At 35.5% G+C, this 55,220-nt stretch overlaps 1 protein-coding gene, 1 non-coding gene and 1 pseudogene across 10 annotated transcripts; all 3 read left to right on the top strand.

Moving 5' to 3' along the window:
- Window positions 1-429: 429 nt before the first annotated feature.
- Window positions 430-4,080, top strand: LOC123881487 (annotated as a pseudogene).
- A 2,838-nt stretch (window positions 4,081-6,918) lies between these two features.
- On the top strand, window positions 6,919-7,085 carry LOC123882594. Its single transcript, XR_006799915.1, has one exon. It is a non-coding gene; the product is annotated as a small nucleolar RNA snoR143 (small nucleolar RNA).
- A 28,186-nt stretch (window positions 7,086-35,271) lies between these two features.
- Window positions 35,272-43,114, top strand: LOC123881488 (cell division protein FtsZ homolog 1, chloroplastic-like). Of its 9 annotated transcripts, XR_006799476.1 has the most exons (7): window positions 35,274-35,593; window positions 37,329-37,615; window positions 37,789-39,019; window positions 39,486-39,560; window positions 40,009-40,305; window positions 41,182-41,417; window positions 42,789-43,023. XR_006799476.1 is itself a non-coding variant. In XM_045930183.1 (2 exons), exons 1-2 carry the CDS (start codon window positions 35,504-35,506, stop codon window positions 37,470-37,472), a joined length of 234 nt encoding a protein of 77 aa, XP_045786139.1. In that variant the 5' UTR covers window positions 35,275-35,503; the 3' UTR covers window positions 37,473-38,885. The 9 variants fall into 9 exon arrangements, 1 of the variants encoding a protein (XP_045786139.1); XR_006799477.1 differs by having other exon boundaries at window positions 37,329-39,019; window positions 41,283-41,417; window positions 42,789-43,114; XR_006799475.1 differs by having other exon boundaries at window positions 37,329-39,019; window positions 42,789-43,059.
- The last annotated feature ends 12,106 nt before the right edge of the window (window positions 43,115-55,220 follow it).

Here is a 55,220-nt window from a genome sequence, read left to right on the forward strand (position 1 = left end):
TAAAAAAACAAATCTCTTAAAAAAAAAATGACACTATATAATAAATATATTTTGTATATATAAGGTAAACTGCGGTTGACCCGAAAAGCTTACCTGGAGTGTAGCAATCAGCATACCACCCCTCCTCCTCATCAATCCCAAATCCCTCGTTCTCGTTCTTTTGTCTTTACGTTTTAATTAATTAATATATATATTTTTTGAAAGGAAACAAAATATAAAGTTACCAAAACTGAATCATCATGAGCAACACATATAAGATCGACAACAACAATTAACACATTGTATTCGTGGATCCAAGCCTAAGTAACTTGTTCTTTTTCCTTTCACAACAATTCACGTTCCTTTTTTCTTTTCTTTTCTTTATTTCACCCCTTATAATAATCTAATAATAATAATAATAATAAGAAAGAAACATAAATAAATAAATAAATACATAAGAATCGTTTTTATCCATCATCAGGTGTTGGTGGTGAATGATTGATTGATCAATGGAGTCGAGTGGTTCGGTTCGTGAATTTTGTGCAAATGGAACATGCATGAAAACAGCAGAAGTTGAAGCTAAACTCGATCAAGGAAATATTCAAGATGCTGAAACTGCATTAAGAGATGGTTTATCTCTTACTTCTGAGGTATTAATTATATATCAACATTAATTAATTCTATTTTCTTTTCAATAATTCTCATACGAACAATGTATTTTCTCAAACAATATTTTGTCTCCAATATATGTCTCTCGATTAGTTTTGTCATCCAAAAAGGTTTCGCGGCGCAGATGCGCAGCTTGTTGTCCATTTGTGTTTTATTTATGTGTAATTATTTCATGTTAAATCTATATTGTGGTATTTATGTGTAATTATTTCATGTTAAATCTATGTTGTGTTTCGCATCCAAAACGTAGCCACAATTACGGTTGCAGGCATCAATTTAAAACTACACTACACTATTTAGCTATTATCTGAACTACAATATGTTGTTTTAGTGTGTTGCTATACACATTTTGAATTGGTAGAGCCTTGGAGGAGAAAGCATAGCATATATTGAACATTGATCATATAATGGACTTAAGTTATATGTATCATTGAATTACATGTATTTGGTTTTGAAACCAGATAAATTTGCCAAAACAAAAATAACTCTTGAAAATTGATACTACATTCAATAAATTGACATGTTCCCTGTTTCATACCTTTTGTTTCTTCTTGGAATTGTACAGAAGAACCACTTTTGGTGATAAATCAATCACATTTTGAGTTAATATTCATGGTTACTTTTAAACCTTAACAGGAAGCAAGAGCTCTTCTCGGAAAATTAGAGTATCAAAGAGGTAATGTTCGAGGTGCTCTTCGTGTGTTTGATGAGATTGATCTTAAAGCTGCCATACAGCGACTGCAACCTTCCCTTTCGGAAAAGCCAGCCAAGAAAGGTCCCGCTCGTGGCGAATCTCCTTCTTCAGTAACTCAGCATGCTGCTAGTATGGTGCTTGAAGCCATCTATTTAAAAGCCAAGACTCTACAAAAACTCGGGAAATTTAACGGTAGTGAATATTGTATTGTTAACTATTGAAAATTATTATTCCTACCGATAGTTAACTTTATATTTTCTTATCTTTTGGAATGGAGATGGATTCTCCATCTACTTGTATGAAAGCTCAAGTACCACATAGTAATGAATCTCGTCCATTGGACGGTTCCGGAACTAATTGACGCAGTTACAGAAGAGAATGCATTATTTCTCTATAGTACTTTATGTTTGAATCAAATCAACACTGATATGCTTATTTTATGTATATATGCAGAAGCTGTTAATGAATGCAAGCAAGTTCTTGATGCTGTTGAGAAGGCATTTTCTCAAGGTATACCTGATAGTCAAGTGGACAATAGATTGCAGGAGATAGTAAGCTGTGCAGTAGAGCTCCTTCCAGAGCTTTGGAACAGGCTGGTTGCTATTCCGAGGCAATAACGGCTTACAGGAACGCCCTTCTCAGTCAATGGAACCTTGATAATGATTGCTGTGTGAGAATTCAGAAAGCATTTGCTGCATTTTTGCTATATAGCGGGGTGGAGGCAAGTCCACCTAGTTTATCCGTTCAGGTTGAAGGGGCTTATGTACCAAAAAATAATATCGAAGAGGCGATTCTTCTTCTTATGATTATTGTGAGGAAGTGTAGCCTAGGAAAGGCAAAATGGGATCCTTCTGTTATGGAACACCTAACTTTTGCACTTTCAGTGTGCGGTGAAACTTCTATTTTGGCAAAACAATTTCAAGAGTTGATGCCTGGTACATATCATCGAATTGACCGTTGGAATTCTTTAGCTCTATGTCTTAGTGGAGCTGGACAAAATAAAAGTGCTTTATCTCTGCTAAGGAAGTCTTTGCACAAACATGAACGACCGGATGACTTGATAGCGTTATTATTGGCTGCAAAGGTTTGCAGTGATGATTCTCATCTTGCTGCTGAGGGAGCAGGATATGCACAGAGGGCAATCGATAAAGCTCAGGGCTTAAATGAGCATTTGAAAGGTGTTGGTCTTCGAATGCTCGGACTTTGCCTTGGAAAGCAAGCTAAGGTTGCTTCCTCCGATTACGAGAGGTCTATGCTTCAGTCAAAAGCTTTGCAATCACTGGAGGAGGCAGTTAGATTAGAGCAAAACAATTTTGATCTTATATTTGAATTGGCTATTCAATATGCGGAACACCGAAATTTGGCTGTTGCTTTACGCTATGCTAAGCAGTTCTTCGACAAAACTGGTGGCTCTAAATTGAAAGGTTGGAGATTGCTTTCTCTGGTTTTGTCTGCACTGAAAAGATATGCAGAGGCTGAAGTGGTTACTGATGCTGCTTTAGATGAAACCTCAAAATGGGAGCAAGGGCCTCTGTTCAGGCTAAAAGCCAAACTGAAGATCGCCGAATTACGACCAATGGATGCTATTGAGATTTACCGGTACCTTCTTGCATTGGTTCAAGCCCAGAAGAAATCCTCTGGACCTCAAACACTTAGTTCACAGGTAAGATTCTGCTATCTTCTCTTCTTCCTGCAATTCTTATGTTCTATATTTAATAATAGGGGGTACATATGTTTTTCGCCTCGATAAAATTACCATATTAAGTTTTTAGTCCCTGTAAAATTTTGCTTATTATATTCGTCACTCACATATTTTCTGTTACAAATTTTAGTCCCCGTTGTTAAAAATCATTTCCGCTGTCTAATGGAACATATGCCACATGGCTTTTTGGTTTTATTACAGAAACACTTCATTGCTTCATGAAACACTTCGTTAATAAATTGCTAATTCCAAAACTAATCTTACATTCATTAACTCTTTGCAGGACGAAGATGATAAAATAAATGAATTTGAAGTTTGGCATGGTCTAGCAAATTTATATGCAAGCCTTTCACATTGGAAGGATGCTGAAATCTGTTTGCAAAAGGCTAGAGATTTGAAGGAATACTCGGCAGCAACAATACAAACCGAAGGCAAGAGCAAAAACTTTATGCTCTTAAAAGTGTTATACTTTAGGATGTTCAACTTATATTTATTTACCAATATTAATATGGTTGAGCAGGTGTGGTGTTTGACGGCCGTGGACAAAACGATGAAGCTCTTGCGGCTTCTGCTAATGCTGTCCTAGTTGAACCGAGCCATGTTCCAAGCAAGATATTGATGGCTTCTTTGATGCTGAAAAATGGTCCCAACGCGTCACCTGTTTCTAGAAGCATACTTTCTGATGCACTCAGAATCGAACCAACTAACCGCAATGCTTGGTATTATCTCGGATTAACTCACAAGAATGATGGTCGACTAGGCGATGCTGCTGATTGCTTCCAGGCAGCTGCCATGCTTGAAGAATCTGATCCTATTGAAAGTTTTAGTTCTATGATTTAAATGGATTCATTCATCCCAAATGCTTAACTCTACAGTCTCATTTAGTGCATATTTGAATTGACAACGTGTTTAGGAGAATCGTAGTTAACCACCATGATTTTAACAAAATCTACACTTTGACGTTTGAACAAAATCGCTAATACTATCACTAGTCATTTCAATACCTTTAATGATTTACTCCACTTTGTTTATTGTACTTTCCTTAATTTGCTGATTTCAATTAAGTTGTAACTCTGCTCCTAGAAGCCGAGTAGCAGTAGAATATTTTCTGTTAGATTTTCCCTGTAAGAAATGGTCGTTGCTTGTTACCGAAGCTTCTGTAACAATCCAAATTCTCATTACAATTGGTATCAGTAGGTCGAATCCTTCACATGACTGCCCGCGCACATCTCTCTTTAGTTAATTAGAGAAAAAGTTCAATGATAAGCACGATGAGCTCAACGCTCGATTTAAGCTGTTGAACAACCAAATGGGTGTAGGCTTGGAGGAACTTCACACCCTTGCTTCGGACCAAAGCGGTGTAACAGCAGAAACCATAGGTGTGAAAAAATCATTGATGTATATATAACATGATATTATATGTGTGATAACTTTAGTCATATATTTTGCATATTTACAATTTAAAGTCATATAACTTTAGTCATATATTTGGCTCAAAGTTCTAATTATCAACGAGTAACTGGATGGGAAAGCCTAATTTTCAGCTTCCACCAGTTTCTCTTTCTTTCCCAATAAAGTTCTAATTATCACCATTTGATCAAGTTATCAAAAATGAAATTTTCTTCTTCCCTTTTCCATGCATGGTCCCCATTTCTCTGAATTTTAGCTTCACAACTTCTCATAATTTTCACAAATAAAAGTGTAGTCTTCACTAAGAATACAAGCAAGCAAAAAGTTGAGTCACTTCATTCCTTTTTTATCTTTGCAAATCCAGATTTTCTACTAAAACAACAACCCAACACTCAATTTTTTCCAATGAACATAAAAATGCATCAATAGAGCCTATATAATGAGAGCTCAAAAATCAGAAAAAAGGGAGAAGAAAAAGGAAAGAAAACGCTGGCAAGATGAAATGAGAAGAAGTGTGAAACTTGGAGAAGTTATTGTGAGTGCAAACTGTCATAAGATTTGATTTTCAATGAATGATTTTGTTGTGTGTTGACAGTTGTGTAACTTGTGTTGTGTGTGTTGATTGCAAATTAGAGAAATTAATCAACAAAAGAAGTTTATGTTGTGTGTTATGTGTGTGTTGATTACAAATTGAAAATTTAGAGAAATTAATCTACATAAGAAGTTTATGTTGTTGTGCTTTTTTGTTGATTGTGATTGTACTTGTTTGTTGCTAATTATGGATTAGTTGTTTGATTTATTGTTGATTTCTTGTAAAACAGAAAAATAAAGATGAAGAATACAAAAATTAATCATTTTTTCTGGAGGAAAGCTTGTGAGAATGCTTCTACATCCGAACCTGTTAAAGTTTCATGAATCGAAGAAGTCATATCTTCTATGTCTCAACTGATTCAAGTTCTGAGAATTGAAGAAGCTATAACTTCTACGCCACAACCAGTTCAAGTTTCAAGATTATTTCTACACCTATTTCTATTCTCATTCATATTCATTCATCATCAACTCTTTCAATTCATTCATATTCATTTCATCATCAACTCAAGCATGAGATACGCCATGTTGATCGGGTTAACTTACAAATAGTCAGATGATTCTTCTATCGGTAGCATGAGTGGCATCCGGTGAGTTCAGGAGACACTTGTCAACAAATTAGGTTTCAAAAGCATAAATGTTGAAGTTATGACAGATTTGGAAAAGTCAATGGATGCACAATCATTGCTTAGTGAACATGATAAGATGGTTAAGAAAGCTATGTGGGGCGACGAGGTGGTCTTATTGTTGTCGGATCAAGGAGCAACCAATCCCCTGTCTCCATAATTCTACATCAATTAGGTAGAATTATGGAGACACATGATTGGCAGCTCAATGATTTGACAACAATAAGATCACCTCATCACACGAAGTAGCTCTGTTAACCATCTTATCAAGTCCACTAAGCAATGAAACCTCATCAATTTCCATTTTTAAATCTGACATAACCTCATCATTTGTGCATTTGAAACCTAATTTGTCGACAGGTGTCTCCTAAAGTTGTCGGATGCCACTCACGCTACCTAATCTTTCAGCTTCTATTTTTTTTCTTATAGTAAAGAGGACCTAAGTCTAAATCTTTCGATTTTTAAAAGAAGGGACCATAGTGATCTAAAAATTCGAATATAAATTTTTTCGAACGTTTTGTCCTTTATTAGGACTTATCAACTATTTGGGTCCAATTACTTGGTTTAATTTTATGGTAAATTCTAATATGACCACTTCATCAAGTGGTTCATGGTGGACTAGTCATGAATAACATTATAACGAATACAAATTTTACAAAATTTACCGTTGGATTGAAAGTTTATATCATATAGATCATCTATAGAAAAATTTAAAAAAATTGAAAATAATTTGATATGTTATTGAAACTCATCAAGATTAACGGTTTATTAAATACCACAAAAAATTTAAAATTTAACAAGTGTGGACCAAATGAAGAAATGAGAATAGTAAAACTAGTAAAATAAATAAGTATTTTGATAAATGTAGGGGGGTGGGGGGGTAAGAGAATGACGTTGGGGTTTGAAGAAAAAATCAATCCAAGAAAGCTCATTATGAAAACCTAACGCAAAATTTGAAAAGAGGCCCAATAATAACTAGGGTTTGCTGAAAGGTGTGAATGGTAAATTGACCAATGGTGCACATACACACTACACTCACTATATATATAACTCTCATACCATACTTTTATTTCAGCCGCATTCACTCTTAGGTATCCTCGAGTTGTGATAGTTCTCTTAGGTTTTTATTTCAATTTTTGTGCTTTATTAGTAGGAAATAGTCACAAAAGTGGTTGAAGCTCTTAAGATATTTTTTAATTTAAATTTTTATGTGTGATTCGTTTGTGAAAATTAATATAATATAATATAATATGCATATTATATTTGTAGGTTTCTCTTATAATATAGAGCGATCTTGAGTTATAATGTGCATAGATTAATAGCTGTTAAATCAGCAAGCAGCCAGACAACTGCTGAGATGGATCCACAGATTAACGGCTTATTAGTGCTGTTTGTCTACTAATTCCGTCTTATATTTTTTATTTCATTCGTTAATCATTATTTTTTATTTATTTAGGTTATCAAATTCGTTTATGGAAGAAGATTCTCCATATATTGAATTATGTAGTAAAAGTATGATAACATCAAACATAAAAGTTTCTTTAGGAAAATATGTTCCTACTGTTTTAGTCATGTATATTTTGGAGAATTAATTGTACTAATGCAAAGACAATTTATTGATGAAGGGTAAGGTCTAAAGTTGGCCTTATTACCATTTCAATATTCAGATTGTTGTGTTAATAACACCAATTTGAGCCTCTACTTTTAATGTATCCCTTGTAATTTCATTGAATACCACACCTTCATTGAAGCATATAGCTCTTCAAATTTCCTTGGATGTATTACTTACATATACATAATGGAAAATTACAATAAGCAAGTCTGTTGTTCATAAAATCGAATAATAATGATCACATTAGGATTAGGATTTGGTGTTGTAATTGTGACATGTAGTTATTCACAATTTTCATTCTTAACCATCGATCTATTAGATTAGATGGTTTATATTATTATAAACTTAATCTCAACCATTAAAATTAAGGCACAATTAGTTATTTGGTCTCTTAAAGATATTTTAGGTTTCATAATGGTCCTTAAAGAAAAAAAAGATTTGGATTGGTCCTTTTTGAAAGTCAATCCGAATCTTTTTTGATGAATGATCCTCACACCTAGGACAGTATACTTGTTTGATGAGTTTCCTATGTGAGATGATTAGGAAAAAAAAATTAATTTTGATTTTTAAATTTTTGGATTTTTATATGAAGATGATGAATTTTATGGAGATGGTGATGTAGATGAGCAAGGAAGAAGATGAAAAAAAATTAGGTGTTGGTGGTTCACTAGTAGATTCAATTGTTTAGATTTTGATAAAATGATAAAATGGTTAAATTTTAAAATTTTATTTAAGTCTATGGTGGACCACTATGTATATTGGTTCACCTTATTGAAGTTTATGTCATCTATTGAAAAGTTAACGTTTTTCTTTCAAAATCTAACAGAAGGGACTAAAATGACAAACAAAAATATCTTTAAGGGACCAAAACTGACCTTTTCTTCTTTAAATGATCATTGTGAAACCTAAAATATCTTTAAGAGATCATTTAACTAATTAAGCCTAAAATTAATTAGATGGTTCATATGTATGCAGCAAAAAGAGCAGCAACTCCTTTATAAAGATAAAGACAAAAATAGAGAATCATGAAAAGGTTCACCAATAGAAAAGCACACAATTGCAGTGTTCTATTATACCAACAAGAGGATACAAAAACATTTGTTTTTAGATCGAGGTGTTGGGTGGAGATATGGCGTGGTTTTTAAGTGTGAGTGATTAAGTTTTATATCAACTATGTATGGGAAGAATGTTAAATTTATAAAAAATGTGATCTATTAACCTAATGCCTTAAGGTTTTGGGTGGAGATGTGACGTCTCTCTCTTGTGGTCCTGGAGTATTGCCATCATTGTTTCTGTAACATCCCATTTCAATTATTAGTATTTATTTAGTTATTTGATTATTGATATCTATTTATTTATGTGATTATTTGTGTTTATTTTATTATGAGGGCATAATAGTTATAATTGGATATTAATTAGTTGAGTTAGTATAAAAACTAAGTTAGAAGTTAATTATTGAGTTAGATTAAGATGTGGGCTTAAGATGAGGATTGGGCCTAGAGGGAGATTATGTGGTGAGATGAGTAAAAGGTGTTAGTTGGACAAAAATAGAAAACCTAGGTATTAAGTTTAAATATAAAAAAACAATTTATCACAACAAAAAAAGAAAAGAAACAAACAAGAAGAAAAGAGGTAGAACGAGGAAGAGAAAAGAGAAAAGAAAGAAGAAAAAGAACAAACTTAGAGAATGAGAAAAATCAAGAGAAGGATCAAAGATTCCAACTATTGTTAAGGTAAGAGGATAATAACATAATTATTGGAGATGAATTCATGAGAGGAGAGAAAATTATTTTTCTCTAGCCCAAACTCTCTCATCTCAATTGGGGTTTGTATGTGTGAGTTGGGAATATGTTTATTTATGAGTTTTATGTGTTGATACTTACTTTGATTGTTGATGATGTAGTTTAAGTGCTTTTAGTAAGTTTATAAGTTTAAGTGAAAATCCATGATTAAATTGTTAAGAGAAGAGATTATTCATAGAGAAAGAGAAAAGGAGGCTAGGGTTTTTACATTAGGATAAAACCAAATTGCAATACAATAAGTTATCTTATGAATATATAGTAAAGCATAATTGACAAAACTACCCTTAGCCCAAATACATCCAGAAAGCCCAATTACATATTCTCTAACATCTCCCCTCAAACACACAATGCATTAACATGTAGCATTGAGAGTTTGTCAAAACAAGAAACAAATACGAAAATTTAAGAAATCAAACCAAAATTAACCAAATCAACTAATACCAGAACCATCAGAGAGCAGAACTAAATCAAATTGATCAAATATCCAATCCAAAGCATCTGAAACTGAACCAATCGAACAACTCCAAGCTAAGCCAGACCAAATTGTACCAATACAAACCAAACCAAATCAAACATAATCCAAACTATCAGAAAGAAGAATCATACCACCAAACAGAAGAATCAGTCAATAGAGAGAAGAGCAACCGAAATAGAAGAACAAACGGAGGGGAGGAAGCAACCGAAGAGAAATCATCAGAGAGAAACTTCCAAACATAAGAGAAATCATCAGGGAGAAGAATCAAATCAGCATAGAGAAGATCCAAATCAAACAGAAGATGTCAACATAGAGAGGAGCAATCAAACAAAAGAAATTAATCGGGAGAAGCAATCAAACATAAGAAAATCAACACAAAGAAAGAAAATCAGCAGAGAGAAGCAATCAGACAGAATTAAGACAAGAATCATCAGGGAGAAGCAAACAGAAGAGAAACAATCAGACAAAAGAAATTAACAGGGAGAAGTAATCAAATAGGAGAATTGACAGAGAGAGAGAGTCAATCAACAGAACCAAATAGACCAATCTAAATGGAACCAAACAGAATCAAATCAAACAAATTCAAACACAACCAAACTACAAAATCAAACGAATAACAAAGAGGGGATGAACTAAAGAAGAGACAATCAAAGAGAGGAACCAACATACCAACAAGAAATCCAAAATGCAATGAACAGAACTCTTCGGCACAACAAAAACATAAAGCCCCCCTTCTACGGCATGTCCCAATCAGACTCCTGAATTTCGGTCACTGAGGAATTAGATAGAGTCAAACCTTTTACAGAGGAGGCAGACATAACATGTGGCTGAGTGGAAAGAAACTTTTGGAATTGCTCGATAAGGTCAGATGCTTGTGAAGTAGTCTGATCAGGAGAATGAGCAGCAACATTGGATGATGGAGCCATAAAATTTGTTCTACTTGCCCTCAACAATTTTAGACATTGTGCCTTCCAATGACCTTTCTCCTTGCAAAATGCACACTCATCAATACCAATCTCAGCCCTCCCTCGAGGTTTACCTTTGTGAAAAGGAGCAGCAAAAACAGATGGAGGATTTGAGAGAATTCCTTTTCCTGGATGCATGTTTGAATGAGACTTAAGTCTAGTTTCTTCTGCCAACAACTCACTGACTACAGAATCAACTTTTGGAAGAGGAGTGCGATGCAGAATACTTCCACGAAGTCCCTCAAAATCATCACGAAGAGCCATCAGAAGTTGAACCAAACGTTGTTCTTCTCTTTGGTCTATGTATGCTTTGACAACTTTCAATTCAGACGATTCCATAAGAGCCAATTGATCCCACAAATTAGTCATGGCCGAATAGAATTCATGTATGCTCAACAAAGTAATAGTCATCTCGCCGAACGGCATGTGAAATGACGATGTCTCAAGGTGCCACCTCTCAACAAATGCAGATATAAGCTGCGGATCGGTAAGTTTCAAGCTAGTCCGCTCAAGCCGGCACAACCCCGAAATATTCAACCACCCTTGAATAAGGTCAGGATGGTGATCAGGAATCCTTTGAGCTAGCTTTCTTCCTAAAGATGCTATTCGTAGCTCAATTCTGTCACCTTCGGCACGTTCCTACATATATTTAAAAAAATACATTGTGAATAATAAATTAGACCGAATAATTGGATGCATACTGATGACATTAGTCATTACATGGAAATAAAGACCATTTTCAAGTGATTTTAGAGGTTTTTGACTTAAATCATGAAGAATAAGACATTGATTTGAAGCTACATGCGAAGGAAGATAGCAGATAAAAATTGGTGGAAATTGAAGTACTTTTACGCCTGGGGCGGAAGTTTTTCCGCCTGGGGCGGAAATTTCACTGAAGAACCAAGATTGCTCTCTGTTTTGCCGTTTCAGGCGAAATTTCTTGTGCCTGAAACGTAATTCTTTACGCCTGAGGCGGAAATTCTGTGCCTCAGGCGGAAAACGTTACTTTTGATCATTTTTATAAAAAGGAAACATCAGATCTGGATCATTATCGAATTTTTACACAAAAGAACAGCTATTGGAGCGATTTTGGAGGATCAAGAGCGACCAAGCAAGGATTCCAGTGTGGAAACACATCAAGATTCTTCTTGTAATCATGCTTTCTTTCATTTTATTTGATGTAATTTCTGAATTTGCAATGTCTAGCTAAATTCTCATGATTGGTCCTTAGGTGATTCTAATTACTTTTGATCTTGAATTATGTGATTGTCATATGATATGATTAATGAATTACGAAGTTAGTTTCTATTGATTGTTCTTTGTGCTTAATGCTTTGTATGAATTCGCGACTTATATGATGATTGCAATGATTTGTTTTACTATGACGATAGGAATAAATCATCGATCTAGGAACGATTAATCAATTAACTTTACTTAAGACATTTCGGATTGTTAATTGAGATTAAAAGATTAAAGTTTTGCTTCCTCACATGATCATAGGTCTTACTAAGACATTAGGGATTGATGATCATGAGAGAGGATTATGTTACCAAGACATTGGGCATAATCAATTATGTTTTTAATCAAATCATGAAACTAATTTGACTAATTCGTTATCATACATGACATTACCAAGAGAAATAGTAATTAGATGACCCAAAAAGGACCAATCGCTTTTCTTACATCAATCTAAACACCAAAGCAATTCCAAAGTTTAAAAATTTGAACTTGAAACCAAACAAGAACCCCCTTTTACAATTTATGTCAATTTACATGAGTATGTCTTCAATTTACAATTGATTTACAACAATCCCTGCGGAGAGAACGATTTTATTATACTACTTGACGGCTATTTAGTACACTTGCTAAATTTTCATCAAGTTTTTGGCGCCGTTGCCGGGGATTGTTGATTAAATCAACAAGGCAATTGAGTCATACTGTTAAATTTTATTGTTTTATTGATTAAGTTTTTGTTTATTTTAATTATAAATATATATAAAAAAAATATATATAATTTCTGAATTTTATTTTCATTTTCATTCTTGTGTAGTGCAGTTGCTTCTTAAGGTATTTTCTGGTTGTTTATGCAAGGTAGGAGAGTAGCAAGAGAACTAATCTTTGATCCTGAAATAGAGAAAACAGCTAAAGCAAACAGAAAAGCAGTTCGGTTAGCCCGAGAGGTTGCCCGGTTAGCAGGTGTTGCACAAGAAAGTAGTGAAGAAGCGGTTCCTAGTCCAAACACATCGGACAACGAAGCCAACATCATGGCTGAAAATCCACCACCACCTCCACCAGTTGTGCCTGAGAGGATGTTAGGTGACTATGGGCAAAGAAACAATGGAGAGCTTGCCAATCTGGGTTTCCAACCGAGAAATCATGTGTCATTTGATATCAAGAATTCAGTGCTCAGCGCCCTCAAGGAGAATCAATACTCAGGGGCAGAAACACAATGTCCAAATCTCCACCTGGAGCATTTCTATGAAGCTTGTGACTATACAGACCCACCAGGAGTATCTGAATCAGATAAAAGATTAAGGCTTTTCAAGTACTCGTTAACTGGAAGAGCTAAAGACTGGCTGGACACAATACCACCTAACACCATCAATACTTGGCAAGAGCTAGAGATGAAGTTCATGGATAGGTACTTTCCAATTCACAAGTATCTGGAAAGAAGAGCTGACATTACAAGTTTTGAGCAAGGAGACTCCGAAACATTGTATGATGCCTGGGAAAGATTCAAACTGAGCCTGAAGAAGTGTCCTAAGCATGGGCTCGATAGTCATACTCAAATGCAGCATTTCACACAAGGATTGAGAGCTCAAACTAGAATGTTTCTAGATGCATCGGCAGGTGGATCTTTGAAAAATAAAAATCAAACTCAAGCTAGAGAGTTGGTGGAATCCATGGCTCAAAATGAGTACAGAGTTGAAAATGATCGTGGTGCAAAGAAGAAGGCAGGCATGATAGAGCTTGATACTCAAACTGCTCTTTTGGCCCAATCTACATTGATGAATTCTCAAATGGCAGCTGTGTTGAAACACCTCACTAGCACTCCTAATGCCCAAATGCCAGTCATGGCAGCTAATGAAGTGAAATGTGACTTTTGTGGACAAGGGCATGCTAATGGCCAATGTTTTCCTGAAGGGTCAGAAGAGGCAAAGTACCTAGCCAACTTCAAAAGGAACAACCCAAAGTATGATCCATATTCAAACACTTATAACCCAGGTTGGAGAGATCATCCAAACTTTGGTTGGGGAGGAAATCAAAACTCAAATCAATCTCAACAACAATCTTCTTCACAAAACTCTCAACAAAGGAGACCTTCTCAATTAGAGGATACACTTACTCAATTCATAAAGGTGACTCAAGGGAACTTCGAAGCTATGAAGGTTAGCCAAGATCAAATGAAAACCAACCAAGATATTGCCAACAAGAATCATGAAGCTTCAATTAAGAACTTGGAAACTCAAGTTGGACAATTGTCAAGGCAATTCGCGGCTACTCAAAATAATGGTTTTGAAGGTTCTACAAAGGATAATCCGAGGAATGAAAGTTGCAAGGCGATTAATTTGAGAAATAGAGTGGTTCCTTCACCTGAGATTGTAACAAAGAAAAAGAGTGAGTCTAGTGTTGAGGGAGTGAAAGAAAAAAATAATGTTGAGGGAGAAGTTGAAAATGAGAATGAGGGAGAAGTTGAGAATGAGTTAGAGAAAATGATTGAGAGCGAGAAAGAGGAGTTAGTTGAAGAGGAGAAAGATAAAAAAATTGAAAAAGAGAATGATGAGAAGTTAGTTGAAAAGAGAGGCAAGGGTGTAGAGGAGAAAGAAAGTTCTGTCCATGCTAAATTGCCATATCCGCGCAAGAAGAAGGCAAAGGCTAATGATCACCAACAATTCAAAAAGTTTATGAAGATGCTTCATGATCTCCAAATTAACATTCCTTTTGCTGAAGTGTTGGAACAGATGCCTGTCTATGCCAAATTCATGAAAGAACTTATGACAAAGAAGCGGAAACCTCTTGATGATGATACAGTGGAGATGACAGAGGAATGTAGTGCCATAATCCAAAAGAAACTTCCTCAAAAGAAGAAGGATCCTGGAAGCTTTACTATACCATGTTCAATAGGTAACATCTCCGTTGGTCGAGCTCTATGTGATTTAGGAGCTAGCATCAACCTAATGCCATTGTCAATGATGAAGAAGATACCCGGAGCAGTTGCAAAACCCACAAAGATGCAGCTCTCTTTAGCTGATCGTTCTATTGTACATCCTTACGGCGTACTTCATGATGTGTTGGTAAGAGTTGCGGAGTTTGTTTTCCCGGCGGATTTCGTCATCCTTGATATGGAAGATGATGCAGATGTAGAACCATTGTTGTTGGGTAGACCATTCTTAGCTACCGGAAGAGCATTGATTGATGTTGAGATGGGAGAACTTATGTTGAGAACACATGGGGAACAAGTTATGTTTAACGTGTTCAAAGCTATGAAACACCATGATGATGAGCCACAATGTTACAAGGTTGACGTGATTGAGGAAGTGGTAGAAGATGTTTTAGTGGAAGAAACACCATCTTTACCTTTAGAAAGAGTAATTGTTAATTCCATCGATGATTTGGAAGAGGAATGGGACAAGGAGATTGAAATTTGTCTCCGTCAGCTTGAATCATGTAAAGAAGAAGAAGCACAAAAAGATTTTGAAAATGTGTATGCTGTGGAAGAGAAAGCTAGTGGTAAGGAGGACCTAAAAGTTACTATCCCGGAGTTGAAAGAGCTCCCACCTCACTTAAAATATGTTTTCTTAGGAGAAGATGCTTCACAACCGGCAATCATAAGCAGCAGGTTGAGTTCTTTGGAAGCAGAGAAGCTAACTAGAGTCTTGCGAGAAAATAAAGAAGCCATGGGTTGGAGCATCTCTGATTTGAAAGGGATTAGTCCCGGATTCTGTATGCATAAAATAAAAATGGAAGATGAATACAAACCTGTGGTGCAACCTCAAAGAAGACTAAATCCAACCATGAAAGAAGTGGTGAAGAAAGAGGTTCTTAAACTTCTAGAAGCTGGTATGATTTATCCAATTTCGGATAGTGCGTGGGTTAGTCCTGTCCATGTGGTCCCGAAAAAAGGTGGTATGACAGTTGTGAGAAATGAAAAAAATGAACTAATACCCACTCGCACCGTCACTGGGTGGCGGATGTGTATAGACTACAGGCGGTTGAACTCGGCAACAAGGAAGGACCATTTTCCTCTTCCATTCATGGACCAAATGTTGGAAAGGCTTGCAGGGCAGGCCTATTATTGCTTTTTGGATGGATATTCTGGGTACAATCAGATTGTAGTAGACCCAGAGGATCAGGAGAAAACAGCTTTTACTTGCCCTTTTGGAGTATTCGCTTACCGGAAGATGCCTTTCGGGTTGTGCAACGCACCGGCCACATTCCAGCGGTGTATGCTATCTATTTTTGCTGATATGATGGAGGACACAATCGAGGTATTTATGGATGATTTTTCTGTGTTTGGTAAGTCTTTTGATAAATGTTTAGCCAATTTGAATGCCGTATTGAAGAGATGCATAAGTACCAATTTAGTTTTAAATTGGGAAAAATGTCATTTTATGGTTAAAGAAGGTATTGTGCTTGGACACAAAATCTCTTCAAAGGGCATTCAAGTTGACCAAGCAAAGATAGAGGTTATTAAGGAACTGCCCCCTCCCGTTAATGTTAAGGGAGTGAGAAGTTTCTTGGGTCATGCCGGTTTCTATCGGCGTTTCATCAAAGACTTTTCGAAAATAGCTAAGCCCTTAAGTAACCTCCTTGTGAAGGAAAATGAATTTAAATTTGATGATGAATGTTTGAATGCTTTTGTTGTGATTAAAGAAAAGTTGGTCACCGCGCCCATAATCGTTGCACCTAATTGGGATCTCCCTTTTGAATTAATGTGTGATGCAAGTGATTATGCGGTTGGAGCGGTGCTTGGCCAACGACATGCGAAATTTTTCCATGCTATATATTATGCAAGCAAGGTTTTGAATGAAAACCAAATCAATTACACAACTACTGAAAAAGAGTTGCTTGCAATAGTATTTGCTTTGGAAAAATTTCGCTCTTATCTGATTGGATCGAAAGTTGTTGTTTTTTCAGATCACTCGGCACTTAAGTACCTCCTCACAAAAGGCGACTCAAAGCCTAGACTCTTGAGGTGGGTACTACTTTTGCAGGAATTTGATTTGGAGATAAAAGACAAGAAAGGTGTGGAGAATGTGGTCGCTGACCATTTGTCAAGGTTAGAAAATCCAATGGTGACCACAAAAGAGAAGTGCATTAATGAAGAGTTCCCGGATGAAAAATTGTTGATGGTTTCTAAAAGGCCTTGGTTTGCTGACATGGCTAATTTCAAAGCAGGAAATGAAATTCCGGAGGACTATTCCTATCAACAAAAGAAGAAATTCTTTAGAGATGCTAACTTCTATTTTTGGGATGATCCATACCTATTTAAGGTGGGGCAAGATGGCTTGATCCGTAGATGTGTTGATGAGGAAGAGGCACAAAGCATAATGTGGCATTGCCACAGTTCTCCATATGGTGGTCATCACAGCGGTCCACGAACAGCAGCAAAGGTGCTTCAAAGTGGTTTCTTTTGGCCGACACTGTTTGCAGATTGTGTAGAGTTTGCTAGAAGATGTGATAATTGCCAGAGGACCGGCAATGTTTCAAAGCGGGATGAGATGCCTCTAAACCAAATGCTCGAAGTAGAACCTTTTGATTGTTGGGGGATTGATTTCATGGGACCTTTTCCATCTTCACGGTCTAACCTTCATATATTGGTGTGTGTAGATTATGTTACAAAATGGGTGGAAGCTATTCCTTGCCAAGCAAATGACTCTCATACCGTGGTCAAGTTTCTTAAAGAAAATATTTTTACTCGGTTTGGGGTTCCTAGAATTCTCATTAGTGATGGAGGCAAACATTTTTGTAACAAATACTTGGAGAATGTCTTGGAGAAATACAATGTTAAGCACAAGGTGGCCACTCCATACCATCCTCAGACAAGTGGACAAGTTGAAGTATCTAACCGGCAATTGAAACAAATTCTGGAGAAAACGGTTTCTACTTCAAGAAAAGACTGGTCAATGAAGCTTAATGATACACTTTGGGCTTATAGAACCGCGTTCAAGACACACTTGGGGTTCTCTCCGTACCAACTAGTTTATGGCAAAGCATGTCACCTACCGGTTGAGCTAGAACACAAGGCATATTGGGCTGTGAAATTTTTAAATTTTGATGCAGGTCTTGCGGGTGAGAAAAGATTGCTTAAGCTGAATGAACTTGAAGAATGGCGGATGCAAGCATATGAAAATGCCGTTATTTTTAAAGCAAGGACAAAGAAGTATCATGATAAAGGGTTGGTAAGAAAGGAGTTTAAGAAAGGACAGCAAGTCTTGTTGTTCAATTCTCGTTTAAGGTTATTCCCGGGTAAGCTGATGTCTCGGTGGTCTGGTCCGTTTGTCATTAAGGAAGTTTTTCCACACGGGGCTGTGGAAATTTTTACACCAGGAGAGGAGGAGAAATCTTTCAAAGTAAATGGACAAAGACTCAAGTTTTATAAGGGAGGAGATTTTAATCGCCACAAGGTGGCAGTACTTTTCGAAGACCCTTGAGGTTTCGAGATCGTCAAGCTAATGACGCTAAAGGTAGCTGTAACACCCTCAGCTAACTACCCTTAAAAACGTGATCTTAAAAACTTTTTAAAGATAAGTAGCCGGAGCGCTACGGAAAAACATTTTATAAAACGATCGTGCACACGACACGAAACGTCGCAGCGGAAAACATAACATAAAGGATTTTCAAAGCAATGAACATGATAGTTCAAAAGATAAAGCATTAGCATAAAACATAAGTTAAGATGTTCACATCGATATACGACGGAATACAAACGATCCCCCGACTCGATGTTACAATTACCAGAGCACTAATACACATCTCAACCAAACTAAACTTAACAAAGCTATACAAAGGTAGCCTACACTAGCTCCTCACCAAAAGTGCTCCACACCAAAACGATCTACAGCTAAAGCTCGATCGAAACCTCGACCTGAATACCTGAACCCCCAAAGGTCCAGCACATAACAAATAGGTAGAGAGTTAGTAAACATAATCACATACATACGAATATAGAAACGCACCTATATTCAACCTATCACGTATACTAACTCACACACATGCCTCAATAAGCAATACACCAGATAACACATACTCACAAATACACAACCAGATAGTTTCACGTCGTTTCGGACAACACAAGAACTCACATAACACATAACACATAATTGCACATTTACTCAAATGCGACTAATGCCAAACATTCAATGTCATGCCAACCTAGACACGACTAATGCATGTGGTACCATCTTCTTTATCAAGGAACTTACCATTGATATCCTTCTTTATTGGACAAGTCCAATATCCTTCTTTATCAGACAAGTCTGATATCCCTAAATAATGCATGAATTTATGAATGCCATGCATTTACCAAACATATGATAATCACTTAGCACGAAGCTACTGCTCACTACATGGATAACATAATCCATTAAACTTCTTTATCAGACAAACTGATATTCTTCTTTATCGGACGACCCGATATACAAACATACATATACTTCTTTGACATTTTATATAAATGCCATCACACAACACAATTATTAAACATATAATAATTCAAAACCAAAATAAAACCATGTTACAAGTGCCCAGACACACTTATAAACAATTACAAAAGTTGCAGGTTCAGTACTGTTCGCTAAGCGAATCCATAGCGAACAGGTAGCGAACTTATTCGCTAAGCGAATCTCCTTTCGCTGTAGCGAACTACATCAGAGGATTACAGGTACATGGCGAACAGGTAGCGAACTTGTAGCGAACGTATTCGCTGCAGCGAACTCCTGTTCGCTAAGCGAACAACACCAGAAAAATATCTGTTCTTGAGTTTTCCAAAGGCGGTTTAACACTCAAATCCATCCAAAATACATCTAAACATGTTATAAATGCATAACAAGTGATCAATCATGTATATACCATACATATATACATGTATCAACAATCAAAAACACCAAAACACATCACACATACAAAATCATGCCAATTTCTTGCCAATTAAGCAAAGTTGCAAAAACATGCAAAACCATCATCAAACATATACATATTCCCTCCTAGATGTTCATTAAGCATACTAAGATGAAAAGACATGTTTATGATAAAGAAACTTCACCCAAACCCCAAAGAAATTGGATGAGAGAGTTTAGGAATGGAGGCTAGACACCTCCCCTCTCTTGGATCACCCAAGCTTATGCTTAACCACTCTCACCTTAGATTGAAGGATGATTCTTGGCTTCTAAACTCTTCTCCTTGCTCGAGATCTTCTAGCTCTCCTAGGGTTCTTGCTTCTAAGCTCACAACCTTCAACTTCTCATGAAAAGTGAATTGTGATACTATTCCTTGGTTTGACTTGCTACTTATACTACTCTCCAATTCTCTTGGTTCAAGCCCAATAGCCTAAGCCCATTAAGCCCTATCACACGCCCAAGCCCACTAACACGACAAAGGTTTCGCTCACAAACTTATGTTCGCGATAAATAATTATAGGTCGCGTAAATAAATATTTAACACTAACCCAAAATATAAGCACATATATAAAATATCGATTTACTAAAAATCGGGTCGTTACAACTCTACCCCCCTTAAAAGAATTTCGCCCTCGAAATTACCTAAGAGATAAAGCGGAGAACGAACCCTCAACGCGGCATCTTCGGTTTCTTGCATACCGGACTCTTGTGACCTTCCTCGCCACAATTGAAACAAAACACTTTCACTCGACAAGCATCGGCCTTGTGCCCGAACTGCCCACAATTGAAACACTTGTCGCTTTTCCTCGGGCAATCATATGACATATGACCCCGCTCTCCACATTTGTAACAACTTCCACTTCCTTGCTTCTTCTTTCCACTTCCATTGCCCTTGTTCTCATACGGCTTACCACGATCCAAACCTTTTCCTTTCCTATCATTCAGAACCTTATAGTAGTTGGTCTTAGCTTTGCTATCTTCATCACAAATCCTTGCCTTGGTCATAAGGGTCGGAAAATCCCTGATTTCAGAAAATCCAATCAAAAGCTTGATATCCGGACGAAGTCCACTCTCAAACTTGACACACTTATCCTCTTCGGCTTCCACCGTGTTGTAGTGTGGACTAAACACACACAAAGCTTCAAACTTAGCCGAATACTCGGCGACTGATAAATTTCCTTGCTTGAGCTCCATGAACTCGATCACTTTCTTATTCTTCACATCAGCCGGAAAGTACTTCCTTAAAAATTCCCTTTTGAAAGTTTCCCAAACGATAGCAACACCATCCACTCCAAACCTGAGTTTCACATTCCTCCACCAAACGATTGCCTCCTCTCTAAGGGCATAAGTTCCCAAAGTAGTCTTGTTCTCCTCAGAACAACACATTGCTTCAAAGATGATCTCCACCTCATCTAACCACTTGATAGCCCCCTCCGGGTTATAGCCCCCGATAAACAGAGTCGGTTTATGCGACATAAACCTTTCCAATCTTTTCTCACTATCCCTTCCCGGGTCATTATCCCTTACCACCAATGTAGTCAAAGCAGTCAAAGCTTGTGCAATCTGAGCGTTGGTCCTAGCAGCAGCCATGATTCCTGAACGAATCACAACTCGACGTTAGAATGTATTAACAGTGTACCCAACACATGCTTCATACAAGAGAAAGAAAATCCTAATGGCTCACATGAACCGACCTGCTCTGATACCAACTATTGTAACACCCTCAGCTAACTACCCTTAAAAACGTGATCTTAAAAACTTTTTAAAGATAAGTAGCCGGAGCGCTACGGAAAAACATTTTATAAAACGATCGTGCACACGACACGAAACGTCGCAGCGGAAAACATAACATAAAGGATTTTCAAAGCAATGAACATGATAGTTCAAAAGATAAAGCATTAGCATAAAACATAAGTTAAGATGTTCACATCGATATACGACGGAATACAAACGATCCCCCGACTCGATGTTACAATTACCAGAGCACTAATACACATCTCAACCAAACTAAACTTAACAAAGCTATACAAAGGTAGCCTACACTAGCTCCTCACCAAAAGTGCTCCACACCAAAACGATCTACAGCTAAAGCTCGATCGAAACCTCGACCTGAATACCTGAACCCCCAAAGGTCCAGCACATAACAAATAGGTAGAGAGTTAGTAAACATAATCACATACATACGAATATAGAAACGCACCTATATTCAACCTATCACGTATACTAACTCACACACATGCCTCAATAAGCAATACACCAGATAACACATACTCACAAATACACAACCAGATAGTTTCACGTCGTTTCGGACAACACAAGAACTCACATAACACATAACACATAATTGCACATTTACTCAAATGCGACTAATGCCAAACATTCAATGTCATGCCAACCTAGACACGACTAATGCATGTGGTACCATCTTCTTTATCAAGGAACTTACCATTGATATCCTTCTTTATTGGACAAGTCCAATATCCTTCTTTATCAGACAAGTCTGATATCCCTAAATAATGCATGAATTTATGAATGCCATGCATTTACCAAACATATGATAATCACTTAGCACGAAGCTACTGCTCACTACATGGATAACATAATCCATTAAACTTCTTTATCAGACAAACTGATATTCTTCTTTATCGGACGACCCGATATACAAACATACATATACTTCTTTGACATTTTATATAAATGCCATCACACAACACAATTATTAAACATATAATAATTCAAAACCAAAATAAAACCATGTTACAAGTGCCCAGACACACTTATAAACAATTACAAAAGTTGCAGGTTCAGTACTGTTCGCTAAGCGAATCCATAGCGAACAGGTAGCGAACTTATTCGCTAAGCGAATCTCCTTTCGCTGTAGCGAACTACATCAGAGGATTACAGGTACATGGCGAACAGGTAGCGAACTTGTAGCGAACGTATTCGCTGCAGCGAACTCCTGTTCGCTAAGCGAACAACACCAGAAAAATATCTGTTCTTGAGTTTTCCAAAGGCGGTTTAACACTCAAATCCATCCAAAATACATCTAAACATGTTATAAATGCATAACAAGTGATCAATCATGTATATACCATACATATATACATGTATCAACAATCAAAAACACCAAAACACATCACACATACAAAATCATGCCAATTTCTTGCCAATTAAGCAAAGTTGCAAAAACATGCAAAACCATCATCAAACATATACATATTCCCTCCTAGATGTTCATTAAGCATACTAAGATGAAAAGACATGTTTATGATAAAGAAACTTCACCCAAACCCCAAAGAAATTGGATGAGAGAGTTTAGGAATGGAGGCTAGACACCTCCCCTCTCTTGGATCACCCAAGCTTATGCTTAACCACTCTCACCTTAGATTGAAGGATGATTCTTGGCTTCTAAACTCTTCTCCTTGCTCGAGATCTTCTAGCTCTCCTAGGGTTCTTGCTTCTAAGCTCACAACCTTCAACTTCTCATGAAAAGTGAATTGTGATACTATTCCTTGGTTTGACTTGCTACTTATACTACTCTCCAATTCTCTTGGTTCAAGCCCAATAGCCTAAGCCCATTAAGCCCTATCACACGCCCAAGCCCACTAACACGACAAAGGTTTCGCTCACAAACTTATGTTCGCGATAAATAATTATAGGTCGCGTAAATAAATATTTAACACTAACCCAAAATATAAGCACATATATAAAATATCGATTTACTAAAAATCGGGTCGTTACAGTAGCGCTGCTTGGGAGGCAACCCAAGGTTTTATTTAACCATAATAGTTTTTCTTTTGATTTTTTGTGTTTTGCAGGTCAAATTGAAAAAAAGAGGGGTGTGAAAAGTGTACAACCAGGAAATTACGTTTGGGGCGGAAAAAATGGAGCCTAAGGCGTAAAAATTTTGAAGAAAATTCATGTGCTTTCTGTTTTGCCGTTTGGGGCGTAAAAACTTCCGCCTGGGGCGTAAAAAAAATCCTGAAGAAATTGGGTTGCTTAATGTTTTGCCGTTTGGGGCGGAAAAATTGCCGTTTGAGGCGGAAAATCATGCTGAAAAAGATGGTGCTCTCTGTTTTGCCGTTTCAGGCGGAAAAACTTACGTTTTAGGCGGAAATTTTCGTTTTAGGCGTAAACAAAGGTGAAACCCTCATTCTTTCTCTCAAACTTCATCTTCTTCAACAAACCTTATCCTTTCTCACAAAACTTCATCTCCTTCCTCACACAAATCCTCCATTAACAACCATCCAAACCTTCAAACCCAACACAAATCCTTCATTAAAACAACAACCACAACAAATTCACCCATTCTCTTTCACCAATTTCATCCTCAATTCTCAAACCCCTCTTGAACCTAAACCTCCCAAATCCTTCAAAACCCCATTAAAACAACAACCTCTCTCACACCCATAACACCAAACCCACGAAAATTCTTCCATCCAACTCTATTCTTCAAAACCCATCATCAACAACAACCAATTCTTCAAATTTTTCCAAAAACCAAAATCAAAAACCCTTCAAAACCCTACACGAAAATTCACCCAAAAACCACCATAAATCTTCATCTTTTCCATCAATCACCTTTCTCAATCTTTACCTTTCTCACCATGAAGAACATATTCAAAAAATCCTCAAAGGATAAAGAAGTTGAAGTTGGGTCTTCAAAATCAAGGTCAAAAGTGGTGAAGAAAAGGAGAGTAGTCCGAACTCCCACACCGTCACCTTCGCCTTCTCCTCCACCATCACCGCCTAGAGAGCAATCACCACCTCCTCCAACGCGGGTTGTGACTGAAATTCCTCGGTCACGTTTTGTTCGTCCAACGGCCTTCAATCGGTACCAGACTCTCAAAAGTAAGGACTTCAAACCTGAAAAGCGTCTCACTGATGAAGTGCTAGCATTTCCCTTAATTGAAGCAGAATTCCGCAACAGGCATTGGTATGAGTTTAATTTCTGTCTTCGGTCTGGAAATCGTACTTTAGCATTAGAATTTTTGAGTAATGCATGGCGAGTGAAAAATTCGTCACCACGGATTGCTAAAGTACGCGGGGTAGATGTAGACTACTCCCCGGAAACTATAAATAGGATATTTCATTTTAATGTTCCTGAATTCTGTGTTCTGAATCATCGACGTGAGAATAGGGCAACCATGGCATCAGATAAGCGTGAGGCTTTAAAATCTCAGCTGACTGTACCCGGAAGTGTGTGGGTGAGACCATCTAGACAGCTCCCACCCCAGCGGTTTAAAACCGCTCATTTGTTGGATATTCCACGGATTTGGGCTGAATTTTGGATAAATAACGTGGAGCCAAGTGGGAACAATTCTGAGATTCCTATGGATGTAGGGCTAGCACTTCAAGCTATTTTGTTAGGTGAAGACATAGATTTGGGCAAAATTCTGAGTGATGATTTGTCTGCAATTATCCAGAAAGATCCCGGGTCATATAGTCTAACACATCTCTGTTTGATCACTAAACTGTGTCTGGATCAAAATGTTGCTACTTTTGATGATGATCAAATGGAAGAGCCTAGAAAAGTCACTACGGCTTTTGCGAGAGATGTGAGAAGAAAAACTTTCGGGAAGACATTCATTCCATTTGCTGATGTGGATGATGTGATGGATTATACGGTTGAGGGAGGAGGTGAAGAAAGGGAGGAGAATGTTGAAAATATGATGCACCATGACATACCACAAGGTCCGGAAATGGAGAGTTTTCCAGCTCCGCAATTTGATGTGAATGTTCTTGCTGACATGGTGTGGAAAATGGACATGAGCACTCAACAGGGCATTGATATGGCGGACCACTATGACACTTCATCCGCCTTATGGCAAGCATCCATGCTTTACCGTGAGCAAGTCCCGGCATATTTCTATCCGAGATATCCAACAATGCATGATTTTGATGAAGCTCACAATCAAAGAGTTAGGAGCATGGCGGCTACACATGAAATGAACCGTGCTACCTACATTCGCCAAAGGAGGGCAGCTGGCTTTCCAGATGAAGGAGGGTCCTCATCAATGCAATTTCCTGGAAATCTGCCTCGTTTTGATCATGATCATAATATGCCCGAGCAGGATTGAGGTTTTGTGCCATTCACCTTTACTATCCTTCTCCTCTATAGATTCTTTTTGGCCTGTGTATTATGATTCCTTTGTTTAATTTGTTGCATGCTTGATGTTGGTCTATAATAAGTACTTGAGCTAGTCGTTTTGTTTTCTTTGAATGTCTTAGTCTTTTTGAAAACCTCACACTATTGAAATTTGTTTGGCTATCATCTTAGATTCAAAATTGTTGACCAAATGTGTGATATGAATTTGTGATGTTTTTGATTGTTTCGGATGCATCATAGTGATGATTTAGGCAAGGCTTAGGGACTCTCACAAATATTGACCATAGTTTAATTCAGCAAAAACTGTGAGATTTTGAGCCTAAACACTGATTTCTTTTGATGATTATGAGAATTCCACACTTAGCTATGTCTTTAGAATTTGCGCATGTTCTCTTTAATTGATTTATTGTTGTGATGTACACACGAGGCAAGTTGTTTGGTACCTTGAGCCTGTTCTAGCCACCCTTATCATTGCTTATCCTTTGTTTAACCCCTGTTGAGCTTAAAGAAAAATGTTTGTTTGTTATCTGACCCAAGTTATCAAAATAATAAAAAAAAAAAAAAATGATTTTCTTGGAGAATTAGATACCTTTAGTGTTTTTGCACAATGCATGTCACTAAGTTTGGGGTTGCTTTTGGAACTAGCAACAACTTAAGTTTGGGGTGGATATACTATACTAGAGAACTAAAAAAAAATTTATGAAAGAAAAATTCCAAATTATGAAAGAAAAATTCAAAAGTTCACCAAGAAAAGAAGTATTGAGAAAAAAAAAAAAAAAAAATAATCATGGTGATCTTCTTGAAAACAAAAAGGAATTTTGTGAATTGTTCTCTAAGTATAAATTCTTACAAAGTAGGGTGGGGTGTTGTATTTATTCGACTCAGTGGTATCTAATTTCAAGTTTTTTTACTCACTTACCAGAAAAGCCACCATCCACCTTTTAACCAGGCCACGTTATAACCTTTAAAAGTCCTCTAATGTGTGTGCTCATGACATGGTGATTGATTTTTGAGAATGTCTGCAAATTTATAGTAGTCTAGTTATGATGTGTTGATTGAGTGATTATATTACCCTTAAACAGGAGAGTCGGTGAGGGTGTGAAGAAATTAAGTATGGTCAATCTTTGTTTGATGCTCTTTGTTTTGCCTAAATTTGAAACTGTGTGTACTTGAATCATGACGAAATTGATCATTGAAATATCATGCAAATTACGTCTAACTTGATTGGGTTTGAGTTTGTTTAGCCAGATGGATCGAGGTAGTGTTTTGTTTTCCTGGAGATTGAGATATTCCTTGAGGACAAGGAAAAGTTCAAGTTTGGGGTTGTGATGACATTAGTCATTACATGGAAATAAAGACCATTTTCAAGTGATTTTAGAGGTTTTTGACTTAAATCATGAAGAATAAGACATTGATTTGAAGCTACATGCGAAGGAAGATAGCAGATAAAAATTGGTGGAAATTGAAGTACTTTTACGCCTGGGGCGGAAGTTTTTCCGCCTGGGGCGGAAATTTCACTGAAGAACCAAGATTGCTCTCTGTTTTGCCGTTTCAGGCGAAATTTCTTGTGCCTGAAACGTAATTCTTTACGCCTGAGGCGGAAATTCTGTGCCTCAGGCGGAAAACGTTACTTTTGATCATTTTTATAAAAAGGAAACATCAGATCTGGATCATTATCGAATTTTTACACAAAAGAACAGCTATTGGAGCGATTTTGGAGGATCAAGAGCGACCAAGCAAGGATTCCAGTGTGGAAACACATCAAGATTCTTCTTGTAATCATGCTTTCTTTCATTTTATTTGATGTAATTTCTGAATTTGCAATGTCTAGCTAAATTCTCATGATTGGTCCTTAGGTGATTCTAATTACTTTTGATCTTGAATTATGTGATTGTCATATGATATGATTAATGAATTACGAAGTTAGTTTCTATTGATTGTTCTTTGTGCTTAATGCTTTGTATGAATTCGCGACTTATATGATGATTGCAATGATTTGTTTTACTATGACGATAGGAATAAATCATCGATCTAGGAACGATTAATCAATTAACTTTACTTAAGACATTTCGGATTGTTAATTGAGATTAAAAGATTAAAGTTTTGCTTCCTCACATGATCATAGGTCTTACTAAGACATTAGGGATTGATGATCATGAGAGAGGATTATGTTACCAAGACATTGGGCATAATCAATTATGTTTTTAATCAAATCATGAAACTAATTTGACTAATTCGTTATCATACATGACATTACCAAGAGAAATAGTAATTAGATGACCCAAAAAGGACCAATCGCTTTTCTTACATCAATCTAAACACCAAAGCAATTCCAAAGTTTAAAAATTTGAACTTGAAACCAAACAAGAACCCCCTTTTACAATTTATGTCAATTTACATGAGTATGTCTTCAATTTACAATTGATTTACAACAATCCCTGCGGAGAGAACGATTTTATTATACTACTTGACGGCTATTTAGTACACTTGCTAAATTTCCATCACATACCATAAGACATTGAAAATGAACTATAATAATATTTCAACACTAAATTTGTATGCAAAATAAGGATTTAACAGTTGTAACGAGAGTATAAACAATACAAATTAAAAAAAAAAGATCAATATAACTTAACAAATAATAACAAAACAAACAAAGTATTACCTCACCAAACCATACATGACGATCAACATGATGCTCGTATCGAGTCAAAAGACTCGTATCGATCGGCCCTCCAGGCCAACCCTGCTGCACAGCCTGCTGCTCAGCCTGCTCCTCAACCTGCTGCTCAAGCACTGCCGGCAAAGGCTCATCGTGTTCCGGCTCCTCGTGTTCCGGCTCCTCCTGATGTCGCCGAGACTCTCCACGTCCTCTCTGTTATGGATAACATTATTGATCAGCAAAAAAGACATCAATCACCCATTTTGAAAATTAATTAAATCTTGCATTAAAGAAACGAAGAACAAAAAAATTGATAGAACAATTAATAACGGTGGCAAGCTTCAGAAAGGTATACAATGAAATATGGATAATATTATTGATTATGCTTCACACTTAAAGCAATTGTAGTAAGTTGAGAAGCATCATTATTAAGAATATAAACTAGGAAGTTCTTTTGTTTGATCATGGAAAGAGATTGATCAGATCTACGAGGAAGAGAGAAAGAAATTGGATCTGGTGTGGTAATGAAATATTAGATTAAGTAGGTGTTATCTCATATTTTAGCTCGAGCTAAAATACGTTTTTGATCTCTAGTTCCAAAGACATTTATTATTGGGGAACTTGTTGAATGGCTTTAAATAGTGTCAGGCTTTAAATGTCTTCAAGAACAAGAGAGATTATCTCTCTTATCTTATCCTTTAATGAAGGTTAAGAGTAATGTCTTCAAGAACAAGAGAGATCTAATGGAAAGTATTCTTCATATTGCTCAATATGAATATACAAGATATGAAGAAGGTCTATCTTTCGAATAGAAAAGTGATTCGATTGTAGTCAATGAATCGAAAAGCTTAAAGTTGTGGACTTAGAATATTTTCCATCATCCAAGTATGGTTCGATTTCGACAGTTACAACGGTTCAAAGCCTTGGTTCAGTTCAAATGCAGAAGGACGCGTGGCCAAGAATAAGTAGTTTAAACGTTAAAGTAGCAGTTACTTAGTTTTTCTATAAATAGGAGTTTGTAAAGTCGAAATAGGGGTCACAATTCAATTACACAATTTCTCAAACACTCAAAGTATTCATGTCACAGCGAGAAAAGAGTTACTCGAGAAAGATGTATGAATCAGTGAACACCTTTTACTCATTTGTAACTTTTACATTTTAAATGCAATTCTACTTTTCATAAGTCTTTACTTTCAAAGTATTTACAATTTCGCGGTGCAGTGCAACCCTTCCCTGCCCTCCCAAAAAAAAAGTATTTACAATTTCTGCATTTAATTGGTTCTCTCGTTCGAGTGAACTTTCCTTTTATTCGCATTCATTTTATGTTTCACATTTGTGTTTCATAAACTCCCTTTTTTCATAAATTAAACACATTGTTTTGCAAACTAAGGATGTCTTTAATGATAAACATTCAAACCTATTTTAATATAATGCATAAACAATTGTCCCGAGATTTACTAGTTGATCTCTCAAGTAATTAATTTAAACTAGCGGTTGTTTACCAAAAATCAGTGTAAACAGTAGGTTAATTTAATCCAGCGGTTATATTAAGTGGTACACCGGTAAGGGACTTGATAGAACCCTCACCTTAGAACCCACCTTTCAATAAACCTAAAAAGTAATCTTTTTCTTATAATAATGACCGACGAGAGTATTCGGAAAACTTATACTCCTGCAATTAATATGTTTGACCTTTTTTCTTGGGACCAAATTAATAAATTTGATTTTACAAAAAAACAATTAATATGTTTGTCCGTTGAATTCAAAGATAATATATTTATTTAGGGTCCGTTTAGTACACAAGATATGATAGTGACAGGATAAGATATAAAACATGATAAGGATATGATAGGATATCAGCAGGATAACAGTTATCCTCAGTTATCCTATCTTGTATTTGGTGCACACAGGATAACAAACATGATAACTATTATATCATGTTTTTAATACATACTTGCTCATTATAATATGATAAAATATATAAAATATTTAAATGACAAAATTACCCTTGTAAATCAATTGTTATTTTTTTAAAATTATTTTGTAATACTTTGAATTTTTTAAATAAAAAATATAAATAAGTAATCAAATAAATTTATATAGTTTTAAATAAAAAGCATGAGAAAATAATAAAGTTTAATTTTTTATATGAATCATGATCAAATAAATAACCCAATGATATATACATGTTAGATAAGCTAAATAAATATATGATATATCTCATACGTAAATAATAAAAATACCATTGCAAAATAGTTATCATATACATACCACATCACCATTTTAGCAAAGCATAATACAGCTAGGATAATTTATTATGACCAATTCAAATAGAAACCAAAGAGACATGTCTTACACATGAAGCATCATATTTAACTACTTAACAGTGATATACAAAAAAGAAAGAAGAAAGAATGGGTTTTCGTTTACCTTGCTTGTGTTAGAAGAGGTAGAGAAGCAGTGAGTTCAGGTTCCCTCCATTTATTCTCCATTTAGAGAGAGATAGACACAAGAAAAAATTAGTGGGGTCCACAAATTAGTGGAACCCACTTTTAATGGGTCCCACTGATTCTTAATGTGTCTATCTCTCTCCAAATGGAGAATAAATGGAGGGATAATAAATGGAGAGAACCCAAACTCAGAAGCAGTGCCCAAAGAGTGTGTGGTTGCTGATTCCGATTGGATGGTTGAACTTGAACCAACCTTCATTTCAGAAACCGCGAAGGAGAGAAAGATACACGAATATTTTGATGAAACTAATTAATTATAGTATATTGGCTTAAATGCAGATTTACCTTCCCTATTTTGAATAAATCAGAATTTTACCCCCTATTTCACTAAAATGGTAATTATCTCTCTATGTAACTTCAAATTTAGTGGAGTTTGATTATGTGGAAAGCTAACTCGATTACGATCATTTTGGTACGAGTTTGGTGAATTATTGATCAAAATTGAATTCTGTGCGAAGCTTTGAAGTTGAGGCTCAGAAGCAAACTGGTACCTCAATGTTGGTAACTCAATTTTAATCAATAATTCACCAAACTGGTACCAAAATGACTGTAATCGAGTTAACTTTCCACATAATCAAACTCCACTAAATTTGGAGTTACGAAAAGAGATTAATTACCGTTTTAGTGAAATAGGGAGGTAAAATTCCGATTTATTCAAAATAGGGGGATAAAACTGCATTTAAGCCTAGTATATTTTAAAATGATCCCTAACTGACATTTTATTCATGTTAGTGGAGAGTGGATTCTCTCAATTTAAAGGAAAAAATTGAGGAAATAATATCTTTAAATCAAAATAAATTAATAATAAATGGATGAAAATCAAAGTTTGAGTATATACTAAGATACCTAAAAAAATTAATCAAGGACCTTAGTTAGTACTCCTTAGTTACTACCATTTTTTTACACTTTCATCCGGTCATATCTCACCAGTTTTACTCAGTATTATCATTTTCACCCAATCATAAATTTAATGAGATATGATTGGATAAAAATGTAAAAAGAAATTAATTAATACTCATTAATTCAAGTTTTCTTCAAAAGTTTTATTCCTTCTCACATTTGATAGCCCTCACTCTCAGATCCTCTATCTCAGCTTTCTCATTTAGCATTTGACCTATTAATAATTTACACATAAGGTCCAATGCCTCTATTGATGCTTTTATTTGGCCCGACAACAAAAATGGCTCTTACATTACCGAAAGCAGTTATAGTTGGCTCGTGTCCCAAAACGACTCAACTACCACCCCCTCCCTCACTCACTCTAGGACTTGGATTTGGAAGCTTCCCTTACTTGAGAAGATCAAATTTCTCTTTTGTCTGGCCTGCCACAACTCGGTTCCCACCCTGTTATTAATCTACCATCGAAGGATGACCCCCTCCTCTACCTGTGCTCGATGTGGTACTCATGACGAGACTTTTCTCCACTTTCTCCAGGATTGTAATTTCTCTAGAACCACTTGGCAGCACCTCGACTTTATATCTCCGAATTTGTTCAACCCTATGGATAAACACGAGTGGCTTAAATTTGGCTCTTTGGGTTCTTAAGTTTTTGCTTTCTCCGCTGGCGTCTGGTGGGTTTGGCGTCACCGAAATTCGATGTGTTTATTGAACGAAACTTGGTCAATTAATCGTCTTTCCTTTAATATTCAAACCCCATATTTTTCGTGGATATCCTTTATTCCATGTCATCTAATTAAGTTCCGCGTATATTCTCCAATGAAAAATTATTATTATCAGTGACATTAACGACTGGTACTTTCCTATATAGATAATAGAATTATTATTACCACCACTTTTCAAATTATTGACTACTAAACTTCAAAAACATATAAAATCGAATTACCTTTCGCAAGCATAAAAAACTCTAAAATTCGTATAGTAACATACTCCATCCAGTCCTGCTTATAAGATAACTTTTACTTTTTAGGTTCATTGGAATGTGAATGTATTTGGACTATATTATAGTTTAGATACATTAACATTCCAATGAACCTGTGTTAAAGTTCAGAGAGAAACACAAGTGGCGGCTAGGGTTTCAATAATATCAGAATTGCATTACTTAACAAAATAAGGATTACAATACAATTTATAATAATTCCTAATGGACTACTAGACTACTAACACATAAAGCCCAATACTTAAAGCCCTAATAATATTATTATCTAACACTTCCACTCAAACTCACGATGCATTAACAGGTAATCATCGAGAGTTTGTCAGACAAAAAACGAAATCATACTAACTCTAACTAAATATTTTATTTCTAATACTACCCCTCAAGCTAAAGCTTACTAAGCTTGGAGCTTGTCACAAAATCAACCCTGAAAATAAACTAAATTAACTAATTGCATTAACCGAAGTGGGGAACCAAATTCGACTTCAGCTTCAGGCTTCAGTTTCGGACTTCAGGCTTCAGATTTCAGGCTTCAGATTTCAGGCTTCAGATTTCAGAGTTTCAAATAGTCATATTGTGAGTATTCCCTCACCGGATTCAGATATTCAAATTGTGAGTATTCCCTCACCGGATTCAGATATTCAGATTGTGAGTATTCCCTCACCAGACAGATTGTGAGCTTTCGCTCACCAGACACATAATATTGATTAGAGAGACTATTCAAATTTCAAAAAATAAAATAGAGAATACGACTATAAAAGAATTATGATGTTACCTTTAAAAACTAAAATATGACATTTATTGAAGATAATTTTTGAAAACTACTTGCACGTAAATCACTTAGTTTAGTTCCTTAAATTCGAACTCGGATTCTGCCAAATAATTTTTTCTAGAGGAATTTTATTAACCACTTAAATCAAACCACATAGTTTAGCTCCTTCATCAATACATTATACCCCACATTTTCCTCTTCTCTTCAATTTCATAAAATGCCGGTGATGTTGTTAGAGCAAGGTAATTCATTCATAGAATCACAGTACAATGAAATAAAATACCACTCATCATTATTATTAATAAAAAGATATTAATAAAATATAACTATTGTTCTTCAAAAAACATATATAACTATTGTATAAAAAAAAAGATATAATTTTTTTTTGTCATTATTATATTTTCAAAACGTGTGACTTACTCCTTGTATACGTATGATGGTTTTGGTGTTGGTTGCTCAGTCCTGTTAATGGATTTTCTGTAAACCGATGCTATAAATGGTTCATCAAAGTTGCGGTGTTGGAAGGTGTGGTGAACGGAGATTTTGTTACTGCTTGTCGCAACCTATGGAAATGCAAAGTGCCAAGTATAGTGGCAATATTTGTTTGGAGGTTATTGCAAGATCGTTTAGCAACTCAGGACACTTTATCTAATGAAGGTATTTTAACGTCCCCTTTTGTTTTGTGTTTTTGATATGACGAGAATGTTGGTCACTTGTTCGTCAATTGCTCTTTTAGTCACAATGTTCGGTCGCAAGTTTATAAATGGTTGGGTGTGGCGTGGCGGCTATGGAGCAAGTAAATCCAGTTGACCACTTTCTTCAGCACGGAGGTACATCATTCCATGGTGTTGATAACGGGGCTTTGCTAATGGCGTGGAATGTGGATATCTGTTATTTGGTGCTTATGGACCATTTGAAGTAATGTCATTTTAAAGGTGTAGCAGCTATTGTCAAAATTATTGAGAATATCTCTTGGGATTGGATTATGGTTCAAAAGAATATAAAAAATCTGTTTCAGATCGGAATGCTAGTCCTTTGACATGCATTCATAGCTCTTGGGATAGTGATTTGTGCTGTTGCATTGGAGAAATATTGTTGGTGCTGAGAATTGGGGCTTCTACCACTCTGTCAGATATGTGTTCATTCTACGGAAATCTGGTGTTGCCGATCGTAGTGGTCTTATCCATGTAGTTATTTATGGTCTTATCCTTGACATAAAAACCTCTTCATAATTGGGCTTGCATTTATGTCAAGGTCTTATCCATGTAGTTATTTATTTCTAGATAATAATATGAACTATTATATGTTCTTTCAGATAGCTGGACTATTTGAAGGATCTATTTTTTCTCGAGTTTCTGCTTCATATATTACTCTATCAGTATGCTTTATTTTCCATTTTGCGTTCATAAGACTACTTCCAATTATTATTGTAATATCCCAAAATTTTTAAAATGAATAAAAAAAAAATTAAAATAATACTCATTTATTAATACAACCTTATATTAGGTTAGGAATTTAATCAGAGGTAGATTAGAAAACCCATAAAATTAGTAAGGCAAATTAGAAATTTCTAGAAGTGTTACCCAACTAACCTAAATTGAGTTGTAATGCACTAGAGGCATAGAGGTAATTAATTAGAAGCTTAAGGGTAAGATAAGTGTATAAAATATATTGTATTAGTTTTTTTTTTAAAAAAAAATCATTTTTCCTTCCTACTCCTCTCTCTGTACCCAACCGACCCATACTATCTCTATCTTAAAAATGTATTTTCTTCTCCATCCAAATTTCATAGAGCCTTGCATGCAAAACCAAGTGGTAGTTTGAGTTTCAATGGGTAATTAGAGGACTCAATGAAAAAGATAGAAGAAGAAGTTGCGGGCTAAAGATTAAATTAGGGTTCTAATTGGGAACAACAATGGAGGAGACGAAATCAAATAGAAACAAGAGGAGATTTTATTCAAGAAAAGGATGCATTCAAGTTACAATTTCTTCAAACCCCAAAGAGGTGAGTTCTAACTAGGTTTGATTTTGGTTTAATTAGAACTCTAGAATAACTTTATGTGGAATTATGTAACTGTTGGAATACATGTGGAGAATTTAAGGATTTGAATACTCATTTTATGTTAGAACCATAGTTAACACTTAAGAAAGTAAATACTCTAATTGGAAGATGCTAGAGACTAGAATTTTATTCATCTCAAATTATGGATTTGAACTCTAGAACTTGTTATTGCAATTCTCTGGGTTAGAAAAGTTTAAAATGGATATTAGGGCTGTGTTGGGACTGTTAAAAATGGATGAAATGATTTATAAAGTGTTGTGGAACTATATAATGTCATAGGTTTTGGTAAGCAAAGTACTGCCAGGGGCGTTAAGTCATGTTCTTGGCCCTTATGTGTAAATGTAAGGTCTAATGGGCATTATAGGCATAAGTTGATGATGGAGTCCATCATTAAATAGTATTATTTCATAAAATGTTGGAACTAATAGAAAAGACAATGTAATGTGATTAATAGAAAAACTAGCAAATGAATAGAGAATTAGAAGAATATTTATAGATACTTTTTCCCAATGAGCATGGCTTCCTTTTAATTTATAACTAAAGAAAAGATAAGAATGAACATGTGGTTCGAGAATAATTACATATTTTTGTGAGTATGAAATATGTTGAGATCAATAGTGTATGTATCTAGAAAGGTATTAGTGTTGGTACAGGTACAAGTATGAACAGTGCACAAGTGTAGAGTAATAATATAAGAAATTGTGAAGTAGACAATTTATCTTGCGGCAAAGTTTTCTATGTTATTATTTTTATGAGAGAAACAAATTTTCTTAAAAAGAGAAACTAATTTCATTATTTTATTTACTTTAAAGATTTGATTTTGGTGGTGCAAAGTAGTAAAAAAATAAATTTGTGGCTTTATAGAAGTTGTTACGATACCGCGAACTGATTTAAGTTATACAATTTGTTTTAAAGTATATTTTGACGCGTTTTTGAGAATATAAAGTTAGCCGTTTGCTGCAACGAAGAGAGAATGCAGCCTATGAACAATTGTTCATAGTATATTTTAAGTAGATATCCGTTCGCCACCACGAAGAGATAAGGTGGTATCCGTTCGCCACAACGAAGAGATAATGTGGTATAGCCGTTCGCCACAACGAAGAGATAATGTGGTATAACCGTTCGCCACAACGAAGAGATAATGTGGTATAGGTATCCGTTCGCCACAACGAAGAGATAATGTGGTATAGCCGTTCGCCACAACGAAGAGTTAATGTGGTATAGGTATCCGTTCGCCACAACGAAGAGATAATGTGGTATCCGTTTGCCACAACGAAGAGATAATGTGGTATAGGTATCCGTTCACCACAACGAAGAGATAATGTGGTCTATGTGTATAGAATGAAATGAGATAGTTTTTTTTTATATACTTTGTTGATAGTTAATCAACACTTAGAGAACTACGTGGCTCTGATTCCCTAATTGTTTAGGGATACGTAGGACCAGGGACCCTCTCTGTCGAGCTATAATTTCAGTAACTGTATATTTTAATAAGTATATTTGTTATAATGTATAGATTATAGCTAGTGTATTAGGCTTGCACGGGCGGACGATATGATGAGTTAGTGTTAGCTTGTGCGCCGGTCATGATTCAAGATTGGGTCGTGACAATTATCATTGGTTTTGTCTCTGCATTTTCTGCTCTTTCTCTTTATTATAACGTGTGTAATTTTTACAGGTTGTGGCTAGTTTGGCTGGTCCTTCTGCCAATATTATATTTGGAACTGTTGTTGATGATTGTTACACTGGAGAGATTCACGTGATCATCAACGCCACTGGCTATCCGCAGTCTTTTCAGAAGCTTCTTGACAAAGTGGCATAAGGAAAAGAAAGCAAGACAGTGCCTCCTCCCCTTCTAATATTTATAGCAATCAAAATGGAAAAAGAAAAGCCTATATTTAAGGACTAGAAAATATGACAGGGCTAGAAAATGCATTTTCTTAGGATTTCAACATGGCACAAAAGGTTATATGATGTTTGAGCTCCAAAATCATTCGACCTTTATTTCTAGAAATGTGATTTTTCATGAGCATAGTTGACAACTATTCGACTTCTTTTAGCTATCGCATCTTCTAACAATTGGCATTTACACCAACTTGATGTGCATAATGCATTTACTGCTTTGTTGATATATGTAGATGACCTTATACTTGCTGGGAATGACAGAAGAAATAAATTCAATCAAGAATCTTCTGATCCAATCCTTCAAGATTAAAGACCTAGGATACGTCAAGTACTTCCTAAGATTGGAAATATCCAGATCAGCAAAGGGTCTTCACATATGTCAACACAAATATGCTACGGATATACTGTCTGACACTAGCATGCTAGCATCTAAACCACTGTCTACACCAATGCAAAGAGGATTCAAGTTAACCAAGGATACATGAAACGTCTTATCTGACCCTGAGGCATATGGAAGATTAGTTGGAAGAATAATTTACCTTACAAATACAAGACCAGACATCTCATATGTAGTTCAACAACCCAGTCAATTCAGCATCAACCCACAGATGAACATCATTCTGCAGCTGTTAGAATTCTCAGATACATCAAATCATGTCCAGCTCTTGGCCTGTACTTTCCATCATATTCAAAACTACAACTAAAGGCATTTTGTGATTCGAATTGGGCAACCTGTCCGGATACTAGAAGGTCAATAAGTGGATACTGTATTTTTTTAGGCAATTCCCTTGTCTCATGGAAGTCTAGGAATCAATCAACTGTCTCCAAATCATCATCAGAACCGGAATATAGATCCATGACTTCTACAGTTTGCAAAGTGCAGTCGCTCACCTATATTTTACAAGATTTGCACATATCTTTCGCTAAACTGGCTCTAATGTACTGTGACAGTCAGTCCGCACGACATATTGCATCTAATTCATCTTTTCGCGAGAGGATCAAGCACATTGACTTGGATTGCCTTATTGTGAGAGAGAAACTACAACAAAAGATAATTCATTTACTGCCAATCTCTTCCAGTCAACAACTGGCAGACTTGTTCACTAAACATCTTGATCCGAGTGTGTTTTTTTATGTTTGTCCGAGTGCTATTACTCATTTGTTACTTGCTCATGTTTTGAGGATCGGTACCCCTTATTTAATTTCGTTGTAATCTCCTCTTTCTGGGCTTAGACTTTCTTTGAAATAAAAAACAAGAATTGGATTGATGCCGCTTCTTACTGGGTTGGATGGAAACAAGTTATGAAAATCAATTGTTATTTTCTTTTTATTGGTTTTTTGTTTAATTTATTTGTACTGACTAATTCTGATAAACTAATGAAAAAATGTATCCTTATTGATATAAGGCGAAAGTTTCCACCATATCCAGCTGTAGCCGAAGCAGTACAAAAGGACTAGAGGGCTGTAAGTATTTATATGACTCAGGTTATTCACTAGCAGCTGGAATATTTAACATCTTTATAAGCGATTTTAATCTTTTCAAATAACTTGAACAATACTCTAAACAAAACTATATTTGAATTTCAAAAGCATGTAAACTTATCATGTAGTTAGGATAATTGCTCTATTGTGTTGTGCTGCATTTTATTTCCTTATATTTTGGTATAGAAGGAAAACAAAGACTTCTATGGCATATATGATATATCCTTGATAAGAAAATGCTGATTGATTAATTGTGCATAGCTAACTGTAGTTCCATCTTTTAAGTAACATTCTTACTGCAGTAATACACATAAAAGCAACAGGATCGAACAGAGGCTTTTTTAATGTTGTTCTGAATTTTGTAATATTTAGGATTTTGATTCCTTATCATCTGAAGTTTTGATTCGTGAATTTTTTGTCCTTGCACTCTTTTTATTCTAAATTTCAGGATCTGTTCACTGATTTTGGATCTGCTTTGAGTTTGGTTGGACTTTTCAAGTTGATACGTGTTTATTTCTGCTTGGTAAGTTTCGATTTCGTGAAGCATATTCTTAATTTGGTTCCAATATTCTTAATTTGTTGGGGATTGCTACATATAAGGTATAGTTTGTTTTATAGTGAATTTGATTGATATTTAAAGTATGATATGAATGTTTCAGGTTTTGAATTTTAGAATTTAGCACTGCGAAAGGAACACAATCTCTTCTATTGAAAGCAGTTTTACAAGCTTCTGTTGAAGCTATCTAGATAGAAATTTTGTTAATGTTAAAATTGTTGTTGTATTAGTTGTACTCCAATGCTTGAGCTACTATATATTAGCATATAGGTGTATATTAGGCTAATGTTTTGTAAAACGTATATCATATCATATATTAATATTCTCCCCTATAATGTCCACAGATATAAGTGAAATCAAGATTGTAATTTTGGTGGGTTTTTAGATTTAATGAGCTTGTTGTTTTGTGATACAGGTGGAAGGGAGAGAAAATATGCCAGTCTGGTGGTGGTTGTGGAGGTTAGGGTTTATTCAAATGGTAACGTTTATGAAGGTGAAATGAAAGGAGGAAAGTGTTGTGGGAGTGGTGTTTATTACTATAATATAAGTGGAAGATATGAAAGTGATTGGGTTGATGGTAAATATGATGGATTTGGTGTTGAGACTTGGTCTAAGGGAAGTATGTATAGAGATGGTTTCAGAAATGGGTTTGGTGTTTATAGATTTTATACTGCTGATGTTTATGCTGGTCAATGGTTCAATGGACAGAAATGTAAGTTAGGATGTTTGTTTTCAGTTAATTACATTTATTTGTTGTGTTATTTTCGTTGTTTCGGTTATTTTTTCTTTGTTTTGCTTGAATCGATGATTGGAATTTGGCTTCTACGTTTGTTGATACGAGTAGTTTGCTCTAATATTAGGTTGAATAGATTTGGGTTTCAGATGTTAGGTATTAAGGATTAGTGAAGCTGGAAAAGATAAGCATGATGAACTCAAGGAATCATACATGAGACCGGCTTTACTAAATAAGACATGTTAAGATTGGGTTTAGATTCAAAGGTGATGTTATATATGTCTCTTCAAGCTAAGTCTGAAAGTACAAATGATCGATGTCCTAATTTTCTTGCAAGAGGCTGAGTCCATGTTTTGATAGACACCTTGTTTGTTGACCATTAGCAACACTAATCCCACCTATTCTGTTTTTTTGTTGCAACTGTATCAATGAGTAGGATTCTGGGCATGCTTTTAATGAATAGTGGTTTCTAATCCTATTATGCATAATGCATCCTTCTGATTTCTGTCAAATGTAGGAAACCTATCTTCTAAGTAATCACCATTAGTGCATTATTGTTGAATTGATTTAGAATCTACATTGAATCATGATATTGCTTTAGTGTGAAATTACAAAGAATGCATAACAAACTCTTAACAAACTTTTGGGTCTCTGTTTATTTTTCCTTTTTCAATGTGATACAAGTGAGACTGTTTCTCTTTATATAGTGTGCTTTACTACATAAAGGACTTAGCTAGATTACAACAATAGGATTAGCAAATCCTTAATCTATTTCTATTTTTGTGATTATATCTCATACACTTACATTTAGAATCTACTTTTTAATAACATAGCCCCATGTTACCTATGGTGCAGGCTTGTATTCATGGTGGCACGGTTTAAGGTGTCAAATGTGTTAATATCTTGTATCTAGTTCTTTTATATGGTTAATATCTCTTCTTATCAACATGTGCCAGATCAGTTTAAAGATTTTGTGTTTGGTAGCTTTTGGAAGAGTGTGACTCCCAACGAAGAACAATTTGCTTAAGAGAAGGGTGATCTTGGCTCAAGATGTCAAATGTGTTCTCTGCAGTACCATTGCTGAAACTGAGGTACACCTGTTCCTTCATTGTTAGTTCGCCTCTAGGATTTGGTATGCTATAACAAGGTGGTTAGGTGCTGTGTTAGCATGGTTGTCAGGATCGGGGTCACACCAAAGATCGTTGAAAAAGCGTCGATCGTAGCATCGTAACAGCATAAATTTTCTTAAGCATAAAAACCTCATTAATATTAAACATAATCAAAACATAAAAACTTCTTTAATCTTTAACACTACCAAAATAGCTTAGACTCTTAAACTTAAACTTAAAAACTAGAACATAGTAAAATAACTTACACTCTTAAACATAAAAACTTAATAACTTAGACTCTTAAATTTAAAACTTAAGAACCCCTAATGAATGATGTCCGAATCAATGTCATCAAATTCAAGTTCACAATCTACAATCTTTCTAGTTTTTTTTTTCCTTCTTGGATAACTTGGAATTGGTCATTACAAACACAACATCATTCATTGTTTTTTGCATCAACCTATTCCTCCACTTTGTGTGGACCTAATATATAGAAAGTTTAAAAAACTTCATTAGTATTTGGAAAGTTTAGGTTATTTTCAAAACTAAAATTTTAAAGAAACTTACCATCTCAAAGGCACTCCAATTTCTCTTGCACCTGGATGAGCTACATGTTAAACTTAGCACACGGAATGCAAAATTCTGAAGCTCCGGGGGCTCGTCCCCATAAGACTCCCACCATTGTGCAGCAGTTTTTGTTTCAAGTGCAGCCATTGCTATTGGACTTCCAAAAAACTTTGCTCCTTTCTTAAAGTCTTCTAATTGAGCATCAAATATAGTAATTTCTTTGACATAACCTTTTCTTAAACAGAAACAGCATGTAGAAACACAGAACAGTAACAGAACAGAAACAGAAATGAAACAAGAACAGAGCAATGAAATAGAAACAGAATGTTACCCTTTAGCTTGGTCCATTGGCTCATAGATAAGTTCCATTGCTGGTTCTTCATCTGAATCAACTAACCAAAGCACTTTGATTAATGGGCTTGCACCTTTCAAGCAAATAATCACTTCTTTCCAAAATTCTTTATGTATAATTGATCACTTCTTCAATTTGCTTCCCATCAGCTGTTTTTGCAAACTTTCTTAATGTCCATTCATTTGATGTGAACATTCTTATCAATGCGTTTTTGTTCTCCGCAAGACACCTCAATGTTAAATATGATGTTGCAAACCGAGTAACAGCCCCGGTCTCACGAAATCCTTTGCTTTGGTGAAATGTTGCAACAATGATATTAGTGAAGCTTTTGAATAAATATATTGTGTAGCTTTTTGAATTGCTTTATTTCCATATGATTGAATGTACAATATGGCAGATCTTTGTGACTAATTGTGTTGCGATCTTTGTAACAGGCCATCTATCTACTTACAACCAACACACTGGGATTAGACTTGTTTAAGATTTAAGATATTATTTTGTATTTTTATTTGTAATTTGGTTGTTGTAGTGTCTAGTAAGTATATACTTTTGGTCTATATTTTCTTTCTGTTTGTACATGTAATATGAACTGTGAATACTTTAGTATTCAATATACTTTAGATGTAGTTCTTTCATAGGTTGATTCTATTCTAATATACTTTGAAAATTAAAAAGTTATGTATAGATTTACTCAACAAGTTAAAATATTTTTTAATATGCATTTTGGTATTTAATAAACAAAAAATTATTGTAAAGAAAATAGTTATCTGTTGATTTATCTTATGCAGAGAAATAAACTTTCCTGCGGATTTACCTGCAGAGACAGGTTTTCTGGGGAAATTATTTTAATATTTTTTAACATAGTATCCAATAATTTATTTTTTTGACCAAGTGCGCTAAGCTTCTTCTGAGTCTTGATATTTTATCTTGTAATCGTCTTGGATTGAAGTCAGAGAAGTACGTAATGGCTAAGTCTTAAGCTTTAATATTTGTTTTTTTTTTAATTACTAAAAATATTTAAAACAATATGAATTAGGAGTGTCATAAATGAGTTGTTTTTTTTATAATATCTGGTTCCATACCATGAAAGGTGAAGTGATTTCAATGTCTGATACAAAAACTAAGAAAGTGTGATATAAATATTGAAGCAATAATTCAAGTCTAAGAAGTTAGTTACAATGTTAGTTAGTTTGTTACTTGTGTTGTAAGTAACTACCTATTGAGTTAGTTAGAATAACCATAGTTAGTTAGATTGAATGTGTATATAAGCACATTAGTCATTGTAATTTTGTAACACAATCTCATAACCTTGATCAATAATAATTCTTCCTTTACTCTCTCAATTTCCATCATTCTTTCTTAGTTAATTTCCCTTATTCTCTTTTTCAAGTTCTAACAATAAATAAATACCTTACATTACACTTTCTATGGACGTAGAGTGCGACGGTTGGTGGTGTGTGGCCACTACTTTGCCAGCCTTTGCTAAGTGCATGGTTGTCAAAACCTTGTCAAATCCTTCTCATTTGTGACTTGGAAGAAATGAATTGAGTGGTATATAATTTCTTTATTATGCTTGAATAGATTTTGCTTTTGAAATAATGTGTATGTGCGTGCACTCGTGCGTGCGTGCATGTGCGTAAAGATAAATAAATTATATATTTGTTATAAATAAATTTTTAAAACAGATTTAGACTCTTACGGTCTAATCTTCTAATTTACCATATATTTATCATCATCGGACTCGGTCATCGCCTTAATTGTGTTGATGTTGTTCCAACTTACCTGCTCCTTATTGTTTGCCTTGGCACTTTATATGTATTGATCTACAGTCGATCCATTGATCCAAAGTATAGTTTTCTTTTTTTAATATTATTTTTTCTAATTTCATCTATTTTTTTATTTCCAGTCAATGGAACCTGGATCTTATGTTGTGTTCCTGTCAAACGTAACATTTTTAAGAGGCCAAGATGTAATTACTTTTTCACCAGAAGTTGTGACAAAGAAAAAGAGTGAGTCTAGTGTTGAGAGAAAGAAAAAGAAAAAAATAATTGAGGGAGAAGTTGAAAATAATGTTGAGGGAGAAGTCGAAAAAGAGTGTGAGCAAATAGTTCCTGATTTTTAAAATAAGAATAATAACAAAAAATAACACAATGTTTGAAGTAACTTTTTCTCCAATAATACGATACATAGTACACAATTTCCCTTATAGATACACTAGTACATAAGTCAATAAATTAAAATTGGTATTCAAAAGCACTCTCATCATGGATTCTTGTCAATAATAATTGTTTCCAATATTGAGAGAGAATTTATTTTTTCTTTAATTACTTAGAGTACCTAAAAATTGTCACATTAAGGATCCGTTTGATTCGCTAAAAATAAGGGACTGGACAGGACAACTGTAGTTGTACTGTGTTTGATTGTAAAACTGTTTCAGGAACTGGACAAACTGGGAAGCAATGGACAGGACAAAAACAGAATTTTTTGTACCTCACTAAACCACAGCACAACTTTTTGTCCGCAGTACAAGTTGTCTAAAATGCCAAAATACCATTTTATTAACAAAATATCGTATAAGACAAAAAAAATGTTCAATATCACAAAAGTTTGTTCTGTGCTGTTCTGTCATGTGTTGTGGCTGTTCTGTTTTGTACTGTTCTGTCCAGTACTTACCCTTTAACAAATCAAACACACCCTAAAGCTTATATTGCCCATTTGCAACATAAAACAAACGTTCCTGATTTGTAAAATAAGAATAATAACCAAAAATAACACAATGGGTAACAACTTGGCTAATAGACAACATTAAAAATCAAAATTTGTATACAAGTATTAATTTATAATAGGAAAATAGAAGAGTGACGTTACCAACAAGCAAAATAGAAAACATATTATTAAGAGTGAAATTAATAATCAGCAAAAGAGAAAAGATGGCATTGGGATTAGATTGCAATCTTATATAATAAAAGAAGACCACACAACCAACATAAATGAAGAAAAGGAATATATAACAAAACATTTTAGAAGTATTAAGTAAAATAAAAAACCATTTTAGAAGTATTATTAAGTAAAATAAACATTTAGAAGTATTAGTCAAAATAAAAAATCGTTTAGAAGTTGAAAATGAGACGAGTAAAGGATGCAGTGGCGGAACTAGGGGGTGGTTGGGGTGGGCCACGACAACCCCCAAAAAATTGAGAAATTACTATACTACCCTAAATATTTTCATTAAATTAAACCTATGTATTATATATAAACCTATGTACCCTTAATATTTTCATTTAAAAAAAAAAAATCATGCGTAGCGCAGTGGTTTTGACTGATAATGACGCGAGTTGATATGGTGAAGTTGTGTGGTGAGGTTGTGAGTTCTACTCTTGCTGGCCTCTTTTTTCTAATTTTTTGTGCTTTTCTATTTTATTTTTTTTTCAAAAAGCAACACAACTATTTTCAAATAAAAATAATTATTTTATTTTAAGTATACGTGTAATATGGTGAAATATATAATTTTTTAGTGATCAACTTATTCAAGTTCCTCTGTAAAAAAAATATATGCAAGTTCCTTAAAAGAAATTATGCAAGGTCTAATTTAAAGTAAACAACGATAATTTCAAGTGTCATACGTAAATTATTATTTAGGGTATACAATTTATTTTTCTTTTATGATCAAATTTGTATTTTTTATTACTTAATTTTTTGTATGAAATATAATTTTTTATTTAATTTATGTATTATAAATTTTTTAGCAGCCCCCGAATTTTAATTTCTGGTTTCGCCACTAAAAGGATGACACAGATAAATTTTGTATAGCATGATACAGGCACTGAAAGAACATAATAATCACTGCTTGGTTAAAAGTCAAAACCCAAAATGATAAATAAAAATTTAAAATTCGGTTATCATTGAAAGCAAAGAAAACACAAATGGAAAATATTGACCTCTAAATGTTTGAGGTGCAAAAGTAAGAATTTCACTTAATTACATACCTTACTATTAGTTCGAGGGATTCAAGTGTCAATCTATACCTTACAAAAAAATTTATTGTTGTGGTTTCATCAATCTGCAAAAAAGAAAAGAACTAACAATCCAAATTTAACTGCAGAGAATCTTTTTCCTATATTGCACATGCGTATGTGATTCATAGCCTATACTTCATTTTTTTCTAATATAATAACAATTTTAAATATCATTTCTTAGTGTAAAAATATTCATATAAAGGTAACCAAATGAAAAACTTTTTTTTGGTAAAAATTACTCAAACTATTAAATATATATTATTTTTAAAAAAACAAACTCGATATATATCAAACTAAAAAACTAATTAGTTCGAGGGATCCAATTATACCGGCCAATTTAAAACCAAAGTTTGTTTTTGCAAAAATTCTAAATATTGAACCCATGATTAGCCTAGATGATAACGTGCTTTAGACGTCGCAAAAATATCATCATTATTTGGAGGATTTTTTGGATAATGTTCACTATCAATGAGACAAAGAAGGAATTTCACTCTTTACAAACAAAAGGTCAAATACATTTAAATTGCACTTTCACATGTGACTTTAACAGTTGAAGGTGCATGAAGAGAAAGTGTCAATCACCCCATTGTATGTAAGTAATGAAGGTATGACCAAAAGTAATTTATGGAGGTATGACCAAACACGTGTGAAGAAAAGGAATATATAACAAAACATTTTAGAAGGTGAAGTGATTTCAATGTTTGATACAAAAACTAATAAAGTGCGATATACCTTATGTTGGGTTTTTGTATGAATTGGCTACATTTTGCAAAAACATATTTTAGCCAAGTGTTGAGACAAGTGTGCTGACCCCAAGTGTTGTGACAAATGTTGTTACACTTTGGAACAACACCTGACTCTGTATCGTGCGCGCCAGCTAGCGGGTTTAAATTTCTACTCAATCTTTTGAAGATCTGTTTGAAGAATTATGACAAGGTTTCTTACAGAAGAAGACGCACGTGTTTAATGTGTTTCATGAGGCAGCTAAACCCTAGTTTTATTTTCCAAAGGAATTATATTTTTGGAAAATATATTTTTACGGTTTCAAAAATATAACTATTATTTTCAGAAATATATCACTGCTGCCGCAATTCTAGAAGCCCTAATTTTGTCTTGAAGCCCAAGTCGTTCTACTACTATAAATACGAAGGCAAGCATATGGTTTCAAGCATCTAAAATCGTGTTCTTACAAAGCGTGTGTTTTTAGGGATTTTAGAGTGTTAATTGTGAGCCTTTCTTGTGTCTCATTGATGCAAGCTTAGGACCTGAGTGTTATTGAGTTGTAAGTGTGAACTTCTCCTAAGCTTTGAAGTACGGAGATTGTTCTATTGTGTTGTGTGGTTTACTCGCAAGCTTTTAAGCAAGAGTGAATCCTAGTCTCTTAGGAGTGTGTCTCCACCTGTTGTGGTTGTGGAATTGAATAGCAGCGCTGTCTGTGTTGCTAAGGTGGGAATTGGGACGGGGTCTCATATCTAGGAGTTCCTAGGTAGAAGGGTCATTGGGTAGTGATTAAGTGAGAAGTTGTAAACGGGTGAGTTTAGCTTCGAAGTAATACTGCTGATAGTGGACTTCATTCCTGGATTGGTATCCCCCAGAGTAGGCTTTAGGCTGAACTGGGTTAACAACTCTTGTGTGTTATTTACTTTACTGTTTGTATTGTTTTATGTTATTTGCTCTGTTTATAGACAAGTGTTGGCGCACCAGTAACAACATCTGTCTACAACAGACAAGTGTTGCTACACCTTGAGCAACACCTGTCCACTGTGTGCCAGGAATTTCAATTGGCATCAGAGCAGGCACCCTGTTCTGAATTTTAGGGTGAGCTCCAGGGAAATCGTTTCTGGCAAGGATGGACAAAGAAGGAGGTTTTGTTACCAGACCACCTCTTCTGGTTGGTGCTTCAAACTATGACTATTGGAAGTCCCGCATGATGGCCTTTCTAAAACAAATTGATAGCAAGACATGGAAGGCAGTGCTGAGAGGGTGGACTCCACCTGTGAAGATGGACAAAGATGGTAAACCAACTTTTGAGTTGAAATCTGCTGAAGAATGGTCCAAAGAAGAGGATGAGCTTGCTCTTGCAAACTCAAAAGCATTATATGCACTATATAATGGTGTTGACAAACACATATTCAGACTCATCAAAAAGTGTGTCTCTGCTAAGGAAGCTTGGACAATTCTTGAGACTGTTCATGAAGGTACCTCTAAAGTGAAGTTGTCAAAGCTACAACTCCTAACAACTAAGTTTGAGAATCTAAGAATGAATGATGATGAAACCATTCAGGATTTTCACATGACCATACTTGATTTTGACAATCAATTTGATGCCTTGGGTGAAAAGATACCTGAAGAAAAGCTGGTAAGAAAAATGCTTAGGTCTTTACCTAAGAAGTTTGACATGAAAGTCACAGCTATAGAAGAAGCAAAGGATATCACAGATATGAAGCTAGATGAACTAGTTGGTTCACTACAAACCTATGAGGTAGCTACAAATGAAAAGATGGATAAGAAAAACAAGAGCATTGCCTTTGTCTCGAATGCTGAGGAAGAAGATCAACAGAGTGACACGGAGTCTGAGAATAGCATCTCTGATGCAATGGTTCTTCTAAGAAAACAATTTAATAAGGTGCTAAAAATAATGGACAAACGTCCAAAGACAAGTGCAGCTGACATTGGTCGCAACACTTACAGGAATTTCAGAAAACCTGTAACAGATGAGAAATCAGCTCCAAATAAAGGTGTTCAATGCCATGAATGTGAAGGGTATGGACACATTAGAACTGAATGTGCAACCTTCTTGAAGAAACAGAAAAAGGGGTTAACTGTTTCATGGTCAGATGAGGATTCTGAAGGAGAAACTGATACTGCAAAGTCTATTCATGCACTGACAGGTGTATGCACATCTGACACTGAATCATGTGATGAAGAGCTGACCTTTGATGAACTTGCTGAATCATACAAGGAGCTGTGTCTAAGGAGTGAAGAAGTCTGCAGAATCTCAGAAAAACAAAAGGAGACAATCTCAAAGTTGCAAACTGAAAGAATTGTCAATCTAACAAAAATCTCTGAGATTGGTGTTAAGTGTGAAGAAGGGTTGAAAACAATTGAGGAGCAGAAGGCAATCATCGCCAATCTGGAAACAGATAAGCTTGAGCAACTAGCAGAAATATCTAAGCTGAATGAAGAGGTAACTGAATTGAACTCTCATCTTGAGAATCTAAAGAAGCATGTTGTTATGTTATTTAAAGGAACTGACCTAGATGAAATCCTAGAAAAACTACCTACCCCTAGTAGAGCCAAAACAGGCATTGGGTATGAGTATAAAAGCGTTAATAGAATTAAAGATTACAACAAAGATGGAAAATATATGCCTGAGATAAGTAACCAACCCTCTCCAACAATGTATGGAAAAATGTCACCACACTTGTCCACCGGACATCATACTACACACAGACAAGTGTTACCACATATGGCTCCACATCGTCAAAGAAGGCAGAATCCTAGATTTATACCAAGGCATAAAAGCAAATATCGTTCATGGAGATGTCATCACTGTGGAAGAAAGGGGCACATAAGACCTTACTGCTATAAGTTATATGGGTATCCAAATGAAACTATTCAAGAGAAACTTGATCCATCCATAACTAATGCAAAGAAGGAGTGGAAACAAAAGGTTGATGTAACCAACACCAAGGGTTGTGCAGCTGAAAGTTGTGAGAAAAGCTTGATTGCTCACACTTCTCTTAGAGCCTCATCAAAAGAAGATTGGTACTTTGATAGTGGTTGTTCTAAACATATGACCGGTGTTGAAAAATATTTGATGGATATAAAATCCTATGCAACAAGTTTTGTAACATTCGGAGATGGAGCTAAAGGAGAAATTAAAGGTATAGGAAGGCTGATTGACAATGGTCTACCTAAACTTGAAAATGTTCTTATTGTAAAAGGGCTAACTGCTAATCTAATTAGTATACGCCAACTATGTGATCAAGGCATGCAAGTCAACTTTACAAAAAATGAATGTCTTGTTACCAATGATGAAGGTGACATCCTGATGAAGGGTGTTAGATCGAAGGATAATTGTTACTTGTGGGTTCCTCTAGAAGAAGCTAATGTATCTACATGTCTCTTAACAAAAGAAGATGAGGTTAAGTTGTGGCACCAAAAACTAGGACATCTTAACCTGAAGAGTATGAAAAGAGCTATATCTGAGGAAGCTATCAGAGGCTTACCAAACTTAAAAATACAGGAAGACAACATCTGTGGCGAATGTCAGATTGGCAAGCAAACCAAAGTGTCGCACCAAAAGTTGCAACACTTGTCCACTTCTAGAGTTCTTGAGCTACTACACATGGACTTGATGGGTCCTATGCAAGTTGAAAGCCTTGGAGGTAAGAAATATGCTTTTGTTGTTGTTGATGATTTCTCTAGATACACTTGGGTTAACTTCATTAGGCAAAAATCTGAAACCTTTGATGAATTCAAAGATCTTTGCTTACAACTTCAAAAAGAAAACGACTGTGGTATTTTAAGAATTAGAAGTGACCATGGAAAGGAGTTTGAAAACTCTAAATTTGCTGAGTTTTGTGCTGCTGAAGGAATAGCTCATGAATTCTCTTCACCTATTACACCTCAACAAAATGGTGTGGTTGAAAGAAAGAACAGAACTTTACAAGAATCTGTTAGGGTTATGTTACATGCCAAAAACCTTCCTTATAAATTTTGGGCTGAAGCTATGAATACGTCATGTTACATCCATAATAGAGTAACATTAAGAACAGGTACTGCAACAACACTGTGTGAACTATGGAAGAACAGAAAGCCTACTGTAAAATATTTCCATGTGTTCAGATCAAAATGTTACATCTTGGCCGATAGAGAACCTAGGAGGAAATTGGATCCCAAAAGTGATGAGGGAATATTTCTAGGTTATTCAACCAACAACAGAGCCTATAGAGTTTTCAATTCTAGAACGAAAACCATGATGGAATCAATCAATGTCGTAATTGATGATACTGATTTGACAAGTATAGATTCAGCTGAAGAGACAGATGTAGTCACACCTGTCCCAACACCAGATGATGATCAAGCTGAATATGATTCTATTCAAGACTTTGAGCCTAATACAGAGAATTTGAGACCAAACAAAGGTCCATCAATCAGAGTTCAGAAGAACCACTCAAAGGAAATCTCTATTAGAAATCCTGACCAAGGAGTTACCATAAGAATATCTACATATGTAATTCTCAAGAATTTGAAAGAAGAAGCTCAATCTGGAAAGTTAAGGGGCAAGCTAAGTATTTGCCTATTTAAAGAATTGTAGCAGTTACTGCATGTAACGCGTGCAACCGCCTCTTTTCCCTCTCTCCATTGTATGGTGCACGCTAATCAAGGGAAATGTGATATGAATTCTTCCTCTAAAGTTAATGTTAATATTGGTACTTCTGGTAAAGTCATGATTGACTATGTGATTGATTGGTTCAAGAAAATCGTTCTTGAGACTAATGTTGTGCAAGATGTTGACACATCTTTGGCCCGAGAGAATAAACAAGGTGAAACTGTTCCTGAAATCCCCGAACATGTGATTGTTCCTGGAAATGAAAATGGTCAGGTGATGACTGATAATAAAGAAGAAGTGTCTGACGAACACACTGATGTTAATTCCCCATCTAATGAGAAAAGTTGTTTGAACTCGAAGAAGTTCATATTGGTTGAATGGTCCCTAGAAGTGGAGGATGGACTATTCATGGCAGGGCGTGTAATAGACCTGTCCATTATTATTCAGGCGTGTAATAGACCTGTTGATTTATTTTCAAACCTATATTAACCTGTTGGACCTAGAATGTGGAGTGTGTGCAAAGGTCAATATGTTGTGCCTGAAGTTTGGTGATGAGTTTTCTAGTTCGAATTCCGCTGCATATATATCTGATGGAAAACTCATGGTGGTTTTGGGTGCTGAGTATGCAAAACTATGTTGTTCTTTGAAGCTGTATCCCTTGGTGAGGTGATACTCGATGAGAGATCCAACTAACTTGTTAGAGATGCCAAAGATACTTGAGGGTGATCTCAAGTCCACTCATAAAGGCACTCATATATGAAGTTTGTTGAAGAGAGATCTGAAAGAACTTATGAGCAATTTATTTTTGCTTCTAATCCTAAAAGTCAACCTCCAGTGGCTTTGATAAAGGATCTCTTTGTGTATTCCTTGAGAAGGAGACTGATGTCCTCCCAAATGTTGGAACATCTGACCAGCAGATTATGCAGTTATTAAGGGGGAGTCCTTAATCTGAAGCTGGAAGACCTTGAAGACATGTCAGACTTAATGTCTTGACATCTTTATATTGAGAATTTATTTTTCTCAATATGAATGGTGGTATTTCTCTGAAACGGGATGAAGGTTGTTTACTCTAACTTGATATCATCAAGTCTATGAGAGCATGGAACTCTTGTTCTGCTGTAGTAAAAAGCACTTCAAGGGATTATGAACATTGGAGCTGTTTCAACTTATGTTCAATGGTTAATTGTTATCTGTACTTTGGAGCGTCATCCAAATCACCTAGGATGAGCATTTTAGTTGGGAGCAAATGATTATTGTTCTTTGTTATTAAAAGCTGATCAACTACTGATGGTTGATTCTCTTGTGTCCCCCTGCTATTGTTAATTATGAGTTACTAAAACCACAAGTGAGTTACTGCTGATTCACTCGTGGAACTCATCCCTAAGACGGATGTTGTGTCAGATGTTGATGCATCTATGACACTGGAGACAAATGTTGTACCATGTGTAGGTACATCTGCTCAGCCAATGGTTGGTACTCTCACTAGGAAGCAGATGAAAATTCTTATGTTCTGAATGTGTTTCTGATATTGTGTGCTCATATATGTGATATTCAGAGGTGATTACTACTAGTATATGTGACTATTTCAGACCTGTTTCTGAAACTTCTGGTTTGAAGTTCTTATATGATTGTTAAAGATGGATTTGGTATATGCCTCTTGAAGTTGAAACTGGTTAATCTTCATCTGTGTGTGTGTAACTCTGAGCTAGATGTCCTGGAAATTATGTCACCTGACAGGAAGAAATATGACATGTAAGTGTTCCTTCTTAGATGATGTCTCTTTCATGATGTGCAAACAAGGGGGAAATGTTTGATGTGGTGGATATGATATGGTTCCTCCACTACTGATTTATATATGATGAGGTATGTATTCCATTGTGTTATCTTCGGTTGTAGTAGTTCTGTGCACAAAGTAGTTGATGTGCTGAAGATAATATAGGTTTATGCCTTATGACTTATAATCTTCATGCTATATTGCTGGAGTTTGGTTCCGGTATTGTGGATAACAGCTTGCATGTTCTCTTTCCACTACTTTTGTTCTCCACATCTTTTGTGGGCAAGGCCCTGGATTTCCAGCACCTGTGTGTGCTCTATGGTGTGTGAATATTCTTTCTCTATGCTCTGGTACACTATGATTTCCTATTCATGATGTTTGTCTAAATTGTGGCTAAAAAGGGGGAGTAGTGTGTGTGTGTGACAAGTGTGTGGACAGATGTTCTCACATCTGGTGACTGTTTCTGCGCAAATCTCCGTATGCTCGTATTGAGGGGGAGTGTGAGTAATATGCATGTACTGAGGGGGAGTAGTGAATATTCTTTCTCTATCTGGTGTGTGTATGCATGAATTCAGGGGGAGTGTGAGTGATAGTATCTCTTGATCGCCTGAATCTATTTAATGACAAATGATGTGCCAAGTGTTATGGCACCTGACTATTGAGTCCACTATCTACTATGACTGAGAATTTATTTTTCTCAGATGTTTATGGGAATCTATGTTTCCTTGTGTTGTTCCATGAGGCTAGTTGTGTTTTATTCCGCTGTTGCATTACCTCTGATACTACTTAAATCTCTTTGAAGAAGTTTTACTATGTGTTACTTTCTTTCCTAGTTGTGTGATCATGTTGACTCGAAGGAAAGGTAATACTATATCTCTCTATATACTGGTCTAATATTGTTTTAGCCAAAATTTGCCAAAGGGGGAGATTGTTGGGTTTTTGTATGAATTGGCTACATTTTGCAAAAACATATTTTAGCCAAGTGTTGAGACAAGTGTGCTGACCCCAAGTGTTGTGACAAATGTTGTTACACTTTGGAACAACACCTGACTCTGTATCGTGCGCGCCAGCTAGCGGGTTTAAATTTCTACTCAATCTTTTGAAGATCTGTTTGAAGAATTATGACAAGGTTTCTTACAGAAGAAGGCGCACGTGTTTAATGTGTTTCATGAGGCAGCTAAACCCTAGTTTTATTTTCCAAAGGAATTATATTTTTGGAAAATATATTTTTACGGTTTCAAAAATATAACTATTATTTTCAGAAATATATCACTGCTGCCGCAATTCTAGAAGCCCTAATTTTGTCTTGAAGCCCAAGTCGTTCTACTACTATAAATACGAAGGCAAGCATATGGTTTCAAGCATCTAAAATCGTGTTCTTACAAAGCGTGTGTTTTTAGGGATTTTAGAGTGTTAATTGTGAGCCTTTCTTGTGTCTCATTGATGCAAGCTTAGGACCTGAGTGTTATTGAGTTGTAAGTGTGAACTTCTCCTAAGCTTTGAAGTACGGAGATTGTTCTATTGTGTTGTGTGGTTTACTCGCAAGCTTTTAAGCAAGAGTGAATCCTAGTCTCTTAGGAGTGTGTCTCCACCTGTTGTGGTTGTGGAATTGAATAGCAGCGCTGTCTGTGTTGCTAAGGTGGGAATTGGGACGGGGTCTCATATCTAGGAGTTCCTAGGTAGAAGGGTCATTGGGTAGTGATTAAGTGAGAAGTTGTAAACGGGTGAGTTTAGCTTC

This window comes from Trifolium pratense, linkage group LG4, assembly GCF_020283565.1.
Source record: "Trifolium pratense cultivar HEN17-A07 linkage group LG4, ARS_RC_1.1, whole genome shotgun sequence".
In the NCBI taxonomy this organism is placed as follows: domain Eukaryota; kingdom Viridiplantae; phylum Streptophyta; class Magnoliopsida; order Fabales; family Fabaceae; genus Trifolium; species Trifolium pratense.

Excerpts from the sequence above, each read along its gene's own strand:
- LOC123881488 (XM_045930183.1), top strand. The coding sequence starts at position 35,504 with ATGGAGGAGACGAAATCAAATAGAAACAAGAGGAGATTTTATTCAAGA. Across the intron at positions 35,594-37,328 it reads TTTCTTCAAACCCCAAAGAG|GTTGTGGCTAGTTTGGCTGG; the intron begins GTGAGTTCTAAC and ends TAATTTTTACAG.